Source organism: Pristiophorus japonicus, chromosome 1, assembly GCF_044704955.1.
Source record: "Pristiophorus japonicus isolate sPriJap1 chromosome 1, sPriJap1.hap1, whole genome shotgun sequence".
Taxonomy (NCBI): domain Eukaryota; kingdom Metazoa; phylum Chordata; class Chondrichthyes; family Pristiophoridae; genus Pristiophorus; species Pristiophorus japonicus.
Window position 1 is genome coordinate 251082064 of NC_091977.1, and position 72089 is coordinate 251154152.

The window sequence follows — 72089 nt, forward strand, 5'->3', positions numbered from 1 at the left end:
CAGGTCATCAGCTTTCGGTAGCGGATACTGATCCTGTTTTGAAAATCGGTTAATCGTAACCTTGTAGTCTCGAGAGATCCTTACAGTGCCATCACTCTTTAACACAGGAATGATAGGAGTGGGCCATTCGTTAAATTCGACCGGTGATATGACCCCTTCACGTTGGAGTCTGTCAAGCTCAATTTCGACCTTCTCCCTCTTCATGTACAGAACAGACTGAGCTTTATGATAGACAGGTCTTGCATCAGAATCCAGGTGAATCTGCACCTTGGCTCCAGTAAAATTGCCAATGCTCGGTTCAAACAAAGAAGGAAACTTCTTCAGCACTTGAGCACACGAAGTGTCATCCACCGAGGATATCATTCCAGTTCCACTTGATTATCTCGAGCCAATTCCTGCCGAACAGTGTTGGACCATTGCCTGGGATGATTCGTAATGGTAAATCGTGAACCACACTATCATACGACACCTTGACTACTGCACTGCCAATCACCGGTATGAATTCTTTAGTATTAAGATGCAATTTAGTATTGATTGGACTCAGCTTAGGCTTCACAGTCTCAGTGTCCCACAGCTTGTCAACTGACTCGCACTCGTGTCCAGCTCCATTGATACAGGCACACCATTCAGCTTCACATTAACCATTATCAGTTGGCTCTTTGTCGGGAACGAATACAGGCCGTACACTTACTAATTGGGTATCTTGGGTTGCATATCCGGTCCAGCACTCGACTGGTCATCATCATCAATTGAGCAGCACGCTTGCTCACTTGTGGGCACATTCGCTGAAGATACCACACTTTCGAACAGTCTTTACAGATGTACTGTTTAAACCAACACTGATGAGGCCGATGATAGCCCCCATAATGCCAGCAGGGTGAAATCGGATTCGTACCCGTTGGCAGATTTTGAGCAGCTACAGGTTTCACATAAGCAGTTAAGTAATCCCTGCCATAAACAGCTCGGCCAGACGACGACACAATCTTGTTTACAGTACTTGCCGTGGAGCTCCGACTCTTCGATGGTATCTGCCTTAAATTATCATCAGTTGCCATGCATGTCTGGGCAGTCGCGATGACCTTGCTCAAATCCAGTGTTTCTGCAGCCAATAATTTCAGAAGGATCACATCATGGTTGATGCCTATCACGAAGAAATCTCGCAGCATGTCTTCCAATGCATTTCTGAACTTACAAAGCTCAGCCAGACGTCTTAGGTCAGCGACGAATCCAGACACATCCTGGCCCTCAGCATGAACATGTCTGTAGAAGCGATGGCGTGAGAGGATGAACCCCTCTTTTGGTTTGAGATGTTCACGCACCACAACGCACAAATCCCCATACTTTTTGGACGTTGGATTTGCAGGCGAGAGAAGATTCTTCATGAGGCCATAAATTTTGGACCACAAACGGTGAGCAGAACCGCCCCGCGTTTAAATGTGTCACCAGCTTCCTCCATTTTGTTGGCCACGAAATACTGATCCAGGCGGTCGATAAAATCCGCCCAATCCTCGCCATCCACGAATCTCTCCAGAATTCCAATGGTGCCCATCGTGCATGCGTAGGTTCTTAAGTTACCTCGTCACCAAATGTAATGTATATAATGACTCAAAAGACTTGTTACTGTAAACATAGAAACATAGAAAATAGGTGCAGGAGTAGGCCATTCGGCCCTTTGAGCCTGCATCACCATTCAATATGATCATGGCTGATCATTCACAGTACCCCTTTCCCGCTTTCTCTCCATACTCCTTGATCCCTTTAGCTGTAAGGGCCATATCTAATTCCCTCTTTAATATATCCAATGAACTGGCATCAACGACTCTCTGCGGCAGGGAATTCCACAGGTTAATAAATCTCTGAGTGAAGAAGTTTCTCCTCATCTCAGTCCTAAATGGCCTACCCCTTATCCTTAGACTATGTCCCCTGGTTCTGGACTTCCCCAACATCAGGAAAATTCTTCATGCATCTAACCTGTCCAGTCCCATCAGAATTTTATAAGTTTCTATGAGATCGCCTCTCATCCTTCTAAACTCCAGTGAATACAGGCCCAGTCGATCCAGTCTCTCCTCATATGTCAGTCCTGCCATCCCGGGAATCAGTCTGGTGAACCTTCGCTGCACTCTCTCAATAGCAAGAATGTCCTTCCTCAGATTAGGAGACCAGAACTGTACACAATATTCCAGGTGAGGCCTCACTACGGCCCTGTACAACTGCAGTAAGACCTCCCTGCTCCTATACTCAAATCCCCTAGCTATGAAGGCCAACGTACCATTTGCCTTCTTCACCGCCTATTGTACCTGCATGCCAACTTTCAATGAATGATGGACCATGACACCCAGGTCTTGTTGCACCTCCACTTTTCCAAATCTGCCGCCATTCAGATACTATTCTGCCTTTGTGTTTTTGCCACCAAAGTCGATAACCTCACATTTATCCACATTATACTGCATCTGCCACTTGTTTGCCCACTCACCTAACCTGACCAAGTCACCCTGCAGTCTTTTAGCGTCCTCCTCACAGCTCACACCGCCACCCAGCTTAGTGACATCTGCAAACTTGGAGATATTACACTCAATTCGCTCATCCAAATTATTAATGTATATTGTAAATAGCTGGGGTTCCAGCACTGAGCCCTGCGGCACCCCACTAGTCACTGCCTGCCATTCTGAAAAGGATCCATTTATCCCGACTCTCTGCTTCCTATCTGCCAACCAGTTCTCTATCCACGTCAGTATATTACCCCCAATACCATGTGCTTTAATTTTGCACACCAATCTCTTGTGTAGGACCTTGTCAAAAGCCTTTTGAAAGTCCAAATACACCACATCCACCAGTTCTCCCTTATCCACTCTACCAGTTACATCCTCAAAAAATTCCAGAAGATTTGTCAAGCAGGATTTCCCATTCATAAATCCATGCTGACTTGGACCGATCCCGTCACTGCTTTCCAAATGTGCTGCTATTTTATCTTTAATAATTGATTCCAACATTTTACCTGCTACTAATATCAGACTAACCGGTCTATAATTACCCATTTTCTCTCTCCCTCCTTTTTAAAAAAGTGGTGTTACATTAGCTACCCTCCAGTCCATAGGAACTGATCCAGAGTCGATAGACTGTTGGAAAATGATCACCAATGCATCCACTATTTCTAGGGCTACTTCCTTAAGTACTTTGGGATGCAGACTATCAGGCCCCAGGGATGTATCGGCCTTCAATCCCATCAATTTCCCCAATACAATTTCCCGCCTAATAAGGATTTCTTTCAGTTCCTCCTTCTCACGAGATCCTCGGTTCCCTAGTACATCCGGAAGGTCATTTGTGTCTTCCTTCGTGAAGACAGAACCAAAGTATTTGTTCAATTGGTTTGCCATTTCTTTGTTCCCCATTATTAATTCACCTGAGTCCGACTGCAAGGGACCTACGTTTGTCTTCACTCACCTTTTTCTCTTTACATATATATATAGAAGCTTTTGCAGTCTGTTTTTATGTTCTCGGCAAGCTTCCTTTCGTACTCGATCTTCCCCCTCCTAATTAAACCCTTTCCTCCTCTGCTGAATTCTAAATTTCTCCCAGTCCTCAGGTTTGCTGCTTTTTCTGGCCAATTTATATGCCTCTTCCTTGGATCGAACACTATCCTTAATTTCCCTTGTTAGCCACGGTTGAGCCATCTTCCCTGTTTTACTTTTACTCCAGACAGGGATGTATAACTGTTGAAATTCATCCATGTGATCTATAAATGTTTGCCATTGCCTATCTACCGTCAACCCTTTAAGTATCATTTGCCAGTCTATTCTAGCCAATTCGTGCCTCATGCCGTCGAAGTTACCTTTCCTTAAGTTCAGCACCCGAGTTTCTGACTTAACTGTGTCACTCTCTATCCTAATAAAGAATTCTACCATATTATGGTCACTCTTCCCCAAGGGGCCTCGCACAACAAGATTGCTAATTAGTCCCTTCTCATTACACATCACCCAGCCTAGGATGGCCAGCTCTCTAGTTGGTTCCTTGACATATTGGTCAGAAAACTATCCCTAATGCACTCCAGGAAATCCTCCTCCACCGCATTGCTACCAGTTTGGATAGCCCAATCAATATGTAGATTAAAGTCGCCCATGATAGCTGCTGTACCTTTATTGCACACATCGCTTATTTCTTGTTTGATGCTGTCCCCAACCTCACCACTACTGTTTGATGATCTGTACACAACTCCCACCAGCGTTTTCTGCCCTTTGGTATTCCGCAGCTCCACCCAAACCGATTCCACATCATCCAAGCTAATGTCCTTCCTTACTATTGCATTAATTTCCTCTTTAACCAGCAATGCCACCCCACCTCCTTTTTCTTTCCATTTTCCTTCCTAAATGTTGAATACCCCTGGATGTTGAGTTCCCAGCCTTGGTCAACCTGGAGCCATGTCTCCGTGATGCCAATTACATCATATCCATTAACTCCTATCTGTGCAGTTAATTCATACACCTTATTGCGAATACTCTTCGCATTGAGGCACAGAGCCTTCAGGCTTGTCTTTTTAACACACCTTTGCCTCTTTAGAATTTTGCGTAATGTAGCCCTTTTTGCTTTTTGCCTTAGGTTTCTCTGCCCTCCACTTTTACTTTTCCTCTTTCTATCTTTTGCTTCTGCCCCCATTCTACTTCCCTCTGTCTCCCTGCATAGGTTCCCATTCCCCTTCCATATTAGTTTAATCCCTCCCCAACAGCACCAGCAAATACTCCCCTGAGGACATTGGTTCCAGTCCTGCCCAGGTGCAGACTGTCTGGTTTGTACTGGTCCCACCTCCCCCAGAACCAGTTCCAATGTCCCAGGAATTTGAATCTCTCCCTTCTGCACCACTCCTCAAGCCACGTATTCATCTGAGCTATCCTGTGATTTCTATTCTGACTAGCATGTTGCACTGGTAGCAATCCTGAGATTACTACCTTTGAGGCCCTACTTTTTAATTTAACTCCTCGCTCCCTAAATTCGTCTTGTAGGAACTCATCCCGTTTTTTACCTTTATCGTTGGTACCTATATGCACCACGACACTCGTTGTTTACTCTCCCCCTTCAAAATGTCCTGCACCTGCTCCGAGACATCCTTGACCCTTGCACCAGGGAGGCAACATTCCATCCTGGAGTCTCGGTTGCAGCCGCAGAAACGTCTATCTATTCCCCTTACAATAGAATCCCCTATCACTATAGCTCTTCCACTCATTTTCCTGCCCTGCTGTGCAGCAGAGCTACCTATGGTGCCATGAACTTGGCTGCTGCTGCTCTCCCCTGATGAGTCATCCCCCTCAACAGTACCCAAAGCGGTGTATCTGTTTTGCAGTGGGATGACCGCAGATGACGCCTGCATTACCTTCCTTCCACTGCTCTTCCTGTTGGTCATCCATCCCCTATCTGGCTGTGTAACCTTTACCTGCGGTAAGACCAATTCACTAAACGTGCTATTCACATCATCCTCAGCATCGCGGTGTTCCAGAGTAAATCCACCCGCTGCTCCAGTGCCGCAATGTGGTCTGTCAGGTGCTGCAGGCAGATACACTTCCCGCACATGTAGTCGTCAGAGACACTGGAAGCGTCCTTGACTTCCCACATAGCACAGGAGGATCATAACACGTGTCCGAGCTGTCCTGCCATGACTTAACCCTTAGATTAACTTAATTTGACATGGTCTAGCCACGGTTATGGAAGCATTTGAGTGTGCGCAATCACCCGTCACTGCCCGGCAGATCAAAACCTGGACAAGCCAGGACCCCTTATTATCTCTAGTCAAAAGCTGTGTGCTTCACGGGAGCTGGTCCAGTGTCCCAGTGGAAATGCAGGAAGAGATAAAGCCGTTCCAGCGGCGCAAAGATGAAATATCTATACAGGCAGACTGCCTTCTGTGGGGCAATCATGCAGTGGTCCCCAAGAAGGGCAGAGAACCCTTCATCAGTGACCTCCCAGGCATCGTAATGACGAAAGCGATAGCCAGATCCCACGTGTGGTGGCCCGGTATCGATGCGGACTTAGAGTCCTGTGTTCACAGATGTAATACATGATCACAGTGAAGCAATGTACCCAGGGTGGCGCCGCTAAGTTAATGGTCTTGGCCCTCCAAACCATAGTCTGGGATACACGTCGACTATGCAGGCCTGTTCTTGCGTAAAATGTTCCTTGTGGTTGTAGACGTGTACTCCAAGTGGATTGAATGTGAGATAATGTCGGCTAGCATGTCCGTCGCCACTACTGAAAGGCCATGTTTTCCATACATGCTTACCCGATGCCCTGGTGAGCGACAATGGGCCATGTTTTACCAGTGCTGAGTTCAAAGAACTCATGACCCGGAACGGGATCAAACATGTCACATCTGCCCTATTTAAACCAACGTCCAATGGTCAGGCAGAGAGAGCAGTGCAAACCATCAAGCAAGGCTTGAAGTGGGTAACTGAAGACTCACTGCAGACTTGCCTATCCCGAGTCCTGCTTAGCTACCGCATGAGACCCCACTCACTCACTGGGATCCCACCTGCTGAACTGCTCATGAAAAGAGCATTTAAGACAAGGCTCTCGTTAGTTCACCCTGATATACATGAACAGGAAGAGAGCAGGTGGTTTCAACAAGTTGCATACTATGATAGCGCAAATGTGTCATGCAAGATTGAAATCAATGATCCTGTATTTGTATTAAATTATGGACAAGGTCCCAAGTGGCTTCCCGGCACTGCTGTGGCTAAAGAGGAGAGCAGGGTGTTTTGAGTCAAACTTTCAAATGGACTCATTCACCGGAAACACTTGGACCAAATCAAACTCAGATTCACAGACTATCCCGTGCAACCCACCTTGGACCCTACTTTTTTTGATCCCCCAACATACACACCAATGGCAACCGGCATCACAGTTGACCACGAAGCAGAACCCATCATCCACAGCAGCCCAGCAGGCCCCACACACCAGGCAGCCCAGCAAGGCCAGCGAGGGCCCAACAAATGATTCAACAACACCAGCTTTCATACTGAGATGATCAATCAGGGCAAGAAGGACCCCAGATCGACTCACATTGTAAATAGTTACACTATTGGCTTTGCTGGGGAGGGGGGAGCATTGTTATATATGTAAACTTGTATTTACTCTGTACAGCCATCAGAGGGCTCATTCCCTGGAGTCCCAACGGATCCCATAATCCCGTGGGAGCACAGGTATTTAAGGAGGCTTCACAGCTTGGAGAGGCACTCTGGGGACCTGCAATAAAAGACTAAGGTCACACTTTACTTTGAGCTCACAGTGTTCAGTCTGACTCATTCTCCATACACAACAATGAGCAGCAGCATGCTTGCTCACTTGTGGGTACATTCGCTGAAGATGCCCCACTTTCGAACGTTCTTTACAGATGTACTGCTCAAACCAACACTGATGAGACCGATGATAGCCCCCACAACGGCAACAGGTTGAAATCGGATTTGTACCAGTCGGCAGACTTTGAGCAGCTACAGGTTTCACATAAGCGGTCGAGTAGGCACTGCTATAAGCAGCTCAGCTAGACGATGACACAATCTTGTTTATAGTACTTGCCGTTGAGTTCCGACTCTTCGATGATATCTGCCTTAAATTATCATTAGTCGCCATGCATGTCTGGGCAATCGCGATGGCCTTGCTCAAATCCAGTGTTTCTGCAGCCAATAATTTCCAAAGGATCACATCATGGTTGATGCCTATCACAAAGAAATCTCGCAGCATGTCTTCCAATGCGTTTCCAAACTTTCACGGCTCAGCCAGACGTCTTAGGTCGCCGACGAATCCCGACACATACTGGCCCTCAGCACGAAAATGCGTGTAGAAGCGATAGCGTGAGATGATGAACCCCTCTTTTGGCTTGAGATGTTCACGCTCGAGAGCGCACAAATTCCCATGCTCTTTGTCTGTTGGATGTGCAGGCAAGAGAAGATTCTTTATGAGGCCATAAATTTTTGGATGACAAACGGTGAGGAGAACCACCCTGCGCCCAACTGTGTCACCAGCTTCCTCCATTTTGTTGGCCACGAAATACTGATCCAGGCGGTCGATAAAATCCGCCCAATCCTCGCCATCCACGAATCTCTCCAGAATTCCAATAATGCCCATTGTGCATGCGAAGGTTCTTAAGTTACCTCGTCACCAAATGTAATGTATATAATAACTCGAAAGACTTGTTACTGTAAACTCACTCAGGTGCAAACCTGGTTCAACTTTATTCGCACCCAAAGTGTGCACATAACATGGTACTCGTTCTTAAATATCAGGGCCCGCGCTCACGTGCGTACAGCCCAATGGCCTCCGACAGTGATGCCCCTGGTGTCTAGTGACCCCAAGCATCAATACATAACAGTGAATCTTTGGAATTCTCTCCCCAGAGAGCAGTGGAGCTCAGTCTTTGAGTATATTCAAGACAGAGATTGATAGATTTTGGGATGTTAAAGGAATCAAGGGATATGGGGAAAGTGAAGGAAAGTGGAGTTGAGGTTGGAGCTCAATCATGATCTCATTAAATGGTTGAGCAGGCTCTAGGGGCCGAATGGCTTACTCCTAATTCTTATGTTCTTATGTTTTCTGATAATGTCCTTGTGAAGCACTATGGGCCATTTTACAGTGTTAAAGGCGCTATATAGATCCAAGTTGTAGTTGTCTATAAAGGATATAGAAATGGTGACAGGTCAGGGAGAGCACTTCTTCAGAACTGGGAGATATGGCAGATGGATAGCTTCTAGGGAGGGATAGAGTGAGGGAAAGAAGAGAGAGAGACCTCATACACAAGAAATGAACTGTAAAGTTGGGTGAGGAACGGGAGATGGGGAACTGACAGTAGACAAAAGAAGGCACAATGGGAGCAAGTATAGAAATAAAAGACATACAGAAAAGAAAAAGAAAGACTTGCATTTATTTAGCATCCTTCACAACCACCGGATGTCGCAAAGCGCTTTACAGCCAATGAAGTACTTCTTGAAGTGTGGTCACTTTTGTAATGTAGGAAACGCGGCAAATAATTTGCAATGTGATAATGACGAAATAATCTGTTTTACTGATGTTGATTGAGGGATAAATATTGCCAGGACATGGGGATAACTCCTGCGTTCTGCTTGAAATAGTGCCATGTGATCTTTTCCATCCACCTGCGAGAGCAGATGGAGCCTCGGTTTAACATCTATTCCAAAAGACGGCACCTCCGACAGTACAACACTCCTTCAGCACTGCATTGGAAAATCAGCCTAGATTTTTGTGCTCAGTCTCTGGAGTGGGACTTGAATCCACAACTTTGTAATTCAGAGGTGAGGGTGCTACCAACTGAGCCACAGCTGACACAAATACTGGATGTAGTTAATGCAGGTTAGCTCAGTTGGAAATGTTGGAGAATGCTTTATCAATGCTGAGATGTTTTTTCTATTCCCCCAAATCAATCAGATTATTGGAACATTAAGGTCAAGGTTCACAGATTAAGGTTATATAATACTTAAAATCTCACACTAAATGTTAAGAAAGTTCCATAGAAAATAGAATTGTCTGTTCTGAATTTCTATCCTGTACTTAGTGATGACTTTTGTAAACTCCTTTTTCAAAAGGTATTAGAAGGGGAGGATTTGCAGGCGGGAAACGCAAACCAAACATTCAAACATCAGTGTGACTGGAAAAGCACCGAGACACACATACCCATGTGAGAGTGTTCCAGTGCACTGACTGAAGAACATCGCATCATTCACAACGTGGAAATACCATATACGTGTTCTGTGTGTGGATGAGGCTTCAACTCCAACCTGGAGATACATAAGGACACCCGCCTCATGGAGAAACCATGGAGATGTGGGGTCTGTGGAAAGGGATTCAATATCCCGTTCCAGCTGGAAGCCCATTGACACAGTCACACTGGGGAGAGGCCGTTCATCTGCTCCGTGTGTGGGAAGGGATTCACTTGGTCATCCACCCTTTTGCGACATCAGCAAGTTTAAAAAGAGGCAGCTCGTGCAGAGCACGGAGTGCAACAGCATGGAGTGGCATTTGTGAGTTTGGTAAGTGGGTGAGTTCGGGCAAGCGGGGGTGGCAGGTGCTGCTTTGTCTCGTTTTTCCTACCAGTGCTGACACTAGAACAGCTGATAAGGAGTGCGAGAGTAGGAGATGGAGGCCCAGAGACCAGCCCAACCAGTTGCAGACAAAGATAGAGGGGTGCGAAATCGAGAGGTGACGTCACAGCTAAGCTGGTAAGTGGTTGGCTGTTCGACTGGTAAGTATAACTTTCTTTTAGACTGACTTTTAGATTGGTTTAATTGGCAGCCAACCAATAAGTAGCTGTTTGGTGTTTAAGTAAATTTTAGTAAGTAAATTAATTTAAGGGTTAAGTCATGGCAGGAGAGCTCGGACCCATGTCATGCTCCTCCTGTGCTATGTGGGAAGTCAGGGATGCTTCCAGTGTCTCTGACTACTATGTGTGTGGGAAGTGTGTCCAGATGCAGCTCCTGACAGACCGCGCGACGGCACTGGAGCTGCGGATGGACTCACTCTGGAGCATGCACGATACTGAGAATGTTGTGGATAGCACATTTAGTGAGTTAGGACAGGGTTAGGGTTAGGACAGATAGTGAATGGGTGACCAAGAGACAAGACAAGAGCAGGAAGGTAGTGCAGGAGTCCCCTGCGGTCATCTCCCTCCAAAACAGATATACCGTTTTGGATACTGTTGGGGTAGATGACTTACTAGGGGAAGGCATCAGCAGCCAGGTTCATGGCACCGTGGGTGGCTCGGCTGCACAGAAGGGTGGGAAAAAGAGTGGGAGAGCTATAGTGATAGGGGACTCTATTGTAAGGGGAATAGATAGGAGTTTCTGCGGCCGCAACCGAGACCCAGGATGGTATGTTGCCTCCCTGGTGCAAGGGTCAAGGATGTCTGAGAGGGAGGGTGAACAGCCAGTTGTCGTAGTACATGTAGGTACCAACGATATACGTAAAAGGCGGGAAGAGGTCGACAAGCTGAATTTAGGGAGCTAGGAGTTAAATTAAAAAGTAAGACCTCAAAGGTAGTAATTTCTGGATTGCTACCAGTGCCACGTGCTAATCAGAGTAGAGGGAGCAGGATAGTTAGAATAAATACGTGGCTTGAGCAGTGGTGCAAGAGGGAGGGATTCAAATTCCTGGGACATTGGAATTAGTTCTGGGGGAAGTGGGACCTGTACAAAAGGGACGGTCTGCACTTGGGCAGGACTGGAACTGATGTCCTGGGTGTAACATTTGCTAATGCAGTTAGGGAGTGTTTAAACTAATATGGCAGGGGAATGGGAACCTATGCAGCGAGACAGGGCGAAGTAATATGGAGTCAGAAACAGATGGTAGAAAGGTAAAAAGCAATAGTGGAAGACCGAGTAAACAAAGGCAAGAAACAAAAAGGGTCACACTACATCATAATTCTAAAACGACAAAGGATGTCAAAAAAACAAGCCTAAAGGCTTTTTGTCTTAATGCAAGGAGTATCCGTAATGGATGAATTAACTGTGCAAATAGATGTCAACAGATATGATGTGATTGGGGTTACAGAGACGTGGCTCCAGGATGATCAGGGCTGGGAACTCAACATCCATGGGTATTCAACATTCAGGAAGGATAGAATAAAAGGAAAAGGAGATGGGGTAGCATTGCTGGTTAAAGAGGAGATTAATGCAATAGTTAGGAAGGATATTAGCTTGGATGATGTGGAATCTATATGGGTAGAGCTGCAGAACACCAAAGGGCAAAAAACGTTAGTGGGAGTTGTGTACAGACCTCCAAACTGTTCTGGTGATGTTGGGGAGGGCATCAAACAGGAAATTAGGGGTGCATGCAATAAAGGTGCAGTAGTTATCATGGGTGACTTTAATATGCATATAGATTGGGCTAACCAAACTGGAAGCAATACGGTGGAGGAGGATTTCCTGGAGTGCATAAGGGATGGTTTTCGAGACCAATATGTCGAGGACCCAACTAGGGGGGAGGCCATCTTAAACTGGGTGTTGTGTAATGAGAGAGGATTAATTAGCAATCTCGTTGAGCGAGGCCCCTTGGGTAAGAATTACCATAATATGGTGGAATTCTGCATTAGAATGGAGAATGAAACAGTTAATTCAGAGACTATGGTCCAGAACTTAAAGAAGGGTAACTTTGAAGGTATGAGGCCGTGAATTGGCTAGGATAGATTGGCGAATGATATTTAAGGGGTTGACAATGGATGGGCAATGGCAGACATTTAGAGACCGCATGGATGAACTACAACAATTGTACATCCCTGTCTGGCGTAAAATTAAAAAAGGAATGTGGCTCAACCATGGCTATCAAGGGAAATCAGGGATAGTATTAAAGCCAAGGAAGTGGCATACAAATTGGCCAGAAATAGCAGTGAACCCGGGGACTGGGAGAAATTTAGAACTCAGCAGAGGAGGACAAAGGGTTTGATTAGGGCAGGGAAAATAGAGTACGAGAGGAAGCTTGCAGGGAACATTAAGACAGACTGCAAAAGTTTCTATAGATATGTAAAGAGAAAAAGGTTAGTAAAGACAAATGTAGGTCCTCTGCAGTCAGAATCAAGGGAAGTCATAACGGGGAACAAAGAAATGGCAGACCAATTGAACAAGTACTTTGGTTCGGTATTCACTAAGGAGGACACAAACAACCTTCCGGATATAAAAGGGGTCAGAGGGTCTAGTAAGAAGGAGGAACTGAGGGAAATCCTTATTAGTCGGGAAATTGTGTTGGGGAAATTGATGGAATTGAAGGCCGATAAATCCCCAGGGCCTGATGGACTGCATCCCAGAGTACTTAAGGAGGTGGCCTTGGAAATAGCGGATGCATTGACAGTCATTTTCCAACATTCCATAGACTCTGAAACAGTTCCTGTGGAGTGGAGGGTAGCCAATGTAACCTCACTTTTTAAAAAAGGAGGGAGAGAGAAAACAGGGAATTATAGACCGGTCAGCCTGACCTCAGTAGTGGGTAAAATGATGGAATCAATTATTAAGGATGTCATAGCAGCGCATTTGGAAAGAGGTGACATGATAGGTCCAAGTCAGCATGGATTTGTGAAAGGGAAATCATGCTTGACAAATCTTCTGGAATTTTTTGAGGATGTTTCCAGTAGAGTGGACAAGAGAGAATCAGTTGATGTGGTGTATTTGGACTTTCAGAAGGCTTTCGACAAGGTCCCACACAAGAGATTAATGTGCAAAGTTAAAGCACATGGGATTGGGGGTAGTGTGCTGACATGGATTGAGAACTGGTTGTTAGACAGGAAGCAAAGAGTAGGAGTAAATGGGTACTTTTCAGAATGGCAGGCAGTGACTAGTGGGGTATCGCAAGGTTCTGTGCTGGGGCTCCAGCTGTTTACATTGTACATTAATGATTTAGACAAGGGGATTAAATGTAGTATCTCCAAATTTGCGGATGACACTAAGTTGGGTGACAGTGTGAGCTGCGAGGAGGATGCTATGAGGCTGCAGAGTGACTTGGATAGGTTAGGTGAGTGGGCAAATGCATGGCAGATGAAGTATAATGTGGATAAATGTGAGGTTATCCACTTTGGTGGTAAAAACAGAGAGACAGACTATTATCTGAATGCTGGCAGATTAGGAAAAGGGGAGGTGCAACGAGACCTGGGTGTCATGGTATATCAGTCATTGAAGATTGGCATGCAGGTACAGCAGGCGGTTAAGAAAGCAAATGGCATGTTGGCCTTCATAGCGAGGGGATTTGAGTACAGGGGCAGGGAGGTGTTACTACAGTTGTACAAGGCCTTGGTGAGGGCACACCTGGAGTATTGTGTACAGTTTTGGTCTCCTAACTTGAGGAAGGACATTCTTGCTATTGAGGGAGTGCAGCGAAGGTTCACCAGACTGATTCCCGGGATGGCGGGACTGACATATCAAGAAAGATGGATCAACTGGGCTTGTATTCACTGGAGTTCAGAAGAATGAGAGGGGATCGCATAGAAACGTTTAAAATTCTGATGGGTTTAGACAGGTTAGATGCAGGAAGAATGTTCCCAATGTTGGGGAAGTCCAGAACCAGGGGTCACAGTCTGAGGCTAAGGGGTAAGCCATTTAGGACCGAGATGAGGAGAAACTTCTTCACCCAGAGAGTGGTGAACCTGTGGAATTCTCTACCACAGAAAGTTGTTGAGGCCAATTAACTAAATATTTTCAAAAAGGAGTTCGATGTAGTCCTTACTACTAGGGGGATCAAGGGGTATGGTGAGAAAGCAAGAATGGGGTACTGAAGTTTCATGTTCAGCCATGAACTCATTGAATGGCGGTGCAGGCTCCAAGGGCCGAATGGCCTACTCCTGCACCTATTTTCTATGTTTCTCTGTTTCTATGAGTTCACAAGTGACTGCAGGGGTTAGATTCTGCTGTTATTGCTGCTGTTAATCACATCTAGGACTGAACCATGTTCATTCTGACATTTGGGGCTTGCTCCTGCTGATATTAATAACCGCATAACTGGGCTAGAGTTTAATATTTTGATATCTGTCAAATAGATTCGGTTTGTTTCAAACACAGTGTGTTGGGTCCTTGATTTGTCTAAGATAAGAGGAGACAAATTGATGTCCTGTTACACACTGCTCTATTTTGGGACCTTTTCTCCTTTCTAACTCTGGATTATTTTGGTTCTCATACCTTCGGTAACTCTTATAGACAAGTCCCAGCTCCCCATACCTTCCAGAGTGCCTCTCCTAGTCTTGGTATCCAGTGAAGGTATCAATAACATGTCCGCGTATCTGCCCTGGGAGCGTTTGATGGGGCAGTGTAGAGGGAGCTTTACTCGGTATCTAACCTATGCTGTTCCTGCCCTTGGAGTGTTTGAGATGAAGTGTAGAGGGAGCTTTACTCTGTATCTGACCTGTGCTGTACCTGCCCCCGGCGTGTTTGATGGCACAGTGTAGAGTGAACTTTACTCTTATCTAACTCATGCTGTATCTGCCCTGGGAGTGTTTAAAATAAATATAAGCAAAAAGGCTAATTAATTGTTAACCTTTATGACTAGAAGATTAGAATATCAATGGACGAAGTTTTGCTACAGCTGTACAAATAGTTAATCCCTTGTATTAAAGACCTGTGTCTAGTGAACTATTAACTTGTAATCACCTTAGACTGAACAGGCACGAATTATCCCTTTCAGGATGAAACAGACCTCATGTGAACAGAACGAGCAGAGCTGAGAACTCCACCTGTGTGTGGACTGAGCGGAACCATGAAGGCTATTTATTTCTTTAAATGCCCAGTAAAAGCAAACTTTGACATTGTTCTGCCTCGCAGGTTCCTCGTAGCTCCAATGAAACAGGAAGAGGCTACTCAATGAAACCTAACCAGCCATTCATTGGAATGTTTTGTTTGATAAATGTCTTTCGGCTTAATGGTTTGATTGGCCAAGGTAAGCAGAATCACAGGGGCTGTACCATATTGGGCTTCAAATATACGCACAGTTTGCAGCTCAGCTCAGAGAGCATCCGGGAAGAAGAAAGCTGACGGTTACAGCCAAGGTAGAACATCCTTTGGGCTGTTCTTGGAGAGGGAGCACGCGGAGTCCGCCGGTAAGCTGGAGACCGTCCACGACCGGGGGGCACCAGAGGGACTGGACTCAATTGCAGGAACAGTATTCTAATTTAATTTAATTATAATTTGACGTTGATTGTGCCCCTTTAAAAGGGGGCTCGCTCAGTAATTTGATATTGATTGATGACAATGTAATCCTAATTGGTATTTTAACAGAGTCGAACATTCTTACCTTCCAGGCTCGGTAATTATCAAAGTCTGATAGTTCATGGATACAGCTTATTAGATTATGAGTCTTATTATATAACTATAATATTGTATGAATATTACAATGAGTATTCCTTTGTAGAAAGTCCAATATGAATATTTTACACTCATTTACTGTATGAGTTGTATTATTGTGAAATCTACTTATTAAAAATCAAGTCTGTGCTCACGAGACTAAGGTCTTTTGACTGTTTCATTGGTGATCTCGAACTCAACTAGGAATAGCTTAATAGCTCATAGGGATTGACAGCAACTTCAGTTTGTCATACACAGGAGATTAGTGTCAGTGACTGTGGGGTTGGTTTATATCAGACAGGAGGAGATTGGTGTCAGTGACTGTGGGGTTGGTTTGACAGCTGATAATGGATTTTTTTTGTGCTTTTGCTTTAAGCAGGATGCTTGATTTATGTAGTTAATGGTAATTTTATGTACGCGCCCAAGTTCTCAGCGCTGAACATTTCAGATGGGGAAGTATTGCTTAAAGTGATTTCTGGGAGCTCCTGCTGTGCAGAAGGGAGCACTTGAAAGCAGCAAGTAATTTGGCCACCACTTCTTGTACATGAAATCCGGGCAAAGGAAAGTATGCAGAATAGCAAATCCTGTGCACTCTGACTTTAAAATATTTTATCACAGCAAACATTTACATAGTGGTTTGTTTTTTTATGTTCAACAAGGAATAGAACGCTGCGGGAGGAGGAGGGAAACACACCTGTTGGCTACCAACGTGCAGCACTAAGTATTTCAAGTCAAGTTGTGCGCAGGTCAAATGCAGGATAAACTTCCTAAAGTCTTCCCAATAATTCCCCTGCCCTTCAAACTCTGAAAAGCAGCAGAGTGAATTGATTTTCTATGGCACTCACTAGTTTGAGAGCAAAATTGCCAGTTCATTGCAAAATTGTGGCCGATATCATATTGTAGTCGCACGAACTGTATACACCACCACGATGTTCCAGGGGCTCGTGCTGCTCTTTTATCCTCCCGACCTGCGGTGATGTCCTCTCACAGGTCAGGGTGGCCTACGATGTTCCAGGGGCGAGAGGACACCACCGCAGGTTGGGAGGATAAAAGAGCATAGCACTGCAGCTTCCAGCGCGAGCTGCTACAAGTGTGTGATGGCTTCGAAGTGAGCGACTGGGTGACATCATCAAAACCCAGGTCGCTGTTTGGAGCGTGGGCAGGAACGTCGGCGGGTCCCAGGTACAGCGGAGGAGCAGTAAGAGATCATGGCGGATGTGCGGTAAGAGATCGTGGCGGAGGAGCGGCGAGAAATTGTGGCAGAGGAGCGGGACCCAGAAGAGCCGAGGGCCCAGGGGCAGCACGGGCCAGCCCACACTGCGATTATGTGTGCGCACTAGGTCTGTGCAGCAGAGCTGGTCTCCAGTCGTCCTGGTTAACCCTTGCCACTGGATAAAGGCCTACCTCTGTCAAGCCCATGTGGTGGCTGGTGTGCAACGGTCACCACACATTAAGAAAATATATGGACAGGCATCTTCCACCCCCTCAATTGGAGTTCAGGGCTGGAATATCGGGTCCTTCATTGAAACATCTATGAACCCATGTGGAAGCAAGTCATCCTCGTTCGAGGGACCACCTATGATGATGATGGGTTTATATCAGACAGGAGGATATTGGTGTCAGTGACTCTGGGTTTGGTTTATATCAGACAGATTAGTGTAAATGGAGTGACATTTCCAGCAAGCTTTTTCCCTGTGAAAATTCTGTGGGTCATTGTGAATGTGAATAATGCGAATCATAGCCTCCTTATCATGCACAGAGGGATGTTTACTCAGCCTCTAAAGTGTGCCTTCCCTGCCTTGGGACTGTTTGATGGGACTGTGCAGAGGGAGCTTTACTCTCTATCTATCTAACCCGTGTTGTACCTGCCCTGGGAGTGTTTGCTGGGACATTGTAGAGGGGGATTTACTCTGTATCTAACCTGTGCTGGATCTGACTGGAAACAGTTTGATGGGACACGTGGTGCTCACCTCGATGATCACAACATTTAACCCAAAGCTGATAGAATATAAACCCATCAGCTTCTTAAGAGAGTATTAAAGTTGCTGACAGTTGAACCTGCTAATTAATAGGACAAGGTGTCTCAGTGTAAGTGGTCACTGGATTTGGTGTCTCAGTGTAAGTGGTCGCTGGATTTGATGTCACAATATAAGTAGCCCTGGATTTGATGTCACAGTATAAGTAGCACCTGGATTTGGTATCACAATGTAAGTGCTCCCAGGATTTGGTGTCACAGTTAAAGTAGCCCCTGGATTTGGTGTCACAATGTAAGTGCTCCCAGGATTTGGTGTCACAATGTAAGTGCTCCCTGAATTTGCTATGAGGCTGTGATTGAAGGATCAGTGAGCACGAGCGGGCGGGGGGGTCAGGCCCTGGACAGACCGGCAGGAACTTTTCACCCAGCAACACTGACATCATTGACAGACTACCCATGGGATTTAAATCTCCGGCGGGTTTGTGATTTAACAGCAAACCTGCAGCCCAGCAATGTAATTAGCACAGAATGATCCCACATAAATCTATTCCTCACTCACACTGGCCACATTCATTCACTAGAAACAGCCCAGTGCCCACAAGAAACAGTGCTCACCTCAAATCCTCTTTCACCCCGATTCGCCAACCACCCACACCCCAACTCCGCTTTCACCCCTACTCTCCACCCCCCCCTCACCTCAACTCCGCTTTCACCCCTACTCTCCACCCCCCCCTCACCCCAACTCCGCTTTCACCCCTACTCTCCAACCCCCCCCTCACCCCAACTCCGCTTTCACCCCTACTCTCCAACCCCCCCCTCACCTCAACTCCGCTTTCACCCCTACTCTCCAACCCCCCCCTCACCCCAACTCCGCTTTCACCCCTACTCTCCAACCCCCCCCCTCACCTCAACTCCGCTTTCACCCCTACTCTCCAACCCCCCCCTCACCCCAACTCCGCTTTCACCCCTACTCTCCAACCCCCCCCTCACCCCTACTCTCCAACCCCCCCCTCACCCCAACTCCGCTTTCACCCCTACTCTCCAACCCCCCCCTCACCCCTACTCTCCAACCCCCCCCTCACCCCAACTCTCCAACCCCCCCCTCATCTCAACTCCGCTTTCACCCCTACTCTTCAACCCCCCCCTCACCTCAACTCCTCTCTCACCCCTACTCTCCACCCCCCCCCTCACCTCAACTTCTCTCTCACCCCTACTCTCCAAACCCCCCCTCACCTCAACTCCTCTCTCACCCCTACTCTCCACCCCCCCCTCACCTCAACTCCTCTTTCACCCCTACTCTCCACCCCCCCCTCACCCCAACTCCGCTTTCACCCCTACTCTCCATCCCCCCCTCACCTCAACTCCTCTGTCACCCCTACTCTCCAACCCCCCTCACCTCAACTCCTCTTTCACCCCTACTCTCCAACCCCCCTCACCTCAAGTCCGCTTTCACCCCTACTCTCCAACCCCCCCTCACCTCAACTCCTCTCTCACCCCTACTCTCCACCCCCCCCTCACCTCAACTCCTCTCTCACCCCTACTCTCCAACCCCCCTTACCCCAACTCCTCTCTCACCCCTACTCTCCACCCCCCCCTCACCTCAACTCCTCTCTCACCCCTACTCTCCAACCCCCCTCACCTCAACTCCGCTTTCACCCCTACTCTCCAACCCCCCCCCTCACCTCAACTCCTCTTTCACCCCTACTCTCCAACCCCCCCCCTCACCTCAACTCCTCTTTCACCCCCCCTCACCCCAACTCCCCTTTCACCCCACTCAATGCCCACTTCTCTTTCACCCTTACTCACCCACCCACCTCCCCCCACTCCTGCTCTCCAACACCCCTCACCACAACTCTCCAGCCGCTCTCTCATCTTCCATTGACTTCACTGGGTTGTACACTGAAAATTGATATGTCAGGATTTACAAAGGTTTACATAGGATATACGGCACAGAAACAGACCATTCGGCCCAACCAGTCTATGCCAGCATTTACGCTCCATTCAAGCCTCCTCCCATCTTTCCTCATCTAAATCTATCAGCATAACCTCTAGTATCTTCTCGCTCTGCACTCTCCCCTTAAATGCATCTATACTATTCACTTCAACCACTCGTTGTGGTAGTAAGTTCCACATCCTCACCACTCTTTGGGTAAAGAATTTTCTTCTGAATTCCCTATTGGATTTCTTGCTGACTATCTTATATTGATGGCCTCTAGTTATACTCTTCCTCACATAAGTGTAAACATTCTCTCTGTATTCATTCTCACACAAGTGGAAACACTCTCTCTGTATTCGCTCTATCAAAACCTTTCATAATTTTAAAGACCTCTATTAGGTCACCCCTCAGCCTTCTTTTATCAAGAGAAAAGAGACTCAGCCTGTTCATCCTTTCCTGATAGGTATACCCTCGCATTTCTGGTATCATCCTTGTAAATCTTCTCTGCACCCTTTCCAGTGCCTCAATATCCTTTTTATATGGTGACCAGAACTGTACGCAGTACTCAGCAGAAAGTCTAACCAAGGTCCGATATAGGTTCGGCATAACTTCCCGACTTTTCAATTCTATACCTCTAGAAATAAACCCGAGTGCTTGGTTTGCTTTTTTTATGGACTTACTAACCTGTGTCACAAGCTTTAGTGATTTGTGTATTTGTACTCCGAGATCCCTTTGTTCCTCTGTCCCACCTAGACTTTCACCCTCCAAGTAATGTGACCTCCCTGTTCTTCCGACCAAAATGTAATACCACATTTATCTGTGTTGAACTTCATTTGTCCATTATAAGCACATTCTACAAGTTTATTAATGTCCTCCTGTAATTTGTTGTAGTCCTCCTCAGTATTGACTATCGCCCCAATTTGGTGTCATCCGTAAATTTAGAAATTGCTTTTGATTCCAAAGTATAAATCGTTAATATAAATTGTGAAAAACAGTGGTCCCAGCATTGATCCTTATGGAACACCACAACCCACCATCTGTGAATAGCTACCCTTTACCATTACTCACTGCTTTCTGTCTTGAAGCCAGCTAGCTATCCTCCTGCTAGTTGTCCTCTGACTCCACATTCTCCGGCCTTGTTCATCGGTCTATTATGGGATACCTTATTGAAGGCCTTTTGAAAATCTAGATAAATTACATCTACTGCATTACCATTGTCTACTCTCTCTGTTACCTCTTCAAAAAATTAAATGAGGTTGGTCAAGCAAGACTATCCCTTTTGAAATCCCTGCTGAGTATTCGTTATTATATTTTTGGTTTCTAGATGTTCTTTTATTTTCTCCTTTAGTAGGGATTCCATTATTTCTCGTACCATGGTGATTTGAAAGATATTTACAAATGGGGCTGTTAGAGTTGGGATCTTAATTCTGCCCACTCGAGGTGTTAGATAACAGACTTTCTCCTCTGAATAGAGAACTGGAGTATTGAACCGTGATGTGTTTACTTGTTGATCTTATTGACTAAATACTGAGTCTTGTGATTTCAGACACCAGATAATCAAGCTCACAACAACAGATTGTCCTTTACTGACTTTATTAACAGCACTGCAAAAATACAGACAGAGTATAGTTACACAATCGGGAGAACACAGATAATACATAAGAATTCAGAGTAGGAGTAGGCCATTCGGCCTCTCAAGTCCGCTCCGCCATTCAATAAGATCATGGCTGATCTTCTACCTCGTGTCCACTTTCCTGCACTATCCCCATATCCAGTGATTCCCTTAATATCCAAAAATCTTTCGATCTCTGTCTTGAATATACTCAATGACTTTGAGTATCCACAGCCCTCGGGTAGAGAATTCCAAAGATTCACCACCCTCTGAGTGAAGAAATTGCTCCTCATCTCAGTCCTAAATGGCCGACCCCTTATTCTGAGACTGTGACCCCTGATTCTAGACCCCTCAGCCAGGGGAAACATCCTCCCTGCATCTACTCTGTCAAGCCCTGTAAGAATTTTGTGTTTCTTCTAAACTCTGGAGAATATAGGCCTAGTCTACTCGATTTCACCTCATAGGTCAATCCCCCCCATCCCAGGAATCAGTCTGGTGAACCTTCGTTGCACTCCATCAATGGCAAGTATATCCTTCCTTAGGTAATGAGACCAAAACTGTACACAATACTCCAGGGCAGTCTCACCAGGGCCCAATATAATTGCAGTAAGACATCTTAACTATTGTAAGCAAAACCTCTTGTAATAAAGGCCAACATACCATTCGCTTAATTACTTGCTGTACCTGCATGTTAACTTTTAGTGATTTGTGTACAAGGACACCCAGGTCCCTCTGAACAACAACATTTCCCAATCTTTCACCATTTAAAAAATACTCTGCTATTCTATTTTTCCTAGCAAAGTGGATAACTTCAGAGTTCTCTGCATTATATTCCATTCGCCATGTTCTTGCCCATTCACTTGATCTGTCTAGATCCCCTTGAAGTCTCTTTGTTTCCTCCTCACAATTTACATTCCCACTTAGCTTTGTCTTATCAGTAAACGTGGATATATTACATTTGGTCCCCTCTTACAAATCATTGATATAGATTGTGAATAGCTGGGGCCCAAGCACTGCTCCTTCTGGTACCCCACTAATTACAGTCTGTCACCCCGAAAATGTTCCATTTATTCCTATTGTCTGTTTTCTGCCCATTAACCAATCTTCAATTCATGCTAGCATGTAACCCCCAATCCCATAAGCCTTAGTTTTGTTTATTAACATCTTGTGTGGCACCTTATCGAATGTCTTCTGAAAATACAAATACACCACATCCATTAGTTCCCTCTTATCTATTCTGCTTGTTGCAACCTCAGAAAACGCTAACAGATTTTTCAAACATGATTTCCCTTTCGTAAATCCATGTTGACTCTGCCCAATCCTATTATTATTTTTTTTTAAGTGTCCTGTTGCCATGTCCTTAATAATACATTGTAGCATTTCCCTACCACTGATGTCTGGCTAACTGGTCTGTAGTTCCCTGTTTTAGAAACATCGAAAATAGGTGCAGGAGTAGGCCATTTGGCCCTTCGAGCCTGCACCACCATTCAATATGATCATGGCTGATCATGCAACCTCGGTACCCCATTCCTGCTTTCTCTCCATACCCCTTGATCCCTTAAGCCGTAAGGGCCACATCTAACTCCCTTTTGAATATATCTAACGAACTGGCCTCAACAACCTTCTGTGTTAGAGAATTCCACAGGTTCACAATTCTCTGAGTGAAGAAGTTTCTAAATGGCTTACTCCTTAGCCTAAGACTGTTACTCCTGGTTCTGGACTTCCCCAACATCGGGAACATTCTTCCTGCATCTAACCTGTCCAATCCCATCAAAATGTTATATGTTTCTGAGATCCCCTATCATTCTTCTAAATTCCAGTGAATATAACCCTAGTCAATCCAGTCTATCTTCATATGTCAGTCCTGCCATCCCGGGAATCGGTCTGGTGAACCTTCGCTGCACTCCCTCAATAGCAAGAACATCCTTCCTCAGATTAGGAGACCAAAACTGTACACAATATTCAAGGTGTAGGCTTCACCAAGGCCCTGTACAACTGCAGTAAGATCTCCCTGCTCCTATATTCAAATCCTCTCGCTATGAAGGCCAACATGCCATTTGCCTTCTTCACCGCCTGCTCTACCTGCATGCCAACCTTCAATGACTGATGTACCATGACACCCAGGTCTCGTTGCACCTCACCTTTTCCTAATCGGTCACCATTCAGATAATATTCTGCCTTCCTGTTTTTGCCACCAAAGTGGATAACCTCACATTTATCTACATTATACTACATCTGCCATGCATTTGCCCACTCACCTAACCTGTCCAAGTCACCCTGCAGCCTCTTAGCATCCTCCTCACAGCTCACACTGCCACCCAGCTTCGTGTCATCTGCAAACTTGGAGATATTACATTCAATTCCTTCGTCTAAATCATTAATGTATAATGTAAATAGCTCGGGTCCCAGCACTGAACCTTGTGGTACCCCACTAGTCACTGCCTGCCATTCTGAAAAGGACCCGTTTATTCCTACTCTTTGCTTCCTGTCTGCCAACCAGTTCTCTATCCACGTCAATACATTACCCCCAATACCATGTGCTTTAATTTTGCACACTAATCTCTTGTGTGGGACCTTGTCAAAAGCCTTTTGAAAGTCCAAATACACCACATCCACTGGTTCTCTCTTGTTCACTCTACTAGTTACATCCTCAAAAAATTCTAGAAGATTTGCAAAGTATGATTTCCCTTTCATAAATCCTTGCTGACTTGGACCGATCCTGTCACTGCTTTCCAAATGCGATGCTATTGCATCTTTAATAATTGATTCCAACATTTTCCCCACTACCGATGTCAGGCTAACCAGTCTATAATTCCGTTTTCTCTCTCCCTCCTTTTTAAAAAAGTGGGATTACATTAGCTACATTAGGTAAAATGTGTGGGTTCTGGAACTCAGTGTCTGAAAGGGTGGTAGAGGCACAAACCCTCACCACATCACCACATTTAAAAAGTACCTGGAAATGCACTTGAAGTGCTGTAACCTACAGGGCTACGGACCAAGAGCTGGAAAGTGGGATTTGGCTGGATAGCTGTCGGCCAGCACGGACATGATGAGCCGTAATGGCCTCGTTCCGTGCTGTAAATTTATATGATTCTATGATACCCATACCTTCCCTGGATTCCAAGGCTAGGAGAGGCACTCTGGAAGTTTTGGGGAGCTGGGAATTGACCATGAGAATAACCGATGGTATGAGAACTGAAACATCCATTTGTTTCCTCTTATCTTAGAAGAAACAAATACTCGACACACTGTGTGTTTGAAACAAGGCCGATTTATTCGGTACTGATCCAGAATATTAATCTCCAGCCAGTTTATAGGGGTCATTAACATCAAGAGAAACAATGCCCGACTGTCAGAATGAACACGGTTCAGTCCTGGATGTGATTAAAAACAATAACTTGTATTTATATAGCGCCTTTAACATAGTGAAACATCCCAAGATGCTTCACAGGAGTAATTTGCGAAAAAAATTGGACACCAAGCTGCATAAGTAGAAATTAGCGCAGGTGACCAAAGGCTTGGTCAAAGAGGTATGTTTTGAGGAGTGTCTTGAAGGAGAAAAGAGAGGTAGAGAGCCAGAGAGGTTTTAGGCAGGGAGTTCCAGAGCTTGGGGCTGAGGCAACTGAAGGCTCGGCCACCAATTATTGAGTGATTACAATCAGGGTTGCCCAGTAGGGCAGAATTAGAGGAGTGCAGACATCTCGGGGGTTGGAAGAGATTACAGAGATCGGGAGGGGTGAGGCCATGGAGGAATTTGAAAATAAAGATGAGAATTTTGAAATCGAAGCATTGCTTAAACGGAAACCAATGTAGGTCAGCGAGCACTTGGGTGAGGGATGAGCGGGACTTGGTGCGAATTAGGACACGGGCAGCCGAGTTTTGGATCACCTCTCGTTTACGTAGGGCAGAATGTGGGAAGGCAGCCAGGAGTGGATTGGAATAGTCAAGTCTAGAATTAAAAGCATGGATGAGGGCTTCTGCAGCGGATGAGCTGAAGCCAGGGCGGAGATGGGCGACGTTACAGGAAATATGCGGTCTTAGTCATGCTGCGGATATGTGGTCGAAAGCTCATTTCAGGGTCAAATATGACATCCAATATTGCGAACAGTCTGGTTCGGCATCAGACAGGAGTTCGGGAGAGGGATGGAGTCAGTGTCTAGGGAACAAAGTTTGTGGCGGGGGCCGAAAACAATGGCTTTGGTCTTCCCAATATTCAGTTAGAGAAAATTTATGCTCATCCAGAACTGGATGTCGGACAAGCAGTCTGACAATTTAGAGACTGTGAAGAGGTCGAGAGAAGTGGTAGTGAGGTAGAGCTGGGTGTCATCAGGGTACATGTACTATTATCAGCATCAATAACAACAGAATCCAACTTCAGCTGTAACGGGTGAATTCGCCGGTGTTTCACCAGATTGGATGAATCAGCGAATCCTTTCCCACACACGGAGCAGGTGAACGGCCTCTCCCCAGTGTGAACTCGCCGGTGTCTCAGCAGGTCGGCTGAATCAGTGAATCTCTTCCCACACAGTGAGCAGGTGAACGGCCTCTCCCCAGTGTGAACTCGCCAGTGTTTCACCAAGGTTGATGACTGAGCGAATCCCTTCCCACACTTAGTGCAGGTGAATGGCCTCTCCCCAGTGTGAACTCGCTGGTGTTTCCGCAGGTTGGACGATGCAGCAAATCCCTTCCCACATACGGAGCATGTGAACGGCCTCTCCCCAGTGTGAACTCGTCGGTGTGCCAGCAGGTTGGATGATGTAGCAAATCCTTTCTGACACACTGAGCAGGTGAATGGTTTCACCCCAGAGTGAATTCGCTGATGTTTCATCAGCTGGGATGGTGCAGCAAATCGCTTCTGACACGTGGAGCAGGAAAACGGTTTCTCCCCAGTGTGAGTGCGTTGGTGTATCAGCAGATCATTATTTCTTTTATAGGTCTTCTCACAGTCAGAGCATTTAAAAGAAGGTCTTTTATCAGAGTGAACCTGTCGGTGAGTCCACAGGGTTGATGACTGAGCAAAACTCTTCCCACACACGGAGCAGGTGAATGGTCTCTCCCCGGTGTGAATGATTTGGTGTGTCAGTCGGTGGGATGAATTAGTGAATCCCTTTCCACACACGGAGCAGGTGAATGGCCTCTCCCCGGTGTGAACACGACGGTGTCTTAAAAGGTAGCCTGAACAAACAAATCTCTTCCCACACACAGAGCAGATGAACGGCCTCTCACCAGTGTGAACTCGCTTGTGTATCAAAAGGGTGGATGAAACTGTGAATCCCTTCCCACACACGGAGCAGATGAACGGTCTCTCCCCAGTGTGAACTCGCTTGTGCGTAGTGAGGCTGGATGAACAAGTAAATCCCTTCCCACAGACAGAGCAGATGAATGGCCTCTCCCCAGTGTGAACTCGCTTGTGTGTCAAAAGGTCACTTGGACGAGTGAATCGCTTCCCACACACGGGACATGGGAATGGCCTCTCCCCTGTGTGAATTCGCTTGTGTGTCAAAAGATGAACTGAACGAGTGAATCCCTTCCCACACACAGAGCAGTAGTATGGCAAATCATCAGTGTGAGTACCCTCGTGTGTGAAAAGGTGGGCTAAACGAGTGAATCCCTTTCCACACATGGAGCAGTTAAATGGTCTCTCCTTGGTGTGAACTCGCTGGTGTTCAGCAAGTTGCAATGACTGGGTGAACTTCTCCCCACAGTGAGAGCAACTGAATGGACTCTCATGAGTGTGAAGGAGCTGGTGTTCAGCCAGACGGAATGACTGCCGGAACCTCTTCCCGCAGTGAGAGCAACAGAACGGTCTCTCGTCAGTGTGAACTTGCTGGTGGGTAATCAGTTCCTCAGAGGTTGGAAAGCCGTTCCCACAGTCAGAACATTTAAAAGCTCTCTCATCAGCATGATCAAGTTCGTGTGCAGTGAGTTGGGATGAACAAGTGAATCCCTTTCCACACACGGAGCAGGTGAATGGCCTCTCCCTATTGCGAGCTCGCTGGCGTGTCAGCATGCTGGACAACTGAATGAATCCCTTCCAACATAAGGACCAGATGAACAGCCTCTCCCGTTTCCAGCCAGGGCAGTTAATTAAATCCCTTCACACAGTCCCCACATTTCTCCATGGTGCGGGTGTCCTTGTGTATCTCCAGGTTGGACGATCAGTTGAAGCCTTGTCCACACACCGAATACGTGTACAGTTTCTCCCCGCTGTGAATGGTGCGATGTCTTTCAGGTTGTGTAACTGGTTAAAGCTCTTTCCACAGTCAGTGCACTGGAACACTCTCACTCGGGTGTGCGTGTGTCTCGGTGTTTTTCCAGTCACACTGATGTTTGAAATCTTTCCCCACAGACAGAACAATTCTCCTTCCACATTCAAAGGTCCTGATGAATGGAGTGACTGTGTCAGATCTTGATGTGATGGTGGCTGTGAGTTTGCGGCCTGTAAATGCTGCCCCTCTCACAGCCTGTAACAGCAGTTTACAAAAGCCATCACAGAGTCCAGGATAGAAATTCACAACATTCTCTCCTCCTGGTTCCTGCCCAAGGGGGCCGCACATGCGCCCTGCTGCCCCCAGGCCTGTCAATGGGAGAAAGCCCCGCAGTTGCCGCCCCTCTCGGGGCAAACGCGACGCCGAACCCGCAGATTCTTGTTCGGGGCTTGGGGCCTGCAACCTGCAGCACCCGCGCATGCTCAGGAAGGACCGAGCTGGCGGTTGGCAAAAATCAGGTTTAAAAGTTTCAGCCAATGAGGGAGATCCGGACTCAGCCCCGCCCACTGGAGAGGGGGGGGCAAGCCCCGCCCCCACACACTCCCATTGGTTGGAGGACCAACCGCCCGCTCGGTCCTCCAGTCCCGCCCCGTTCTTCTTATTGGTCCAGATCTGCCATCAATTACCCAGGGAGCTAGAGCTGAGCATGCGCAGTGTCGGCGTCCAACGCTCAGCGCATGCAAAACAAAGGGAAATAGAAATGACCAGGGAGCGTCTGTAAATGAAGGAGAAATGGTGCTGAGCAGGGAGTGTCTTTCAGGAATCCTAAAATCCGAGAATATTACAGCATAGAAGGTGGCCATTCGGCCCATTGAGTGTGGCCCGGCTCTTTTGGAGAGCAATCCAGTTCGTCCCACTCTCCCGCTCTTTCCCCAAATTCCTGCAATTTAATTCTGCTTCAAATATTTATCCAATTCACTTTTGAAGGCTACTATCCACCACCCTCCCTGTCAGACATTGCAATCCAAATCCTAACCACTCATTGCATGAAAATCAGAAATAGGAGCAGGAGTAGGCCATTTGGCCCCTCGAGCCTGCTCTGCCATTTAATAAGATCATGGCTGATCTGATTTTCCTCATGTGACCTCTGTTCTTGCCAATCACCTTAATTTTGTGCCTTCTAGTTATCAGCCACTGGAAACAGTTTCTCTATTTATTCCATCTAAACTCTTAATGATTGTATACACCTTTGTCAAATCTCCTCTTACCCTTCTCTGCTCTAACGAGCACAATCCCAGCTTCCCCAGTCTCTCCACATAACTGAAGTCCCTCATCCCTAGAACCATTCTAGTAAATCTCTTCTGTACCCTCCAAAACTTTTGCGTCCTTCCTAAATTGTGATCCTTTATGCTTTTTTAACTGCTTTCTTAACCTGTCCTGCCACCTTCAAAGATTTAAAAAATTCTTTAAATATTTCAAAAAATGTAGCAGAAATGGTGACTGGTCAGGGAGCATCTGTAAAGGAAGGAGAAATTGTGACTGGGCATGAAGCCTTAATTTAAAAATTCTCATCCTTGTTTTCAAATCGCTCCATGGTCTCGCCCCTCCCATTCTCTGTAACCTCCTCCAGCCCTACAACCCTCTGAGATCTCTGTGCTCCCACAATTCAGGCCTCTTGCGCATCCTGATTTTAATCACACCACCATTGCAGCCATGCCTTCAGCTGCCTGGGCCCAAAGCTCCTGAATTCCATCCCTAAACCTCTCTGCCCCTCAACCCTCTTTCCTCCTTTAAGATGTTCCTTAAAATCTACTTCTTTGACCAAGTTTTGGATCATCTGCCCTAATATTTCCTTATATAGCTCGGTTTAGACTGAAAATGTTTCGACTCAATAGAGTTTAGAAGAATGAGAGGTGATCTCATTGAAATATACAAAAATCTTACAGGGCTTGACAGGGTAGTTGCTGGGAGGATGATTCCTCTGGCTGAGGAGTCTAGAACCAGGGGGTCCGTCTCAGAATAAGGGGTCGGCCATTTATGACTGAGATGAGGAGAAACTTCTTCACTCAGACGTTGGTGAATGTAACATATATAAATGACTTGAAAGACTTGTTACTGTAAGCTCACTCAGGTGCAAACCTGGTTCAACTTTATTCGCACCCAAAGTGCGCACATGACATGGTACTCGCTCTTATATACCAGGGCGCGCGCACACGCGTGTACAATCCGCTGACCTCCAACAGTAACGCCCCCTGGTGTCTAGTGACCCTAAGCATCAATACAAAACAACATCCCCCTTAAAGATCTTAGTATCAGTCTCTTTACAAATTAAAGCAGTCTGGGGCAATTTGCTCACGAATTGATCGTCTCAGTTCAACTCCAGTTCTGGACGGGCGTTCTGAGTCAGTTTTGACTGGAGGCTGAGTAACTGATCTGATGGGAGTGGTAATGACCCTATCAGAGACTGAAAGTCCAAATTTAGTCATGACAGCAGAGTGTTCTGATGAATGAACATTGGTTGGTTGGTCACTGACTGCATCTTCCTCAACCGATTCCGGTTCATCCATGTGCCGCAGTTTTATCTGATCAACACCCTCCTTGGCCATAACAGTACCGGTGATCCACTTTGGACCTTAACCATAATTCAGCACATAAACTGGATCGTTGACAGAGATGTCACGTGACACAGCAGCACGATCATGATAGCAATGCTGATTTTGACGTCTGTTTTCAACATGATCATTCAAATCAGGATGAACAAGAGAAAACTTGGTCTTGAGACGTCTCTTCATCTGTAGTTCAGCAGGGGAGACCCCGGTAAACGTGTGAGGTCTTGTCCTGTAACTAAGCAATATACATGACAAGCAAGTCTGCAGTGAACCCGGAGTCACATGTTTCATGCTTTGCTTGATCGTTTGAATCGCATGCTCTGCTTGACTATTAGATGCAAGTTTGACTGGAGCATAGAAACAGAGAAACATAGAAAATAGATGCAGGAGCAGACCATTCGGCCCTTCGAGCCTGCACCGCCATTCAATGTGATCATGGCTGATCATGCAACTTCAGTACCCCACTCCCACCTTCTCTCCATATCCCCTGATCCCCTTAGCCATAAGGGCCACATCTAACTCCCTCTTGAATGTATCGAACGAACTGGAGTCAACAACTTTCTGTGGTAGAGAATTCCACCGGTTCACCAGTCTCAATAGTAGCTGTGGATGTACTGGATGACATAATAATACACTCTATCCACTTTGAATATGCATCCACCGCAACAAAAAACATCTTTCCCAGGAAAGTGCCCACAAAATCGATGTGTATCCTCGACCATAATTTAGATGGCCATGACCAAAGACTCAGCGGAGATTCCGCTGGTACTTTACTTAGCTGCATGCAAGTATTGCACTGATGCACACATGATTCCAGATCAGAGTCAATTCCAGGCCACCAAACATGAGCCCTGGCAATGGCTTTCATCATGATAATACCTGGATGAGTGCTATGTAGTTCACGTACAAATTTTTCTCTGCCTTTCTTAGGTATAACAACACGATTGCCCCACAGTAAACAATCTGACTGAATGGATAGTTCATCTTTGCGATGGTTGTAAGGTTTGGTCTCATCACACATTTCTATAGGTATTGCAGACCAATCATCAGTGAGGACACAACGTTTCACAACTGATAAAATAGGATCATGGCTGGTCCAGATCCTACCTTGTTGAGCAGTGACAGGAGTTCCTTCACTCTCAAAAGCATCCATTACTAACAGTAGATCTGCAGGTTGAGACGTCTCCACTTCAGATGTGGGCAACGGCAGATGACTCAGTGCATCGGCACAATTCTCAGTGCCAGGTCTATGATGAATAACATAATCATAGGCAGACAATGTCAATGCCCACCTCTGGATACGGGACGATGCATTGGTATTAATACCTTTGTTTTCCGAAAACAATGAAATGAGTGGCTTGTGATCCGTTTCGAGTTCAAAATGAAGACCAACATGTACTGATGCATCTTTTTGACCCCATACACACAGGGCATAGCTTCTTTTTCTACGATGCTGTAAGCTCTTTCCGCCTTTGACAAACTTTTCGAAGCATTCACAACAGGTTGTAGCTTACCCGACTCATTTGCTTGTTGGAGTACATTGTCAACCCCATATGATGAAGCATCACATGCCAATACAAGACGCTTAAAAGGATCATAGTGAACAAGCAACTTGTTCGAAAAGAGCAGATTCTTGGCTTTCTCAAAAGCTCTATCTTGAGATACACCCCAGACCCAGTTGTCGCCTTTTCTGAGTAGCATGTGCAGTGGCTCTATTAAAGTGCTCAATCTGGGTAAGAAATGACGGAAGTAGTTGAGTAGTCCACGGAATGAACGCAGCTCCATCACATTCTGAGGTCTGGGTGCATTTTTGATGGCCTTGGTTTTTGAATCAGTAGGCCTGATGCTATCAGCAGCAATCTTCCTCCCCAGGAATTCAACTTCAGGTGTCACGGTTTCTTAATCGATAAGGGGATAAAGCGTTATGGGGAGCGGGCAGGGAAGTGGAGCTGAGTCCATGATCAGATCAGCCATGATCTTATTGAATGGAGGAGCAGGCTCGAGGGGCCGTGTGGCCTACTCCTATTCCTATTTCTTATGCTCTTATGTAAGACACACTTCAAACATTTCAGCCTGAGTCCCACTTTGTCCAGACGATGTAGAACTTCTTTAAGATTGTTCAGATGTTCAGCAGTGTCGCGACCTGTGACCAGAATGTCATCTTGAAACATGACGTTCTAGGAACGGACTTCAGTAGACTCTTCATGTTCCTCTGAAATATGGCTGCAGCCGAACGGATTCCAAAAGGACACCTGTTGTAGACAAACAGTCCTTTATGGGTGTTGATGCAAGTGAGTTTCTTCGAAGTGTCAACAAGCTCCTGTGTCATATAGGCCGATGTCAGATCCAGTTTAGTGAACGACTTTTAACCAGCTATCATGGCAACAGGTCATCAGCCTTCGGTAGCGGATACTGATCCTGTTTTGAAAATCGGTTAATCGTAACCTTGTAGTCTCGAGAGATCCTTACAGTGCCATCACTCTTTAACACAGGAATGATAGGAGTGGGTCATTCGTTAAATTCGACCGGTGATATGATTCCTTCACGTCTGTCAAGCTCAATTTCGACCTTCTCCCTTGTCATGTACGGAACAGACCGAGCTTTATGATATTCAGATCTTGCATCAGAATCCAGGTGAATCTGCACCTTGGCTCCAGTAAAATTGCCAATGCCCGGCTCAAACAAAGAAGGAAACTTCTTTAACACTTGTGCACACGAAGTGTCATCCACCGAGGATATCATTCCAGTTCCACTTGATTTTCTCGAGCCAATTCCTGCCGAACAGTGTTGGACCATTGCCTGGGATGATCCATAATGGTAAATCGTGAACCACACTATCATACGACACCTTGACTACTGCAATGCCAATCACCGGTATGCGTTCCTTAGTATAAATACGCAACTTGGCATTGACTGGACTCAGCTTAGGCTTCACAGCCTCAGTGTCCCACAGCTTGTCGAATGTCCTTTGGCTCATTATCGACTGACTCGCACCCGTGTCCAGCTCCATTGATACAGGCACACCATTCAGTTCACATTAATCGTTATCGGTTGGCTCTTTGTCAGGAATGAATACAGGCCATACACTTCCTCCTCGGGTATTTTCGGTTGCATATCTGGGCCAGCACTCGACTGGTCATCATCATCAATCTGATGAGCAGCAGCACGCTTGCTCAATTGTGGGCACATTCGCTGAAGATGCCCCACTTTCGAAAAGTCTTTAAAGATGTACCATTTAAACTGACACTGATGAGGCCGATGATAGCCTCCACAACGCCAACAGGTTGAAATTCGATTCGTACCAGTTGGCAGACTTTGAGCAGCTAGAGGTTTCACAAACGCGGTCGAGTAATCTCTGCCATAAGCAGCTTGGCCACACAATGACACAATCTTGTTTATAGTACTTGCCGTTGAGTTCCGACTCTTCGATGATATCTGCCTTAAATTATCATCAGTTGCCATGCATGTCTGGGCAGTCGCGATGGCCTTGCTCAAATCCAGTGTTTCTGCAGCCAATAATTTCCAAAGGATCACATCATGGTTGATGCCAATCACGAAGAAATCTCGCAGCATGTCTTCCAACGCGTTTCTGAACTTACAAAGCTCAGCCAGACGTCTTAGGTCGGCGACAAATCCCGACACATACTGGCCCTCAGCACGAACATGTGTGTAGAAGCGATAGCGTGAGATGATGAAGCCCTCTTTTGCCTTGAGATGTTCACGCTCGAGAGCGCACAAAACCCCATACTCTTTGTCCGTTGGATGTGCAGGCGAGAGAAGATTCTTTATGAGGCCATAAATTTTTGGACCACAAACGGTAAGGAGAACCGCCGTGCGCCTATCTGCATCACCAGCTTCCTCCATTTTGTTGGCCACGAAATACTGATCCAGGTGGTCGATAAAATCCGCCCAATCCTCGCCATCCACGAATCTCTCCAGAATTCCAATAATGCCCATCGTGCATGCGTAGGTTCTTAAGTTACCTCGTCACCAAATGTAATGTATATAATGACTCAAAAGACTTGTTACTGTAAACTCACTCAGGTGCAAACCTGGTTCAACTTTATTCATGCCCAAAGTGCACAAAGTGTTACTCGCTCATATACCAGGGACTGCGCTCACGTGCGTACAGCCCGATGGCCTCCGACAGTAATGCCCCTGGTGTCTAGTGACCCCAAGCATCAATACATAACAGTGAATCTTTGGAATTCTCTCCCCAGAGAGCTGTGGAGGCTCAGTCTTTGAGTATATTCAAGACAGAGATTGATAGGTTTTGGGATGTTAAGGGAATCAAGGGATATGGGGAAAGTGAAGGAAAGTGGAGTTGAGGTTGGAGCTCAATCATGATCTCATTAAATGGTTGAGCAGGCTCTAGGGGCCGAATGGCTTACTCCTAATTCTTATGTTCTTATGTTTTCTGATAATGTCCTTGTGAAGCACTATGGGCCATTTTACAGTGTTAAAGGCGCTATATAGATCCAAGTTGTAGTTGTCTATAAAGGATATAGAAATGGTGACAGGTCAGGGAGAGCACTTCTTCAGAACTGGGAGATATGGCAGATGGATAGCTTCTAGGGAGGGATAGAGTGAGGGAAAGAAGAGAGAGAGACCTCATACACAAGAAATGAACTGTAAAGTTGGGGGAGGAACGGGAGATGAGGAACTGACAGTAGACAAAAGGCGGCACAATGGGAGAAAGTATAGAAATAAAAGACACACAGAAAAGGAAAAGAAAGACTTGCATTTATTTAGCATCCTTCACAACCAGTGGATGTCGCAAAGCGCTTTACAGCCAATGAAGTACTTCTTGAAGTGTGGTCACTTTTGTAATGTAGGAAAATAATTTGCAATGTGATAATGACGAGATAATCTGTTTTACTGATGTTGATTGAGGGATAAATATTGCCAGGACACGGGGATAACTCCTGTGTTCCGCTTGAAATAGTGCCATGTGATCTTTTCCATCCACCTGCGAGAGCAGATGGAGCCTCGGTTTAACATCTCATCCAAAAGACAGCACTTCCGACAGTACAACACTCCTTCAGCACTGCATTGGAGTGTCAGCCGAGATTTTTGTGCTTAGTCTCTGGGGTGGGACTTGAATCCACAACTTTGTGACTCAGAGGTGAGGGTGCTACCACCTGAGCCACAGCTGACACAAATACTGGATGTAGTTAATGCAGGTTAGAGGATGTTAGAGGATGCTGAGATGTTTTTTTCTTTTCCCCCAAATCAATCACATTGTTGGAACATTAAGGTCAAGGTGCACAGATTAAGGTTATATAATACTTCAAATCACACAGTAAAAGGAAAGAATGTTCCATAGAAAATAGAACTGTCTGTTCTGAATTTCTATCCTGTATTTAAAGTGATGATTTTTGTAAACTCCTTTTTCAAAGGTATTGGAAGGGGAGGATTTGCAGGCGGGAAACTCAAACCAAATACTCGATTCACCAGGACCTGAATATCATCGGCCTTTGAATGTGGAAGGAGAAATGTTTGTCTGCTCTGTCTGTGGGAAAAGATTTCAAACATCAGTGTGACCGGAAAAGCATCGAGACACACACACCCATGTGAGAGTGTTCCAGTGCACAGACTGTGGAAAGAGCTTTAACCAGTTACACAGCCTGAAAAATATCGCATCATTCACAGCAGGGAGATACTGTACAGTGTTCTGTGTGTGGATGAGGCTTCAACTGATCTTCCAGCCTGGAGTTACACAAGGACACCTGCATTGTTGTGTATGTATATACCCTGTACACTCATTGTTCAGTTACATAAGACCATTGAATGCATCTTCACACTGGATACAATATACCTGTACCACCAGAGGGTGCAACTGGTGGAGACCTAGAGGTCATCTGCACACTGCAGGTAACCAAGTATAAAAGGGAGCTCACCTTACTATAACCTCATTCAGGAGCTACAATAAATGGACTAAGGTCACAACAGTTCAAGTGCAATACCTTACCTCATGGAGTCATTACTAGAGTGTTTACAGACTTAACAATTGGCGATGAGAATGCGAATTTCCACGCGAAAAATGGCGAATTTTAGCAACTTTCAACAATTCGCTGATGGGGAAGATTGGGATGCCTTTGTGGAAAGGCTAGAACACTACTTCATCACAAACGACCTGGCTGGAGACACATCGGCCTCGCTGGCTGATGAGCGCAGAGCTATCCTGCTCAGCAGTTGTGGGCCCACCGTTTATGGCCTTGTCAGGGACTTGCTAGCCCCAGAGAAGACAACAACCAAAATATTCGCGGAGCTCGTAATGATGATACAGGAACAGCTCAAGCCTAAAGTGAGCATCCTCACAGTCAGACATCGGTTCTACACACACTGGCGGCCCGAAGGCCAAGAAATTGCAAAATATGCTGCAGGCCTGAGATGATTGGCTGCACCTTGTGATTTTGGCGAGCACCTCACCGAAGCACTGATGCACATCTTTGTTATTGGAATCGGCCACGAAGGCCTCCTCCACAGGCTGCTCTCTGCAGCCACCACGGTTTCCCTACATAAGGCAATTAACGTGAGCCAAGCATTCATGGCCTCAGCCTGCAATTCCAGAAGGATGATGACTCAAACCCAGGACTCCAACATGGCAAGTACAGTGAACCGAATGGCGCCTTTCAGAGGCAAGACTGTGACCCCGAGTCCCACAACCCTGAGTCCGCCGCAGGGGGCCAACCGGCCAGCCCCATGCTGGCGCTGTGGAGGAAATCACAGAGCTCACCAGTACCGATACCGAGACTATACTTGCAAAGGCTGTAACACTAAAGGCCATCTCCAGCGAATGTGTAAAATAAATTTTATTCCCCGAGCCGCTGAAGAGTTGGCTGATCACCCGGGCTCCAGCACTGATGAAGATGAAGAGAGAGTCCAGGAGGCAGCTCAGCCCCAGGAAGAGGTATACGGAGTGTTTACCTGCTCCACCGAGAGTTCCCCGTCGAAAATAGAAGTCAAAATCAACGGTGTTCCAGTCGCGATGGAGGTCGACACAGGGGCGAGCCAATCGCTGATGAACCAGGCAGCCTTCGAGAAACTCTGGGACAACCTTGTCGAACAACCCAAACTCCTACCTTTCCAGGCGATGCTGCTCACCTGCACAAATGACACTATCACAGTTGTTGGCAGGGTGGATGTCCAGGTGTCCTACGGCGGCGCGAATCACAAGCTACCTTTGTGGATCGTTGGTGGTGATGGTCCAACTCTGCTAGAAAGAAACAAATCCAAATCTGTTGGAGCTGGGAAAGCCTTCAGGCCCCGACGATCAATGTCCTATGTGGCCACAAGCCTACCCTTTTTTTTTTTCATTCTCTGTATATGTATGTAAATGCATACATGGTCTATGTATGGGGGGAGAGGGGGGAAATGGGGGTATGTAGCCATGGACACAGATGGATCTCACCCAGAACCCACTCAAACCCCCATTGTAATCTTCAACCGTCCACTGCTGACCATTTCCCAATGTGGTGGCAATAAGGACTTGGGAATCTACAGGGAGAGAGCCATTCCCAACCACAGACAAAGTGCTTTGGGCACTCAAGTCGAGGTCCAGAGTATTCAGTGCAAAGGCTAATGGCACAAGACTTAGGGGGGAGTGATGTTGTGTATGTATATACTCTGTACACTCAATGTACAGTTACATAAGACCATTGAATGTATCTTCACGCTGTATACAATATGCCTGTACCACCAGAGGGTGCAACTGGTGGAGATCTAGAGGACACCTGCACACTGCAGGTAACCAAATATAAAAGGGAGCTCACCTTACTGTAACCTCATTCAGGAGCTGCAATAACTGAACAAAGGTCACAACAGTTCAATACCTTACCTCATGGAGTCATTACTAGAATGCTTACACACTTAACATGCACCACGGAGAAACCATGGAGATGTGGGGTCTGTGGGAAGCGATTCAATATCCCATCCCAGCTGGAAGTCCATTGACACAGTCACACCGGGGTGAGGCCATTCACCTGCTTCATGTGTGGGAAGGGATTCACTTGGTCATCCACCCTTTTGAGACACCAGCGAGTTCACAAGTGACTGCAGGGGTTGGATTCTGCTGTTATTACTGCTGTTAATCACATCGAGGACTGAACCATTTTCATTCTGGCATTTGGGGCTTGCTCCTGCTGATATTAATAACCGGCATTACTGGGCTGGAGTTTAATATTTTGATATCTGCCAAATAGATTAGGTTTGTTTCAAACACAGTGTGTCAGGTCCTTGATTTGTCTAAGATAAGAGGAGACAAATTGATGTCTTGTTACACACTGCTCTATTTTGGGACCTTTTCTCCTTTCTAACTCTAGATTATTTTGGTTCTCATACCTTCGGTAACTCTTATAGACAAGTCCCAGCTCCCCATACCTTCCAGAGTGCCTCTCCTAGCCTTGGTATCCAGTGAAGGTATCGATAACATGTCCGCGTATCTGCCCTGGGAGTATTTGATGGGGCAGTGTAGAGGGAGCTTTACTTGGTATCTAACATGTGCTGTACCTGCCCCCGGCGTGTTTGAAGGCATAGTGTAGAGCGAACTTTACTCTGTATCTAACCCCTGCTGAAATTGCCCTAGAAGTGTTAAAATAAATATAATCAAAAAGGCTAATTAATTGTTAACCTTTATGATTAGAAGATTAGAATATCAATGAACGAAGTTTTGCGACAGCTGTACAAATAGTTAGTCCCTTGTATTAAAGATCCGTGTCTAGTGAACTAATAAGTTGTAATCACCTTAGACTGAACAGGCACGAATTATCCCTTTCAGGGTGAAACAGACCTCATGTGAACAGAACGAGCAGAGCTGAGAACTCCACCTGTGTGTGGACTGAGCGGAACCATGAAGGCTATTTATTTCTTTAAATGCCCAGTAAAAGCAAACTTTGACATCGTTCTGCCTCACAGGTTCCTCGGAGCTCCAATGAAACAGGAAGAGGCTACTCAATGAAACCTAACCAGCCATTCATTGGAATGTTTTGTTTGATAAATGTCTTTTGGCTTAATGGTTTGATTGGCCGAGATAAGCAGAATCACAGGGGCTGTACCTTATTGGGCTTTAAATATACGTACAGTTTTCAGCTCAGGTCAGAGAGCATCCGGGAAGAAGAAAGCTGACGGTTACAGCCAAGGTAGAACATCCTTTGGGCTGTTCTTGGAGAGGGAGCACGCGGAGTCCGCCGGTAAGCTGGAGACCGTCCACGACCGGGGGGGCACCAGAGGGACTGGACTCAATTGCAGGAACAGTATTCTGATTTAATTTAATTATAATTTGCCATTGATTGTGCCCCTTTAAAAAGGGGGCTCGCTCAGTAATTTGATATTGATTGATGACAATGTAATCCTAATTGGCATTTTAACAGAGTCGAACATTCTTACCTTCCAGGCTCGGCAATTATCAAAGTCTGATAGTTCATGGATACTTCATGGATGCAGCTTGTTAGATTAAGGGTCTTATTATATAATGATAATATTGTATGAATATTGCAATGAGTATTCCTTTGTAGAAAGTCCAATATGAATATTTTACACTCATTTACTGTATGAGTTGTATTATTGTGAAATCTACTTTTTAAAAATCATGTCTGTGCTCAGGAGAGTAAGGTGTTTGGACTGTTTCATTGGAGATCTTAACTCAGCTAGGAATAGCTTAATAGCTCATCGAGATTGTTATGTTCAGAATAACTCCACAACATTGTATATCATAAGCTCAAACTGTTGTGACCTTGGTCTCAATAATGTAATTCCAGAGTGAGGAAGCAGTATGGTAGACTGCCTTTTATACCTGCTTGCCCAGGGTGTGCAGGTGACCCTTGGGACAGGTGCGCCCCATGGTGGCAAGTCTTACACATTTCCCCCTCAAAGTCTTACATACAAGTTATTTACAAGTTGAGGCGATCCGGGGCTCTGCATTCCCGGGTTGATTGCCTGAGTTGAAGTCCTGGCATGGGTGAGTCGGTCGGATCATTGCTGCACTGCCGTGTGGCTGGTCTAATCAGACTGTCAGGCATGGTGGGTTCATCCTCGTGGTTGACCGCGAGGTCGATTGTTGGTTGGGTGTGTGTAGGTGGATCATTGATGGTAATGTCCTCTTCAAACTGTTCTTGCTTGTCAATGAATCGCAGTTTGTTTTGATCCAAGTGCTTTCTGCACGTTTGTCCATTCAAAAGTTTGACAACAAACACTCTATTCCCCTCCTTGGCTAACACAGTGCCAGCAACCCATTTGGCACCATGACCGTAATTAAGAACAAACACAGGGTTATTAACTTCAATGTCACGTGATACAGCCGCGTGATCGTGGTACACGTTATGCCGGTGACGCCGTGTTTTTACATGATCATTGAGATCCGGGTGGACTAAGAAGAGCCTGGTTTTGAGTGCTCTCTTCATTAGCAATTCTGCAGGGGGAACCCCGGTAAGTGAGTGGGGTCGCGTACGGTAGCTAAACAGAATCCGAGATAACCGGGTCTGCAGGGAACTGTCCGTCACGCATTTCAAGCTCTGCTTGATGGTTTGGACTGCCCGTTCCGCTTGACCATTGGATGCGGGCTCAAACAGCGCAGACCTGATATGCTTGATGCCATTACGGGTAATGAACTTGGTGAATTCCGAGCTGGTGAAACATGGTCCATTGTCAATAAATAGGATGTCGGGTAAACCATGGGTGGCGAACATGGCCCGGAGGCTTTCAATGGTGGCAGTGGACGTGCAGGATGGCATTATTGTACATTCAATCCATTTAGAATAAGCTTCCACTGCTACTAAGAACATCTTTCCTAGAAAGGGGCCAGCGAAATCTACATGGACCATGGACCACGGTTTGGAGGGCCATGACCACAGACTCAGTGGGGCCTCCCTTGGTGCATTGCTCAAATGTGAGCAAGTGTTACATTAGTGTACGCATGACTCCAATTCCAAGTCAATGCCGGGCCACCAAACGTGCGACCTGGCAATAGCCTTCATCATGACTATGCCTGGGTAGGTACTGTGTAGGTCGCGTATAAACATTTCCCTGCCTTTTTTTGGCAAAACGACATGATTCCCCCATAGGAGACAGTCCGAATGGATGGACATTTCATCCTTGCGTCGGTGCAACGGTTTAATTTCGTCTTGCATTTCCCCTGGAACCGCCAACCAACTCCCATTGAGGACACAGCTTTTTACTAGTGATAGTAGAGGGTCCTGGTTGGTCTAGGTCTTGATCTGGCAAGTCATGACGGGTGACCCCTCGCTCTCAAAAACATCCATTATAAGAAGCAAGTCTGCAGGTTGCACCATTTCCACCCTAGTGGTGGGCAATGGTAGCCGACTGAGGACATCAGCACAGTTCTCAGTGTCTGGTCTGTGGCGGATTGCATAGTCATACGCAGATAATGTTAATGCCCATCTTTGGATGTGGGACGAAGCATTGGTGTTAATACCTTTGCTTTCTGAGAACAGCGAAATGAGCAGCTTGTGGTCGGTTTCGAGCTCGAACTGGAGTCCAAATAGGTATTGGTGCATTCTCTTAACCCTGTAACGCATGCTAATGCTTCTTTCTCAACCATACTGTAGGCTCTTTCAGCCTTAGATAAGCTTCTGGACACATATGCAACCGGTTGCAGTTTAGAAACATAGAAAATAGAAAATAGGTGCAGGAGTAGGCCATTTGGCCCTTCGAGCCTGCACCACCATTCAATAAGATCATGGCTGATCATTCCCTCAGTACCCCTTTCCTACTTTCTCTCCATACCCCTTGATCCCCTTAGCCGTAAGGGCCATAACTAACTCCCTCTTGAATATATCCAATGAACTGGCATCGACAACTCTCTGTGGCAGGGAATTCCACAGGTTAGCAACTCTCTGAGTGAAGAAGTTGCTCCTCATCTCAGTCCTAAATGGCCTACCCCTTATCCTAAGACTGTGTCCCCTGGTTCTGGACTTCCCCAACATCGGGAACAATCTACCCACATCTAACCTGTCCTGTCCGTCAGAATCTTGTATGATTCTATGAGATCCCCTCTCATCCTTCTAAACTCCAATGTATAAAGGCCCAGTTGATCCAATCTCTCCTCATATGTCAGTCTAGCCATCCCGGGAATCTGCCTGACACATTGGCTTGCTATAACAACCGATCCCATACGACGATGCATCACAAGCTAGTACTAAACGTTTACACGGGTCATACAATACAAGTAACTTGTTAGAACATAGCAGGTTTCTGGCCTTGTGAAAGGCTGTCTCTTGAGATTTACCCCAAACCCAGTCGTCACCCTTGCGTAGCAATAAATGCAAAGGTTCCAGCAAAGTGCTCAACCCCGGTAGAAAGTTACAAAAATAGTTGAGGAGTCCCAGGAACGCACGCAGCTCCGTCACATTCTGTGGTCTGGGTGCATTCTTGATGGCCTCCATCTTGGAGTCCGTGGCACTGATGCCGTCCGCTGCAATCTTTCTCCCCAAAAATTCGACCTCTGGCACCAGGAAAACACGCTTGGAGCATTTCAACCTGAGTCCCACTCTGTCCAGTCACTTTAGAACCTCTTCCAGGTTGTGCAAGTGTTTGGTGGTGTTGCGGCCAGTGATCAGGATGTCGTCTTGAAACACCACGGTGCACGGAACCGATTTCAGCAGACTATCCATGTTCTTCTGGAAGATGGCCGCAGCCGAGCGAATCCCAAAGGGGCATCAGTGGTACATGAACAGTCCTTTGTGCGTGTTGATGCACGTCAATTTTTTCGAAGGTTCAGCCAGCTCCTGTGTCATGTAAGCAGAGGTTAGATCCAGCTTGGTGAACGACTTCCCCACTGCTAGCATTGCGAACAGGTCATCCGCTTTGGGTAGTGGGTACTGGTCCTGTAACTGACTCAGTTGACCATTACCTTGTAGTCCCCACAGATTCTGACCATCCCATCGCTTTTCAACACCAGAACAATTAGACTGCTCCACTCGTTGAACTCGACTGGCGATATGATCCCCTCTTGTTGAAGTCTGTCCAGCTCGATCTCGACTTTCTCTCGCATCATGTATGGAACCACTTGGGCCTTGTGATGAATGGGTCGTGCATTGGGGACTAGATGGATCTGCACTTTGGCGCCTGTGAAGTTGCCGATGCCTGGCTCGAGTAACATCGGGAATTTGTTTTGCACTTGGGCGCATGCAATGTCATCTACTGAAGACAGTGCTTTGATGTCGTCCCAGTTCCATTGGATCTTTCCTAGCCAGCTTCTGCCGAACAGCGTTGGGCCATCACCTGGTATAATCCATAGTGGTAAATCATGCACATCCCATTGTACGGTACCTTCACTGCCGATGACTGGTATGAGCTCCTTGGTGTAAGTGCACAGCTTGGTGTGAATCGGACTTAGTTTTGGCCATTGTGCCTTGTTGTCCCAGAGTTTCTCAAAAGCCTTCTGGCTCATAATTTACTGCCTTGCCCCCGTGTCCAATTCCATGGAAGCTGGAATGCCGTTTAATTTGACTTTTAACATTATCGGAGGGCTTTTGGTGGTGAAGGTGTGTACCCCATACACCTCTTCAGCCTCGGGTTGAGTTGCCTCTCTTACTTGTTCAGCGTGATCCGCGCTGGATCGGTCATTTTCTGCCGACTCTGCCATGTGGTGAGTCGCAGCATGTCTGCATATTCGCTGGAGGTGCCCCATTGTTCCACAGCCCTTGCACACATAGTGCTTGAATCGACATTGATGGGTTCGATGATTACCTCCGCAGCGCCAACATGGTGTTAATGGATTCTCATTCACGCCCCACGGCGGACTCTGAGTCATCCTAGGTCTAGCCTCTGCAGGCGTGTAGAGTTCTGCCTGCTGAAGACGTTATTTTATGCACAGGACTTGCCAGTGAGCTTCGATGCTGCAATGATATCTGTTTAGTGTTATCGTTCGTGGACATGAAAGCCTGGGCCATCGTGATGGCCTTGCCCAGATCTAGGAATTCGGCAAACAGCAGTTTGCGAAGAACGACCTCGTGGCCGATTCCAAGCACGAAAATGTCCCGCAACACTTCCCCCAAAAATCCAGCAAACACGCCCTGTCCCACAAGGCGTCTTAGGTCGGCGACATAGCACACCACGTCCTGGCCCTCGGAGCTATGGTGCGTATAAAAGCGATACCTGGTCATCAAGATGATCTCCTTCGGCTTGAGGTGTTCCTGAACGAGTGTGCACAACTCTTCAGATGTCTTCTCCGTTGGTTTCGTTGGTGCTAGCAGATTTTTGATGAGGCCATATATCGTGGACCCGCAAATGGTTAGGAGAATCGTCCTGTGCTTGACCGCGGTTTCTTGCTTATCCAGCTCGTTGGCTACGAAGTACTGGTCAAGGCGCTCAACGAAGGCTTCCCAATCATCACCCTCAACAAATCACTCAAGAATACCAACGGCAGCCATAGCCGCGTGAAAGTTCGTGATCTGTTACTTGTCGCCAATTGTTATGTTCAGAATAACTCCACAACACTGTATATCGTAAGCTCAAATTGTTGTGACCTTGGTCTCTTTAATGTAACTCCAGAGTGAGGAAGCAGCATGGTAGACTGCCTTTTATACCTGCTTGCCCAGGGTGCGCCCACTGGTAGCAAGTCGTACACATTGGTAATGTTTACATACATAACAGGGATGGTAAGCAACTTCAGTTTATCATACACAGGAGATTGGTGTCAGTGACTGTGGGGTTGGTTTATATCAGACATGAGATCGGTGTCAGTGACTGTGGGGTTGGTTTATATCAGACAGGAGGAGATTGGTGTCAGTGACTGTGGGGTTGGTTTATATCAGACAGGAGATTAGTGTAAATGGAGTGACGTCGCCAGCAAGCTTTTGCCCTGTGAAAATTCTGTGGGTAGTCGTGAATGTGATTAATGCGAATCATTGTCTCCTTATCATGCACAGAGGGATGTTTACTCAGTCTCTAAACTGTGCTCTACCTGCCTTGGGAGTGTTTGATGGGGCAGTGTAGAGGGAGCTTTACTCTGTATCTAACCTGTGCTGTTCCTGCCCTGGGAATGTTTGCTGGAACACTGTAGAGGGGGATTTACTCTGCATCTAACCCGTGCTGGATCTGACTGGCGACAGTTTGATGGGACACGTGATGCTCACCTCGATGATCACACATTTAACCCAAAGCTGATAGAATATGAACCCATCAGCTTCTTAATAGAGTATTAAAGTTGCTGACAGTTGAACCTGCTAATTAATAGGACAAGGTGTTAGCTAGAATCTGACACTTCTAAGTCTCTCTGCTGCTCTACTTTCAAAGTTTTACCATTTCATGCACAATTCCAACGTTTTTCTTCCTCCTAAAATCTATTATCTCCAATCTGAAAAATGTCCATTAACCACTACTCTCTGTTTTCTGCCCTTTACCCAACTTCCTATCCACACTCCCTTTAATACTGTAAGCCTTAATTTGATCAACAAGCCTCCTGTTCTGCACTTTATCAAACACCTTTTCGACAATCCATCTACACAACATCCACTGCATTTCCTTTCTCACTACACTGTGTTATTTCCCCAAATAATCCCTGCTGTCTGTCCTGAATTAATCCATTTCACTACCAAATGTTGCAATGTTTGCTCCACACCACATGGTTCCATCTGTTTAAAGCCAAAGCAGAAAGGTCCAGTTTCCTCCTGGAGTTTGAGATAAATCAGGTTTCAAAATGATGCAGAGTTTCAGCCAATGAGGAAGATCCCTGCTCAACCCCGCCCACTGCGTGCCGCATGCCCCGCCCATCGTACACTCCGATTGGTTGGTGGACTAACCGCCCGCTCGGTCCTCCAGCCCCGCTCCCACTCGTCCTATTGGTCCGGAGCTGCTGTCAATCACCTAGGCAGTGTGAGCTGAGCATGTGCGGACAGTTATGGCGACTGTGGGTGAGGCAGCGAGGTGGGAGATGGGCGGAGGGAGCGGGTTAATGAACCCCGGGGGTGCGGGCCCAGGCCTGAGAGAAAACACCCCACATTATCATCGGCCTTTGAATGTGGAAGGAGAAATATGTATCTGTTCTGTCTGTGGGAAAATGTTTCAAACATCAGTGTGACTGGAAAAGCACCGAGACACACACACCTGAGTGAGAGTGTTCCAGTGCGCTGAGTGTGGCAAGAGCTTTACAGTTATACAGACTGAAAAATGGTGTAAAAATGTCAGATTTGCAGCATCCACAGTAATTTGCTTATGTTTTATTCCACGTGTTGCTCACAGAACCGAGTCTGGAAACACAAAAGGAACAATTCAGAACCGATTTGCATCAGGATGGGCGCTGGATGCGGAAGTTGGTCCCTGGTCTCCTATGTACGTTTGAGCTGGAGTGGAGATGGAGGAGAAGCTGGTGGGTTTAAACCCCAGTACTTCTGAGCCCAGTAGGGTCAACAATTATCAATGTGAGACTGTCGGCGGAGGTAGATCCTAATATAAAGGAAAGAATGAGCTGTGAATGAACCAAATCCTACTCTGTTTTCTGTCCATTAACCAATCATCAATCCATACTAATATATTGCCCCCAATCCCATGAGTCCTAATTTTCTGTAATAAAATTATGAGGGGGCTTGTGGTCCCTGGATTTGTGTCTCACTGTAAGTAGACCCTGGATTTGGTGTCACAATGTAAGTGCCCCCTGGATTTGGTGTCACAATGTAAGTGCCCCCTGGATTTGGTGTCACAATGTAAGTGCCCCCTGGATTTGGATCATACAGACAATTGATATGTCAGGATTTACATAGGATTACATAGGATATACAGAAACAGGTCAGTCGGCCCAACCAGTCAATGCTGGCATTTACGCTCCATTCGAGCCTCCTCCCATCTTTCCTCATCTAAATCTATCAGCATAACCTCTAGTATCTTCTCCTTCTGCACCCTCCCCTTAAATGCATCTATACTATTCACTTCAACCACTCATTGTGGTAACAAGTACCACATTCTCACCACTCTTTGGGTAAGGAATTTTCTGCTGAATTCCCTATTGGATTTCTTGCTAACTATCTTATATTGATGGCCTTTATTTATGCTCTTCCTCACACAAGTGGAAACATTCTCTGTTTTCAGTCTTATCAAAACCTTTCATAATTTTAAAGACCTCTATTAGGTCACCCCTCAGCCTTCTTTTATCAAGAGACTCAGCCTATTCATCCTTTCCTGATAGGTATACCCTCGCATTTCTGGTATCATCCGTGTAAATCTTATCTGCACTCTATCCAGTGTCTCTATATCTTTTTATAAGTTGACCAGAACTATATGCAGTACTCAGCATGTAGTCTAACCAAGGTTCGATACAGGTTCAGCATAACTTCTCGACTTTTCAATTCTATACCTCTAGAAATAAACATGAGTGCTTGGTTTGTTTTTTTATGACCTTGCTAACCTGTGTCGCAACCTTTAGTGATTTGTGTATTTGTACTCCGAGATCCCTTTATTCCTCTACCCCACCTAGACTCTCACCCTCCAAGTAATAAGTGACCTCTCTATTCTTCCGACCAAAATGTAATACCACATTTATCTGTGTTGAACTTCATTTGCCCATTATAGCACATTCTACAAGTTTATTAACGTCCTCCTGTAATTTGTTGTAGTCCTCCTCAGTATTGACTATCACCCCCAATTTGGTGTCACCCGTAAATTTAGAAATTGTGCTTTTGATTCCAAAGTATAAATTGTTAATATGAATTGTGAACAACAGTGGTCCCAGCACTAATCCTTATGGAACACCACAACCCACCTTATACCACTGTGAATAGCTACCCTTTATCCCTACTCTCTGCTTTCTGTCTTGAAACCAGCTAGCTATCCATTCTGCTAGTTAGAACATAAGAACATAAGAAATAGGAGCAGGAGTAGGCCATGAGGCCCCTCGAGCCTGCTCCGCCATTCAATAAGATCTTGACTGATCTGATAATGGACTCAGCTCCACTTCCCTGCCCGCTCCCCATTACCCCTTATCCCCTGTAACTGTCTATTTCTGTCTTAAATTTATTTAATGTCCCAGCTTCCACAGCTCTCTGAGGCAGAAAATTCCAGATTCACAACCTTCTGAGAAGAAATTTCTCCTCACTCAGTTCTAAATGGGCAGCCCCTTATTCTAAGATCATGCTCTCCAGTTCTAGTCTCCCCCACCAGTGAAAACATCCTCTCTGCATTCACCTTGTCAAGCCCCCTCGTAATCTTATATGGTTCTGACTCCACATTCACCGACCTTGTTCATCGGTCTATTATGGGATACCTTATCGAAGGCCTTTTGAAAATCTAGATAAATTACATCTACTGCATTACCATTGTCTACTCTTTTTGTTACCTCTTCAAAAAATTAAATGAGGTTGGTTAAGCAAGACTTTCTCTTTTGAAATCCCTGCTGAGTATTCGTTATTGTATTTTTGGTTTCTGGATGTTCTTCTATTTTCTCCTTTAGTAGGGATTCCATTATTTCTCCTACCATGATCATTTGAAAGATATTTACAAATGCTTCGAGGGGCTGTTAAGAGTTGGAATCTTTAATTCTGCCCACTCGAGGTGTTAGATAACAGACTTTCTCCTGTGAATAGAGAACTGGAATATTGAACCGTGATGTGTTTACTTGTTGATTAAATACTGAGTCTTGTGATTTCAGACACCAGATAATCAAGCTCCCAACAACAGATTGTCCTTTACTGACTTTATTAACAGCACTGCAAAAATACAGACAGAGTATAGTTACACAATCGGGAGAACACAGATAATACATAAGAATTCAGAGCAGGAGTAGGCCATTTGGCCTCTCAAGTCTGCTCCGCCATTCAATAAGATCACGGCTGATCTTCTACCTCATGTCCACTTTCCTGCACTATCCCCATATCTTGTGATTCCCTTAATATTCAAAGATCTATTGATCTCTGTCTTGAATATACTCAAGAAATGAGTATCCACAGCCCTCGGGTAGAGAATTCCAAAGATTCACAACCCTCTGAGTGAAGAAATTTCTCTTCAACTCAGTCCTAAATGGCCGACCCCTTATTCTGAGACTGTGACCCCTGGTTCTAGACTCCCCAGCCAGGGGAAACATCCTCCCTGCATCTACCCTGTCAAGCCCTGCAAGAATTTTGTGTTTCTTCTAAACTCTAGAGAATATAGGCCTAGTCTACTCGATTTCACCTCAGAGGACAATCCCCCCATCCCAGGAATCAGTCTGGTGAACCTTTGTTGCACTCCATCAATGGCAAGTATATCCTTCCTTAGGTAATGAGACCAAAACTGTACACAATACTCCAGGTGTGGTCTCACCAGGGTCCAATATAATTGCAGGAAGACATCTTAACTATTGTACTCAAATTCTCTTCTAATAAAGGCCAACATATCATTCGCTTTCTTAATTGCTTGCTGTACCTGCATGTTAACTTTTAGTGATTTGTGTACAAGGACACCCAAGTCCCTCTGAACACCAACATTTCCTAATCTCTCACCATTTAAAAATACTCTGCTTTTCTATTTTTCCTACCAAAGTGGATAACTTCACATTTCTTTGCATTATATTCCATTCGCCATGTTCTTACCCATTCACTGGATCTGTCTAAATCCCCTTGAAATCTCTTTGTATCCTCCTCACAATTTACATTCCCACCTAGCTTTGTCTTATCAGTAAACGTGGATATATTACATTTGGTCCCCTCTTACAAGTCATTGATATAGATTGTGAATAGCAAGGGCCCAAACACTGATCCTTGTGGTACCCCACTAATTACAGTCTGTCACCCTGAAAATGTCCCATTTATTCCTATTGTCTGTTTCCTGCCCATTAACCAATCTTCAATCCATGCTAGTATATAACCTCCACTTCCATAAACCTTAACTTTGTTTATTAACATCTTGTGTGGCTCCTTATCGAATGCCTTCTGAAAATACAAATACACCACATCCATTGCTTCTCTCTTATCTATTCTGCTTGTTACAACCTCAGAAAATGCGAACAGATTTTTCAAACATGATTTCCCTTTCATAAATCCATGTTGACTCTGCCCAATCCTATTATTATTTTCTAAGTGCCTTGTTGCCATGTGCTTAATAATACATTCTAGCATCTTCCCTACCACTGATGTCAGGCTAACTGGTCTGTAGTTCCCCATTTTCTCTCTCCCTCCTTTCTTAAATAATGGGGTTACATTTGCTGCTTTCCAATCCTTGGGAACCTTTCTAGAATCTATGTAATTTTGGAAGATGACAACCAATGCATCCACTATATCTATAGCCACCTCTTTCAAAAACCCAGGATGTAGGCCATCAGGTCCACGGTATTTATTGGCTTTCAGTTCCATTAATTTCTCCAATACTATTTTTTTTACTAATACTAATTTCTTTTAGTTCCTCATTCTCGTTAGACCCTTGGGTCTCCACTATTTCTGTGAGGTTTTTTGCGTCTTCTTCCGTAAAGACAGACACAATGTATTTGTTTAATTTCTCCCATTTCCTTATTCCCCATTAAAATTTCTCCTGTCTCAGCCTGTAAGGGACATTTACTTCCACCAATATTTTCCTTTTTACATACAGTGGATTCTGTGCTCTCTTCTCCCCAAGTCTGTTCAAGCAAGCTGCACTGGCGATATTTACATTGAACTTGTTTACTACATTTGTGAACTGACCCTGCTCATACCATAATCACCAGGATATCTGTGCATTGTTCTGATTGTAACCACAAGGCTGCGACACTATCATACACAGACACCGTTTCCTTGTTTTACTTTCCCATACAAAGACCATCTCTTTACACATGCCCTTTCTACACAATTGCAGCAGACATGAGCAATAATGTGAGGCTCATTAATAGACAGACACATTTCATAACAGCAAAAAGGTTACACTGGGACAAATGTTCAGTCAGTTTTCATTCAGGCAAAGTGCAGAGCAGTCCAGCAGTACACTGGCACCTTAAGAGTCTCATCAGCCTACAATATAGAGCAGGATTATTGGGCCATGATCTGTTTACTTGTTCAGCTTTTGTTCAATACATTTGCTGAATGCATGAAATTTAAAACAAGGTTTGCATGCATGATGCTCTACTCACACATCAAAGTTGTGAGAGATGCTGTGGGGCACAGGCTGAAAGTGAACAACAACAGACTGGGTTTTATGTTTAGCGATCCTGGATGCATTACCTGGGATCACTCAATGTCTGTTTTCACAAAAGGGGCAGTGCAAATGCTGCAATCAGGGAGGAGTGTGACATATTAGATGAAATAAACATAGTGAGAGAGGAAGTATTAAGGGATTTAGCATCTTTAAAAGTGGATAAATCCCCAGGCCCAAATTAAATGTATCGCAGACTGCTAAGTGAAGTAAGAGAGGAAACAGCAGAGGCTCTGACCATCATTTTCCAATTTTCTCTGGCTACAAGTTTGGTGCCGGAGGACTGCTAACGTTGTAGCGTTGTTTAAAAAGGGAGAAAGAGATAAACCGAGTTGGATGCAAAATTCGCTCAGAGGCAGGAAGCAAAGGGTAATGGTTGATGCGTGTTTTTGTGACTGGAAGAGTGTTTCCAGTGGGGTTCCGCAGGGCTCAGTACAAGGTCCCTTGCCTTTTGTGGTATAGACCAACGTTTTAGACTTGAATGTAGGGTTATGATTAAAAAGTTTGCAGGTGATACAAAAGATGGTCTTATGGTTGATAATGAAGAAGAAAGCTGTTGACTGCAGGAAGATATCAAAAAACTATTCAGGTGATGCAGAACAGTGGCAAATGGAATTCAATTTTGAGAAGTATGAGGTGATGCATTTGGGGAGGGCTAACAAGGCAAGGGAATAGGCAATAAATGGTAAGATACTGAGAAGTGCAGAGGAACAAAGGGACATTGGAGTGCATGTCCACAGATCCCTGAAGGTAGCAGGACAGGTAGATAAGGTGGTTAAGGCGGCATACGGAATACTTGCCTTCACTAGCCGAGGCATATAATACAAGAGCAGGGAGTTATGCTTGAACTGAATTAAACACTAGTTAGGCCACAGCTAGAGTACTGCATGCAATTCTGGTCACCCTATTACAGGGAAGATGTGATTGCATTAGAGGCAGTACAGAGGCGATTTACGAGGATGTTGCCTGGACTGGAGAATTTTAGCTATGAGGAAAGATTGGATAGGCTGGGATTGTTTTCTTTGGAATAGAGGAGGCTGAGGGGAGACTTTATTGAGGTGTAGAAAAGTATGAGGGGCCTAGATAGAGTTGATAGCAAGGACCTATTTCCCTTAGCAGAGAGGTCAACAACCAGGGGCGAATAGATTTAAAGTAACTACTTGAGGGGATTTGAGGAAAAATTTGTGGGTTCTGGAACTCAGTGCCTGAAAGGGTGGTAGAGGCACAAACCCTCACCACATTGAAAAAGTACCTGGAAATGCACTTGAAGTGCTGTAACCTACAGGGCTACGGACCAAAAGCTGGAAAGTGGGATTTGGCTGGATAGCTGTCGGCCAGCACGGACATGATGAACCGTAATAGCCTCGTTCCGTGCTGTAAATTTATATGATTCTATGATACCCATACCTTCCCTGGATTCCAAGGCTAGGAAAGGCACTCTGGAAGTTTTGGGGAGCTGGGAATTGGCCATGAGAATAACCGATGGTATGAGAACTGAAACATCCATTTGTTTCCTCTTATCTTAGAAGAAACAAATATTCGACACACTGTGTGTTTGAAACAAGGCCGATTTATTCGGTATTGATCCAGAATATTAATCTCCAGCCAGTTTATAGGGGTCATTAACATCAAGAGAAACAATGCCCGACTGTCAGAATGAACACGGTTCAGTCCTGGATGTGATTATCAACAATAACTTGTATTTATATAGCGCCTTTAACGTAGTGAAACATCCCAAGATGCTTCACAAGAGTATTATGCAATAAAAATTGGACACCAAGCTGCATAAGTAGAAATTAGCGCAGGTGACCAAAGGCTTGGTCAAAGAGGTATGTTTTGAGGAGTGTCTTGAAGGAGGAAAGAAGAGGTAGAGAGCCAGAGAGGTTTAGGCAGGGAGTTCCAGAGCTTGGGACTGAGGCAACTGAAGGCTCGGCCACCAATTATTGAGTGATTACAATCAGGGTTGCCCAGTAGGGCAGAATTAGAGGAGTGCAGACATCTCGGGGGTTGGAAGAGATTACAGAGATCAGGAGGGGTGAGGCCATGGAGGAATTTGAAAATAAAGATGAGAATTTTGAAATTGAAGTATTGCTTAAACGGAAGCCAATGTAGGTCAGCGAGCACTTGGGTGAGGGATGAGCGGGACTTGGTGCGAGTTTGGACACGGGCAGCCGAGTTTTGGATCACCTCTCGTTGACATAGGGCAGAATGTGGGAAGGCAGCCAGGAGTGGATTGGAATAGTGAAGTCTAGAGATAAAGGCATGGATGAGGGCTTCAGCAGCGGATGAGCTGAAGCAAGGGCGGAGATGGGCGACATTACAGGAAATAGGCGGTCTTAGTTATGTTGCGGATATGTGGTCGAAAGCTCATTTCAAGGTCAAATATGACCTCCAAGATTGCGAACAGTCTGGTTCAGCCTCAGACAGAAGTTGGGGAAAGGGATGGAGTCAGTGTCTGGGGAACAAAGTTTGTGGTGGGGACCGAAAACAATGGCTTTGGTCTTCCCAATATTCAGTTAAGAGAAAATTTCTGCTCATCCAGAACTGGATGTCAGACAAGCAGTCTGACAATTTAGAGACTGTGAAGGGGTCGAGAGAAGTGGTAGTGAAGTAGAGCTGGGTGTCATCAGTGTACATGTACTATTATCAGCATCAATAACAGCAGAATCCAACTTCGGCTGTAACGAGTGAATTGGCCGGTGTTTCACCAGGTTGGATGAATCAGTGAATCCTTTCCCACACACTGAGCAAATGAACGGCCTCTCCCCAGTGTGAACTCGCCGGTGTCTCAGCAGGTCGGCTGAATCAGTGAATCTCTTCTCACACACGGAGCAGGTGAACGGCCTCTCCCCAGTGTGAACTCGCCAGTGTTTCAGCAAGGCTGATGACTGAGCGAATCCCTTCCCACACTTAGTGCAGGTGAACGGCTTCTCTCCAGTGTGAACTCGCTGGTGTATCCGCAGGTTGGATGATGCAGCAAATCCCTTCCCACACACGGAGCACGTGAACGGCCTCTCTCCAGTGTGAACTCGTCGGTGTGCCAGCAGACTGGATGATGTAGAAAATCCTTTCTGACACACTGAGCAGGTGAACGGTTTCACCCCAGTGTGAATTCGCTGATGTTTCATCAGCTGGGATGGTGCAGCAAATCGCTTCGGACACGTGGAGCAGGAGAACGGTTTCTCCCCAGTGTGAGTGCGTTGGTGTATCAGCAGATCATTATTTCTTTTATAGGTCTTCTCACAGTTAGAGCATTTAAAAGAAGGTCTTTTATCAGAATGAATCTGTTTGTGTGTCCACAGGGTTGATGACTGAGCAAAACTCTTCCCACACACGGAGCAGGTGAATGGTCTCTCCCCGGTGTGAATGCGTTGGTGTGTCAGTCGGTGGGATGAATTAGTGAATCCCTTTCCACACACGGAGCAGGTGAATGGCCTCACCCCGGTGTGAACACGACGGTGTCTTAAAAGATAGCTTGAACAAACAAATCTCTTCCCACACACAGAGCAGATGAACGGCCTCTCACCAGTGTGAACTCGCTTGTGTATCAAAAGGTTGGATGAAATGGTGAATCCCTTCCCACACACGGAGCAGATGAACGGCCTCTCCCCAGTGTGAACTCGCTGGTGCGTAGTGAGGCTGGATGAACAAGTGAATCCCTTCCCACAGACAGAGCAGATGAACGGCCTCTCCCCAGTGTGAACTCGCTTGTGTGTCAAAAGGTCAAATGGACGAGTGAATCGCTTCCCACACACGGGACATGGGAACGGCCGCTCTCCTGTGTGAATTCGCTTGTGTGTCAAAAGATGAACTGAACGAGTGAATCCCTTCCCACACACGGAGCAGTAGTATGGCAAATCATCAGTGTGAATACCCTCGTGTGTGAAAAGGTGGGCTAAACGAGTGAATCCCTTTCCACACACGAAGCAATTAAATGGTCTCTCCTTGGTGTGAACTCGCTGGTGTTCAGCAAGTTGCAATGACTGGGTGAACTTCTCCCCACAGTGAGAGCAACTGAATGGACTTTCATGAGTGTGAAGGAGCTGGTGTTCAGCCAGACGGAATGACTGCCGGAACCTCTTCCCGCAGTGAGAGCAACAGAATGGTCTCTCGTCAATGTGAACTTGCTGGTGGGTAATCAGTTCCTCAGAGGTTGGAAAGCCGTTCCCACAGTCAGAACATTTAAAAGGTCTCTCATCAGCATGATCAAGTTCGTGTGCAGTGAGTTGGGATGAACAAGTGAATCCCTTTCCACACACGGAGCAGGTGAATGGCCTCTCCCTATTGCGAGCTCGCTGGCGTGTCAGCATGCTGGACAACTGAATGAATCCCTTCCAACATAAGGACCAGATGAACAGCCTCTCCCGTTTCCAGCCAGGGCAGTTAATTAAATCCCTTCACACAGACCCCACATTTCTCCATGGTGCGGGTGTCCTTGTGTATCTCCAGATTGGACGATCAGTTGAAGCCTTGTCCACACACCGAATACGTGTACAGTTTCTCCCCGCTGTGAATGGTGCGATGTTTTTCAGGTTGTGTAACTGGTTAAAGCTCTGGAACACTCTCACTCGGGTGTGCGTGTGTCTCGGTGCTTTTCCAGTCACACTGATGTTTGAAATCTTTCCCCACAGACAGAACAATTCTCCTTCCACATTCAAAGGTCCTGATGAATGGAGTGACTGTGTCAGATCTTGATGTGATGGTGGCTGTGAGTTTGCGGCCTGTAAATGCTGCCCCTCTCACAGCCTGTAACAGCAGTTTACAAAAGCCATCACTGAGAGTCCAGGATAGAAATTCACAACATTCTCTCCTCCTGGTTCCTGCCCAAGGGGGCCGCACATGCGCCCTGCTGCCCCCAGGCCTGTCAATGTGAGAAAGCCCCGCAGTTGCCGCCCCTCTCGGGGCAAACGCGACGACGAAACCGCAGATTCTTGTTCGGGGCTTGGGGCCTGCAGCCTGCACCACCCGCGCATGCTCAGGAAGGACCGAGCTGGCGGTTGGCAACAATCAGGTTTAAAAGTTTCAGCCAAAGAGGGAGATCCGGACTCAGCCCCGCCCCTCACACACTCCCATTGGTTGGAGGACCAACCGCCCGCTCGGTCTTCCAGTCCCGCCCCGCTCTTCTTATTGGTCCGGACCTGCCATCAATCACCCGGGGAGCTAGAGCTAAGCATGCGCAGTGTCGGCGTCGAACTCTCCGCGAGCGCATGAAAATCAAAGTGAAATAGAAATGGCCAGGGAGCGTCTGTAAATGAAGGAGTAATGGTGACTGAGCAGGGAGCATCTATAAATAAAAGAGGAATGGTGATGGATCGATCAGGGAGCGTCTGTAAATGAAGGAGAAATGGTGCTGAGCAGGGAGTGTCTTTAAGGAATCCTAAAATCCGAGAATATTACAGCACAGAAGGTGGCCATTCGGCCCATTGAGACTGTACCGGCTCTTTCAGAGAGCAATCCAGTTAGTCCCACTCTCCCACTCTTTCCCCAAATTCCTGCAATTTCATTCTGCTTCAAATTTTTATCCAATTCACTTTTGAAGGCTACTATCCACCACCCTCCCTGTCAGACATTGCAATCCAAATCCTAACCACTCATTGCATGAAAATCAGAAATAGGAGCAGGAGTAGGCCATTTGGCCCCTCGAGCCTGCTCTGCCATTTAATAAGATCATGGCTGATCTGATTTTCCTCATGTGACCTCTGTTTTTGCCAATCACCTTAAATTTGTGCCTTCTAGTTATCACCCACTGGAAACAGTTTCTCTATTTATTCTATCTAAACCCTTAATGATTGTATACACCTCTATCAAACCTCCTCTTCCCCTTCTCTGCTGTAACAAGCACAATCCCACCTTCTCCAGTCTCTCCACATAACTGAAGTCCCTCATCCCTGGAACCATTCTAGTAAATCTCTTCTGTACCTTCCAAAGCTTTTGCGTCCTTCCTAAATTGTGATCCTTTATGCTTTTTTAACTGCTTTGTTAACCTGTTCTGCCACCTTCAAAGATTTAAAAAAATTCTTTAAATATTTCAAAAAATGTAGCAAGAAATGGTGACTGGTCAGGGAGCATCTGTAAAGCAAGGAGAAATTGTGACTGGGCATGAAGCCTCAATTTAAAAATTCTCATCCTTGTTTTCAAATCGCTTCATGGTCTCGCCCCTCCCATTCTCTGTAACCTCCTCCAGCCCTACAACCCTCTGAGATCTCTGTGCTCCCTCAATTCAGGCCTCTTGCGCATCCCGATTTTAATCACACCACCAATGACAGTCATGCCTTCAGCTGCCTGGGCCCAAAGCTCCTGAATTCCATCCCTAAACCTCTCTGCCCCTCAACCCTCTCTCCTCCTTTAAGATGTTCCTTAAAGCCTACTTTTTTGACCAAGTTTTGGGTCACCTGCCCTAATATTTCCTTATGTCGTTCGGTTTAGACTGCAAATGTTTAGACTCAATAGAGTTTAGAAGAATGAGAGGTGATCTCATTGAAACATACAAAAATCTTACAGGGCTTGACAGGGTAGATGCTGGGAGGATGATTCCTCTGGCTGAGGAGTCTAGAACCAGGGGGCCAGTCTCAGAATAAGGGGTCGGCCATTTAGGACTGCAATGAGGAGAAATTTCTTCACTCAGAGGGTTGTGAATCTTTGGAATTCTCTACCCCAGAGGGCTGTGGAGGCTCAGTCTTTGAGTAAGTTCAAGACAGAGATTGATAGATTTTGGGATGTTAAGGGAATCAAGGGATATTTGGAAAGTGAAGGAAAGTGGAGCTGAGGTCAATCATGATCTCATTAAATGGTGGAGCAGGCTCTAGGGGCCGATTAGCCTACTCCTCATTCTTATATTTTTATGTTTTCGGATAATGTCCTTGTGAAGCACTTATCGGCCAGTTTACAGTGTTAAAGGCGCTATATAGATCCAAATTGTAATTGTCTATAAAGGATATAGAAATGGTGACAGGTCAGGGAGAGTACTTCTTCAGAACTGGGAGATATGGCAGATGGATAGCTTATAGGGAGGGATAGAGTGAGGGAAACAAGAGAGAGAGGCCTCAATACACAAGAAATGAACTCTAAAGTTGGGTGGGGAATGGAGAAGGGGAACTGACAAAAGAAGGCACAATGGGTGAAAGTATAGAAATAAAAGACATGCAGAAAAGAAAAAGAAAAATACTTGCATTTTATTTAGCACCTTTCACAACCATCGGACGTCGCAAATGCTTTACAGCCAATTAAGTATTTCTTGAAGTGTAGTTACTGTTGTAATGTAGGAAACGCGGCAAATAATTTGCTATGCGTTAATGACAAGATAATATTGCCAGGATACGGGGCTAACTCCTGTGTTCCGCTTGAAATAGTGCCATGTGATCTTTTCCATCCACCTGCGAGAGCAGATGGAGCCTCAGTTTAACGTCTCATCCAAAAGACGGCACCTCTGACAGTGCAGCGTTCCTTCAGCATTGCATTGAAGTTTAGCTGAGATTTTTGTGCTCAGTCTCTGGAGTGGGACTTGAATCCACAACCTTGTGACTCAGAGGTGAGGGTGCTAGCACTTGAGTCACAGCTGACACAAATACTGGATGTAGTTAATGCAGGTTAGCTTAATTGGAGCTGTTAGAGGATGCTTTATCAATGCTGAGATGTTTTTTCTATTCCCCAAATCAATCACATTGTTGGAACGTTGTAATGCCTGGGTTTACCTGCCACCAGGGGGAGTGACTGTCAGAGGTCATTGGGCCAAAGACACACACGTGCAGCCCTTGTACTTAAAGAAAGCCTCCATGTTTAATCCTCAATTTGAGAGCTAATAAAGTAGTCAGTTTGCACCTGATTGAGTTCACGGCACTAAGCCTATTGAGTTGTTGCATATGCAAGATTTGGCGACGAAGCACAATACGAACTTTCAAGCACAAAAAAAAATGAGCACCGTTGGAATCCTGGAGCAATTCGTGGAGGGAGAAGACTGGGAGGATTTTACAGATTGCCTCTGTTGTATATGTAAACCTGTAAATATCTTGTGTAACCACCAGAGGGCTCATCCCCTGGAGTCCCAAGGGATCCCAGAATCCCTTGGGAGCATCTGTACTTAAAGAGGCCTCACAGGCAGGAGAGGCACTCTGGAGACCTGTAATAAAAGACTACGGTCACTCTTTACTTTGAGTTCACAGTATCTGGTCAGACTCTTTATTCATACATAATAACTGGCGATGAGATACAGATGACGAATCCAACAATGCAGAGAACAGTGGAGAAATTTTCAGAGGGAAATGATTGGGAAACCTTCGTGGAACGGCTCGACCAATACTTCATGGCCAATGAACTGGAAGGAGAAGCGAACGCTGCCAAACGAAGGGTGATTTCCAGGGCACCAACATATGGCCTCATGAAAAATCTGCTTGCTCCAGCGAACCGCACAGAGAAATCGTATGATGATTTGTGCACACTGGTCCGGGAGCATCTGAACCCGAAGGAAATCGTTCTAATGGCAAGGTACCGGTTCTACACGTACAAAAGTTCTGAAGGCCAGGAAGTGGTGAGCTATGTCGCCGAGCTAAGACGCCTTACAGTACATTGCGAATTTGAAGGACATTTGGAGCACATGCTCAGGTTCCTCTTTTACTTGGCATTGGCCATGAAGTGATACTTCGCAAACTTTTGACTGTAGAGACCCCAGCCTTGAGTAAAGCCACAGTTATAGCCCAGGCGTTCATTGCCACCAGTGACAATACGAAGCAAATCTCTCAGCACACGAGTGCTGCTATAAGTACTGTGAACAAAGTAATGTTGTTTTTGAATCGCAACTAACAGGGCAGGCCTCACATACCTGCAGCTGCACATCCGCAGATGTCTCAGAGTCCACCATCAAAGGTGATGAGTGCTAGGCCATTAACACCTTGTTGGCGCTGCGGGGATGATCATCGTTTCCATTCATGCCACTTCAAAGGATACGTTTGCAAGGGCTGTGGAACAATGGGACATCTCCAACGTATGTGCAGGCGAGCTGCTAATCCTGCAAACCACCATGTTGCAGAGGAGGACAGATCCACGGCGGATCACGAAGAACCAGAGCCTCAGACCGAGGAGGCAGAGGTATAAGGGGTGCACACATTTACCACAAAGTGTCCCACGATAATGCTGAAGGTTGAATTTAATGGACTCCCGATGTCAATGGAGCTGGGTGCAAGCCAGTCCATAATGAGCAAAAAGAATTTTGATAAATTGTTGTGCAGCAAGGCCTCAAGGCCAGTCGCAACTCCCATTTGTACACAAAGGAACTGATTCCCGTAATCGGCAGTGCTACCGTCAAGGTGTCCTACGATGGAGCGGTGCACAATTTACCACTCTGGGTGGTATTGGGCGATGGCCCCACGTTGTTCGGCAGGAGCTGGCTGGGAAAGATACACTGGAACCGGGATGACGTCCAAGCGCTCTCGTCCGTCGACGACACTTCGTGTGCCCAGGCCTTAAACAAGTTCCCCTTGCTGTTCGAACCAGGCATCGGGAAGTTCCAAGGAGCAAAAGTGCAGATCCACCTAATTCCGGCGGCGCGACCCATCCATCACAAGGCGAGAGAAGTACCGTACATGATGAGAGAGAGGGTGGAGATCAAGCTGTGGTGATTACAAAGTAACTATCAATCATTTCTCCCTGCAGGATCAATACCCACTACCAAAGGCAAAGGCAGATGACCTTTTTGCGACGCTGGCGGGAGGAAAGACGTTCACGAGGCTGGACTTGACCTCGGTCTACATGATGTAGGAGCTGGAGGAATCATCAAAGGGCCTCATCTGCATCAACACGCACAAAGGTCTCTTAGTTTACAACAGATGCCCATTTGGGATTCGATCAGCCGCAGCGATAGTCCAGAGAAACATAGAAAGCTTACTGAAGTTGGTCCCGCGCACCGTGGTCTTCCAGGACGACAATCAGGCCCACCGATCCGAAGACGGAGGCAGTCGAGAACGTACTGAGGCCACAGAACGTGACAGAGCTGCGGTCGTTTCTAGGACTCCTGAACTACTTTGGTAACTTCTTACCGGGTCTCAGCACACTGTTAGAACCGCTGCACTCTCTACTGCGTAAAGGAGATGAATGGGTATGGGGTGAAAGCTAAGAAAATGCCTTTGTAAAAGCTAGATAACTGTTATGTTCAAACAAATTGCTTGTGTTGTATGATCCATGTAAGCGTTTGGTACTAGTATGTGATGCGTCGTCATACGGTAAGGGTGTGTGTTGCAACAAGCTAATGAATCTGGAAAATTGCAACCGGTTGCTTATGCATCCAGAAGTCTGTCTAAGGCTGAGAGGACCTACAGCATGATTGAAAAAGAAGCGTTAGCGTGTGTTTATGGGGTAAATAAAATGCATCAATATCTGTTTGGGCTCAAATTTGAATTGGAAACTGACCATAAGCCACTGATATACCTCTTTTCTGAAAGAAAGGGAATAAATACGAATGCATCGGCCCGCATCCAGAGATGGGTGCCCACGTTGTCCGCATACAACTATGCCATCCGCCACAGGCCAAGCACAGAAAACTGTGCCGATGCTCTCAGTAGGTTGCCATTGCCCACCACGGGGGTGGAAATGGCACAGCCTGACAGATTAGAACCTGGACGAGCCAGGACCCCTTACTGTCCTTAGTAAAAAACTGTGTGCTTCATGGGAGCTGGTCCAGTGTCCCATTAGAAATGCAGGAAGAGATAAAGCCATACTAGCGGCGCAAAGATGAAATGTCTATACAGGCAGACTGCCTTCTGTGGGGTAATCGGGTAGTGGTACCCAAAAAGGGCAGGGACACTTTCATTAGTGATCTCCACAGTACTCAACCGGGCGTTGTAATGATGAAAGCGATAGCCAGATCCCACGTGTGGTGGCCCGGTATCGATGAGGACTTAAGAGTCCTGCGTGCACAAATGTAACACATGTTCACAGTTAAGCAATGCATCCAGGAAGGCGCCAGTAAGTTTATGGTCTTGGCCCTCCAAACCGTGGTCTAGGGTCCATGTCAACTATGCAGGCCCATTCTTGGGTAAAATGTTCCTAGTGGTTGTAGATGCGTACGCCAAATGGATTGAATGTGAGATAATGTCGGCAAGCACGTCCGCTGCCACCACTGAAAGCCTGCGGGTCATGTTTGCCATGTACGGCCTTGCCTGATGTCCTTGTGAGCGACAATGGACCGTGCTTCACCAGTGCCGAGTTCAAAGAGTTCATGACCCGCAATGGGATCAAACAGGTTACATCTGCCCCGTTCAAACCAGCATCCAACGGTCAGGCAGAGAGAGCAGTGCAAACCATCAAGCAGAGCTTGAAGAAGGTAACTGAAGGCTCACTGCAGACTCGCCTAACCCGAGTCCTGCTTAGTTACCGCACAAGACCACACTCGCTCACTGGGGTTCCCCCCCCGCTGAACTGCTCATGAAAAGGGCATTTAAAACAAGGCTCTTGTTAGTCCACGAACAGGTAGAGAGCAGGCGGCTTCAACAAAGTACATATTATGACAGCGCAAATGTGTCACGCAAAATTGAAATTAATGATCCTGTATTTGTGTTGAACTATGGCTTCCCGGCACTGTTGTGGCCAAAGAGGGGAATAGGGCGTTTCGGGTCAAACTTTCAAATGTACTCATCTACAGGAACCACTTGGACCAAACCAAACTCAGATTCATGGACTATCCAGAGCAACCTACATTAGACCCTACCTTTTTTGACCCCCCAACACACACACCAGTTGTAACTGACACAGCGGTTGACCATGAAGCAGAACCCATCACCCGCAGCAGCCCAGCAGGACTCACCGCACCAGGCAGCCCAGCAAGGCCAGCTGCACAGCAGCCCAACGAGGGTTCAACAAACGACTCACCAAAACCAGCATTTGCACCGAGACGATCAACCAGGGAACGAAAGGCCCCAGATCGACTCACCTTGTAAATAGTTATACTATTGACTTTGCGGCGGAGGGGGGGGGGGGGGGCGGTGAGGGTGGTGGAAGTGTTGTTATATATGTAAACCTGTAAATACCTTGTGTAACCACCATAGGGCTCGTCCCCTGGAGTCCCAAGGGATCCCAGAATCCCTTGGGAGCACTTGTACTTAAGGAGGCCTCACAGGCTGGAGAGGCACTCTGGAGACCTGTAATAAAAGACTAAGGTCACACTTTACTTTGAGCTCACAGTATCTAGTCAGACTCTTTATTCATACATAACAGCCTCGACCAGTACTTCGTGGCCAACAAGATGGATGAAGATGCTGACACAGTTAGGCGCAGGGCAGTTTTCCTCACAGTTTGTCCAAACCTAAAGAAGGCATCATTATCTGGAGATATCACTTTTACAAGCATGTTCGTTCTGAGGGCCAGGACGTGGCAGAATTTGTTGCCGACCTGAGACATCTCGCTGGGCCGTGTAAGTTTGGAACCGCATTGAAAGACATGCTGCGTGATGTCTTTGTAATCAGCATAAACCACGAGGTGATCCTGCGGAAGCTGCTGGCTGCGGAGACGCTGGATCTGAGCAGGGCCACCACGATTGCCCAGGCTTGCCTGACCACGGTCAATAGTACAAAACTGATATCCTCACAGAGTCGGAACTCCACGGTAAATACTGTGCACCAGATTGTGTTGTCGGTTGGCAGAGCCGCACCTGACAGGGCTTACCTGACTGTGTTGCGAAACCTGTAGCTGCTCGAAGTCCGCCATTGGGCACGAATCTGATTTCACCCTGTTGCCGTTGTGGGGGCAATCATCGGCCTCATCAGTGCCATTTCAGGAAGTATATTTGTAGAGGCTGTGCAAAAATGATGACCAATCCGGAGAGGATCCGGCAATGCAACCAGGGATACCCGAGGAGGAAGTGTATAATGTACATTCGTTCCTGACAAAGTGCCAACCGATAATGATTGAAGTAAAATTGAATGGCATTCCGGTATCTATGGAATTAGACACGGGTGTGAGTCAGTCAATTTTGAGCCAGAGGACTTTCGAAAAGCTGTGGCACACCAAGGCCGTGAAACCCAAGCTGAGTCCAGTAAATGCAAAATTGCATACCTACACCAAAGATCTCATACCAGTGATTGGCAGTGCAGCAGTCAAAGTGTCATACGATGGGGCGGTTCATGATCTATCGCTGTGGATCGTTCCAGGCAATGGTCTAACGCTGTTCGGCAGGAGTTGGGCCGAAAAAATGAAGTGGAACTGGAACGATATTAAAGCTTTGTCATTGGTGGATGACGCTTTGTGTGCTCAAGTGCTGAGCAAATTTCCCTTGCTGTTTGAACCGGGCATCGGCAACTTCAAAGGAGCCAATGTGCAGATCCGTCTGGACTCGGATGCAAGACCCATCCATCACAAAGCCCGGGCGATCCCGTACTTGATGAGGGAGAAGGTCAAAATCGAACTGGATCGACTCCAATGTGAAGGGGTCATTTCACCGGTCGAATTTAACGAATGGGCTAGTCCCATTGTTCCTGTGTCGAAGAGTTAAGTTTTGTGGAGACTACAAGGTTACAATCAACCAAGTTTCGAAACACAGGATCAGTACCCGTTACCAAAGGCTGATGACCTGTTTGCAATGCTAACCAGGGGAAAGTCGTTCACCAAATTGGATCTGACGTTGGCCTATATGATAAAGGAGCTTGTCGAATTGTCGAAGAAACTTACGTGCATCAATGCGCATAAAGGGCTGCAGCCATATTTCAGAGAAACATGGAGAGTTTACTGAAGTCCGTCCCTAGAACCGAGGTGTTCCAAGGTGACATTAAGGTCACAGGTCGTGACACTGCCGAACACCTGCACAACCTGGAAGAGGTTGTACATCAGCTGGACAAAGTGGAGCTCAGGCTGAAACGTTCAAAGTGCGTCTTTATGGCACTGGAAGTCGAATTCCTGAGAAGGAAGATTGCTGCAGACGGCATCAGGCCTACGGACTCGAAAACAGAGGCCATCAAAAATGCACCCAGACCCCAGAATGTGATGGAGTTGCGTTCTTTCCTTGGTCTTCTCAACTACTTCGGTAATTTCTTACCTAAATTGAGCACATTATTAGAGCCACTGCACATGCTGTTCAGAAAAGGTGACAACTGGGTTTGGGGTGTATCTCAAGACATGGCCTTCGAGAAGGCTAGAAATCTGCTTTGTTCCAACAAATTGCTGGTACATTATGACCCATGCAAGCATTTAGTATTGGTCTGTGACGCTTCATCACATGGGGTTGGTTGCGTGCTCCAACAATCCAATGAGTCGGGCAACCTACAACTCATTTCGTATGCATCGAGAAGTATGTCTAAAGTGGAAAGAGCCTACGGCATGGTAGAAAAAGAAGCTTTAGACTGCGTATATGGGGTTAAAAAGATGCACCAGTATCTGTTTGGGCTTCATTTCGAGCTTGAAACCGATCACAACCCACTCATATCTTTGTTTTCAGAGCAGAGAGTTATCAATACCAATGTGTCGTCCCACATCCAGAGGTGGGCGCTGACATTATCTGCCTATGATTATAGACCTGGCACCGAGAATTGTGCTGATGCATTGAGCTGTTTACTGTTGCCCACACCGGAGGTGGAAGCGCCACGGCCCACAGACCTACTGTTGGTCATGGATGCCTTTGAGAGTGAAGGGTCGCCTGTCACTGCTCAACAAGTTAGGACCTGGACCAGCCAGGATCCGATCTTATCAGTTGTAAAATGCTGTGTCCTTAATGGTGATTGGTCGGCCATTCCCAGGGAAGTGTGTGATGAGACCAAACCTTACAGCCGTTGCAAAGATGAACTATCCATTCAATCTGATTGTTTGCTATGGGGTAATTGTGTTTTTATGCCCAAAAAAGGCAGGGAGAGATTTGTATGGGATTTACACAGTACCCACCCCGGTATTGTGATGAAGGCCATTGCCAGGTCTCATGTTTGGTGGCCTGGCATTGACTCTGATTTGGAGTCATGTGTGCATCAGTGCAACACTTGCATGCAGTTGAGCAATGTAGCAGTGGAATCTCCGCTAAGTCTGTGGTCGTGGCTATCCAAACCATGGCCGAGGATCCACATCGACTATGCGGGTCCTTTCCTGGGCAAAATGTTTTTGGTGGTGGTGGATGCGAATTCCAAATGGATAGAATGTGTAATCATGTCATCCAGCACATCCACAGCCACCATCGATAGCCTTCGTGCCATATTCGCCACTCATGGTCTGCCCGACATCGTTGTGAGTGACAACGGATCATGCTTCATGGGTTTAGAGTTTCAAGAGTTTATGAGACTCAATGGTATCAAGCACGTAAGGTCAGCACCATTCAAACCTGCGTCCAATGGTCAAGCGGAGCGGGCTGTCCAAACTATCAAGCAGAGCATGAAACACGTAACTCACGGTTCTTTGCAGACTCGCTTGTCACGCATACTGCTTAGTTATAGGACAAGACCCCACATGCTTACCGGGGTCCCCCCTGCTGAACTGTTGATGAGGAGAGGTCTCAAGACCAGGCTCTCACTTGTCTATCCTGATCTTAACGATCATGTCAAAAACAGACGTCAACATCAGCAGTGGTATCATGATCGCACTGCCGTATCACGCAACATCTCTATTAATGATCCTATCTCTGTGCTAAATTATGGTCAAGGCCCCAAGTGGGTCACTGGCACTGTTACAGCCAAGGAGGGTGTGATATATTCACAGAACACAGCACACACAGCTTCTAACATGGCAGGCAGCTCTGTCGGAAGCTGCCGGAGCATGCCTGGTTCTGTTTATTATTAACTCTGTAGTTGCAGTACACAATACGTCCACATCCACAGTGTGGCACTACAAACATTACAAGCTCACAGACATTACACTTCTCCCTCCTTAATGAAGAAGTTATTATAACAAACATCATACATAACTTGCATGTTTATACATAACACAGGATATAGACTTATTTTTTTCCATATTTACAAATGTAACAACTTTTCTGTTTCAAAGAGGATACCTTCGCTCTCAAATAGAACCTTCCAAACATAGTGTCAAATTTAAACTCCTTCAAGGCTCATCCTGAGGAATGTTTTCCTCCATGGAATTTCCTTGATTTTCATTTGAACTCACTAACTTCAGGCTGTTTGTTTTCCTGACTTGGACTCAGACTTACATTCTGATTTTCTCCTGGATTTGTTTCTAGTACATTAGATGTAGGATATGCTACTGGTATATCAAAACTATCTGATGAGTCAGAAATAATTCCCACCTTCAACTCCTTCCATGTATGTGGGTAAAATATGATTAATGTGAACAAACCTAACCTGTCCATTATCAAACATCTTGACCAAATATGCACGAGGACCACATATCTTCACCACTCTTCCTGGTGACCACTTTAACCATTTATGGTGATGGTTCTTCACTCTCACCTTCTGGTTTAATTTCACACTTCTCTCTTTTACTCTACCTCTATCATGATTCTCTTTCTGTCTTAATTGTGTCTCTTCTACGGACTGCCAAATTTGGTTTTAACAATGAGAATTTGGTTCGTGGCTGAAGTTTGCGAAACAACTCTGCTGGTGTTCTACCAGTAGTGTGTAAGGAGTATTACGATATGTAATCAAAAAATTAGACAATTTGTGATCCAATGACAACTGTCATTTCTTTGGATTTGGATCTAACATTTGTTTTATGAGGGCATATTTTACAATTTGTACAGTGCGCTCAGCTGCACCATTTGAGGTAGGGTGGTATGGTGGAACCTTGGTATGTTTCGCACCATTTTTGTTCGTGATTTGTGTAAATTCTTCTGAATGGAATTGTGGTCCATTATCCGAAACAATTTCTTCAGGGAGGCCAAATGAAGAAAATAATCTTCGTAAAATGTCCAATGTTTTACTTGTTGTGATTTTCCACATTGGGAACACCTCCACCCACTTCGAATGGCTATCAATCACAATGAGCAATTGTTGTTGTTCCAACTCAGCAAGATCAAGATTTTGTCTTTGTCACACCCTGGGAGGCCATTTCCATGGCTGTAATGGTACTGATGGTGGTTGTGTGCTTACCGATTGACATATTGTACACTGACTCACGATGTACTCTATATCTTTATCAAGACCTGGCCACCATAAATAACTGTGTGCAAAACTCTTGGTCAAGCACATTCCCAGGTGCTGGTCATGGAGGTCTCCTAATAATTCGGACTTGAATTTATTTGGTATAACCCTCTTGCACCCCACATGATAAAATCTTTGTCGATTGATAATTCATTCCTTCGAATGAAGAATGGATGAATATCTTTGTCTGTTACCTGGTTTGGCTATCCATTTGCAATATAATCATACACCTTTGACATCACTGGGTCACGTTTGGTTGCTCTACCAATCTCTTCAGCTGTGACTGGCAGTTCATCAATGTATGAAAAATAAAACACTTCTTTCCTATCCGGTGTAACTTGTGATGGCAATCTAGACATTGCATCAGCATTATTACGGTCAGCTGATTGTCTGTATTCAATATCATATGTATATGCTGACAAAATCAAAGCCTGTCTCTGCATTTGGGCTGCAGCTAATGTTGGAACTGGGGACTTTGGATGGAGGATTGCTGTTAGGGGCTTATGGTCCATAACAATGGTAAACTTATGACCATACAAGTATTTGTGGAACTTCTTGACCCCCAAAATTAATGCCAAAGCTTCCCTTTCAATTTGCACATAATTACTCTCACTGGCACTGAGAGTGCGTGAAGCAAAAGCAATTGGTCTCTCCTCCCACTACTTAATACATGAGAGATTACTGCCTCAACTCCATATGGAGAAGCATCACATGCTAGCTTAATCTCCTTAGCTATGTCATAGTGAACTAACATGGTGCTCTCTACCAATTTGCTTTTACACTCCTTGAATGCTGTATCGCATTCTGTTGACCACTCCCAATGGACCTGTTTTTTCAATAGTTCATTCAGTGGATGTAATACTGTAGCAAAATTTGGTAGGAACTTCCCATAATAGTTAAAAAAACCCAAGAATGAATGAAATTCAGTGATATTCCTCGGAGTGGGTGCATTTCTAATTGCATCCAATTTTTCCTTGGTTGGATGCAAACCATTTTTGTCTACTCTGTACCCTAAGTACTCCACTGAGTTTTAAATAACTCACACTTATGGGCAGACACTCGTACTCTGTGCTTCTCTAGCCATTTGAGGACTTCATTCAATATGTTATTATGAATTTGCCTATTTGGTGCTGAAATTAGTATGTCATCCAAATAACATACTACCCTTTCAATACCTTGCAAAATCTGGTTCATCACCCCATGGAATATGGCAGGGGCAGAAGACACTCCAAACGGTAGCCTATTAAATTGATATAGGCCTAGATGAGTATTTATAGTCAAGCACGACTTGGACTCCTCAACTAGCTCAAGCTGTAAGTAGGCATTCGCAAGATCCAGTTTTGAGAAGATCTGACCATCTGTCAGTGTTGTGAACAAATCTTCTTATATTCAGCAATATATTGGGGACATTACCCTCTAGAACCTGGTTTACGGTTACTTTATAATCACCACACAATCTTACCTTGTCGTCGGACTTAGGTATTACAACAATGGGTGTAGCCCATAAACATCGATCTATCTTACAAATAATATTCTCAGACTCTAGTCTTTTGAGTTCTTGCTCAACTTTCTCCTTGAGTGCATATGGTACGGAACATGTAGTAAACAAATCTAGCATCCTTCTGTACCCTGACACTCACCTTGAAGCCTTGGATCAGACTGCCTGTTTCACAGAACATCTTCGGATACTTCTTAATAACATCGTCCGTTGATGCAAATCTCGCTTCCACACGGAAAATCTCACTCCAATCCAGCTTCAGTGATCTCAACCAATTTCTTCCTAGTAAGGCAGGCTTGTCTCCTTTCACTACTATTAGAGGCAAGTTCTGAAATTGATCTTTATATTTCACCGGTACGGTGATACGACCTAACACAGGAATTTTCTCTCCCGAGTAGCCTCGCAGCTCTATCTTGGATTTTTCCAGTTGGAAATCATGCAATTTGTCGCGATATAGTGACTCCGGTACTACACTCAGGGATGCACCTGTGTCGATTTCCATTGGTATCTTGAATCCCGCAACCTCTATGTGGATTTTGATACTTTTTAAATCACTGTCTGTTAACCTCGTGTTCCTGATGATGTGTAACTCTAATATCTCCACGTCCTTTTGTTGTTCTTCCATGCTATGTAATCTCTGGGGATTTCTACTCATAGCTTTGAAAACTGGTTTACCCTTCAGTCGGCATGCCTTTGCAAGATGCCCAGTCTTTCTGCAGAAGAAACACTCTGCCTTCATGTATGGACAATTTTGAGCAATGTGTTATCCCAGGCAGCTATAGCACAACTTCGACGCTCCGTTAGAATTTCCAGTTTCTGAGACTTTGGGTCCCCACTGACTTTTACTTTGAACCTGCAGCCGAATTACCTTGGTTGACTGACGACCGTATTTATTATGCAATTCTCGTGAATATTGTTCAGTCATGCCCATCGACCTCGCTGTCTGACAAGCAATCTCAAAAGTCAAGTCATCCGTCGTCAATAACCTGATTGCATCATTTTTCACCCCAAAAACAAAACGATCCCACAATACTTGGTTTTGAAAGTTTCCGAAATTACAGTGGATAGCTTTTTTAATGCTATAATGTAATCACTGATACTTTCATCAACCTTTTGATTTTGTATCCCTAAACAAATAGCTTTCAGCAATTTCTAACAGCTTGGGGTAATAGTGCTGCTCCAGCTTCGTTAAAATCTCTTTAAGATTTGTGTCCTTTGGCTCATCAGGCACAAGCAGATTTATCAGTGTTGCATACAATGCCAGACCATCTTCCGATAAGAAGATCGCTCTCTTACGTTCCAATATCGCCTGATTCTGGACTGCATTGTCTGGAACTTCGATTATGTTATTTGCAGTGAAATACATTTCTAGCCGATCCACATACGCTTTAAAACATTCCCAGTCGTGTCTATATTCACCCAAGTGTCCCATTACACCTGCGGGTGCTGTCATTTTAATTTCTGGTTGTTCACACAGTGTGCTGTATTTTACCTTGGATTTTGTAGCTTTTTCCAAAGACAGAAGCTCCCAAAGTCTCTCTGTCGGTTGGCTGAATCCTTCACCAACAAAATTTCAGCTTTAGATCATCCGAAAAATCCCATCCTCATCGCTAAATGTGATATATTCACAGAGCACAGCACACACAGCTTCTAACATGGCAGGCAGCTCTGTCGGAAGCTCCCAGAACATGCCTGGTTCTGTTTATTATTAATTCTGTAGTTGCAGTACACAATACGTCCACATCCAGTGTGGAGCTAGAAACATTACAAGCTCACAGACATTACAGAGGGTAACAGGGTGCTTATTGTCAGGCTCACTAATGGGCAAACATGCAGGAGGCACATTGATCAGACAAAATTGCAGCACATAGACGAACTGGAACAGCTTGAAGAAGACACCATCAATGACCAACCGATTCATATCAGAAGACCCTGCTGTTGTCAATGAATCTGGATCTTCAATCCCCGACATGGACACTGCCACGCCCATTTGATCGGCTACCCAGCCTCAAGTCATGAATGACTCGGAGAGCTCACCCAGATCTGGAATTGAACTGAGATCAACTAGGGAGCGGAAAGCCCCGGACTATCTCAATTTGTAAATAGGACTGATACCAAGATCTTGGGGGGGAATGATGTAATGTATGTATGCCTGGGTTTACCTGCCACCAGGGAGAGCGACCGTCGGAGATCATTGGGCCACAGACACACACATGCAGCCCTTGTATATAAAGAAAGCCTCCATGTTTAATCCTCACTTTGAGAGCTAATAAAGTAGAGTTAGGCTGTGCCTATTTGAGTTTATGGTACTA

General features: G+C 45.8%; 1 protein-coding gene across 1 annotated transcript; it reads right to left on the bottom strand.

Annotated features, from left to right (window-relative positions):
- Positions 1 to 21290: 21290 nt before the first annotated feature.
- On the bottom strand, positions 21291 to 56193 carry LOC139262487 (zinc finger protein 850-like). Its single transcript, XM_070877695.1, has 4 exons — positions 53769 to 56193; positions 36552 to 36661; positions 31252 to 31391; positions 21291 to 27425 (listed from the first exon to the last, which is right to left on the bottom strand). Exons 1-4 carry the CDS (start codon positions 55536 to 55538, stop codon positions 25561 to 25563), a joined length of 3885 nt encoding a protein of 1294 aa, XP_070733796.1. The 5' UTR covers positions 55539 to 56193; the 3' UTR covers positions 21291 to 25560.
- Between the last annotated feature and the right edge of the window lie 15896 nt (positions 56194 to 72089).

Coding starts and splice junctions, on each gene's coding strand:
- LOC139262487 (XM_070877695.1), bottom strand. CDS start 55,538: ATGCTGACACGCCAGCGAGCTCGCAATAGGGAGAGGCCATTCACCTGC. Junction 36,662..53,768: donor CTTGTCTGACATCCAGTTCT/GGATGAGCAGAA, acceptor TGCCTTATGTAG/GGAAACCGTGGTGGCTGCAG. Junction 31,392..36,551: donor GTGCTCGCCAAAATCACAAG/GTGCAGCCAATC, acceptor TATTCATCATAG/ACCTGGCACTGAGAATTGTG.